This window comes from Oncorhynchus keta, chromosome 37 (assembly GCF_023373465.1).
Source record: "Oncorhynchus keta strain PuntledgeMale-10-30-2019 chromosome 37, Oket_V2, whole genome shotgun sequence".
In the NCBI taxonomy this organism is placed as follows: Eukaryota; Metazoa; Chordata; class Actinopteri; order Salmoniformes; family Salmonidae; genus Oncorhynchus; species Oncorhynchus keta.
In genome coordinates this window covers 10,802,472-10,873,910 of record NC_068457.1, presented here as the reverse complement: position 1 = coordinate 10,873,910, position 71,439 = coordinate 10,802,472, and the positions used below count along the sequence as shown (strand labels likewise).

General features: G+C 41.9%; 3 protein-coding genes across 7 annotated transcripts; 1 reads left to right on the top strand and 2 right to left on the bottom strand.

Moving 5' to 3' along the window:
• Nucleotides 1-3,052: 3,052 nt before the first annotated feature.
• Nucleotides 3,053-7,461, bottom strand: LOC118370178 (growth/differentiation factor 8-like). Its single transcript, XM_035755041.2, has 3 exons — nt 7,030-7,461; nt 6,501-6,871; nt 3,053-6,247 (listed from the first exon to the last, which is right to left on the bottom strand). The coding sequence occupies exons 1-3, from the start codon at nt 7,367-7,369 to the stop codon at nt 5,867-5,869; spliced, it is 1,092 nt and encodes a 363-aa protein (XP_035610934.1). The 5' UTR covers nt 7,370-7,461; the 3' UTR covers nt 3,053-5,866.
• A 4,358-nt stretch (nt 7,462-11,819) lies between these two features.
• LOC118383626 (signal transducer and activator of transcription 1-alpha/beta-like) lies at nt 11,820-45,236 on the top strand. 2 transcript variants are annotated; one of them, XM_052499104.1, is made up of 41 exons: nt 11,820-11,986; nt 12,918-13,045; nt 13,277-13,421; nt 13,660-13,755; nt 13,918-14,004; nt 14,141-14,219; nt 14,319-14,416; nt 14,654-14,805; nt 14,926-15,084; nt 17,883-17,975; nt 18,081-18,140; nt 18,238-18,349; nt 18,821-18,862; nt 19,007-19,090; nt 19,207-19,305; nt 19,448-19,645; nt 21,210-21,301; nt 21,465-21,604; nt 22,097-22,285; nt 24,724-24,796; nt 24,926-25,037; nt 25,518-25,645; nt 25,867-26,011; nt 26,250-26,345; nt 26,508-26,594; nt 26,731-26,809; nt 26,909-27,000; nt 28,227-28,378; nt 28,499-28,657; nt 28,803-28,895; nt 29,001-29,060; nt 29,158-29,269; nt 29,733-29,774; nt 29,919-30,002; nt 30,108-30,206; nt 30,348-30,545; nt 32,016-32,107; nt 32,308-32,447; nt 37,378-37,566; nt 42,961-43,036; nt 44,685-45,236. In XM_052499104.1, the coding sequence occupies exons 2-41, from the start codon at nt 12,918-12,920 to the stop codon at nt 44,761-44,763; spliced, it is 4,440 nt and encodes a 1,479-aa protein (XP_052355064.1). In that variant the 5' UTR covers nt 11,820-11,986; the 3' UTR covers nt 44,764-45,236. The 2 variants fall into 2 exon arrangements, with proteins under 2 accessions (XP_052355064.1, XP_052355065.1); XM_052499105.1 differs by lacking the exons at nt 12,918-13,045; nt 13,277-13,421; nt 13,660-13,755; ... (15 more) ...; nt 24,724-24,796; nt 24,926-25,037 and having other exon boundaries at nt 11,826-11,986.
• Nucleotides 45,237-46,874: 1,638 nt separating this feature from the next.
• On the bottom strand, nt 46,875-69,995 carry glsa (glutaminase a). Of its 4 annotated transcripts, none has more exons than XM_035755037.2 (17): nt 69,508-69,995; nt 64,825-64,915; nt 64,239-64,357; nt 60,767-60,896; nt 60,568-60,647; nt 60,058-60,221; nt 58,598-58,656; nt 55,068-55,100; nt 54,884-54,942; nt 54,323-54,389; nt 54,157-54,207; nt 51,996-52,172; nt 51,581-51,712; nt 51,382-51,474; nt 51,120-51,181; nt 50,758-50,898; nt 46,875-48,997 (listed from the first exon to the last, which is right to left on the bottom strand). In XM_035755037.2, the coding sequence occupies exons 1-17, from the start codon at nt 69,828-69,830 to the stop codon at nt 48,841-48,843; spliced, it is 1,938 nt and encodes a 645-aa protein (XP_035610930.1). In that variant the 5' UTR covers nt 69,831-69,995; the 3' UTR covers nt 46,875-48,840. The 4 variants fall into 4 exon arrangements, with proteins under 4 accessions (XP_035610930.1, XP_035610929.1, XP_035610931.1 ...); XM_035755036.2 differs by having other exon boundaries at nt 64,825-64,921; nt 69,508-69,991; XM_035755038.2 differs by lacking the exons at nt 60,058-60,221; nt 60,568-60,647; nt 60,767-60,896; ... (1 more) ...; nt 64,825-64,915; nt 69,508-69,995 and adding an exon at nt 59,232-59,667.
• Between the last annotated feature and the right edge of the window lie 1,444 nt (nt 69,996-71,439).

The following is a 71,439-nucleotide window of genomic DNA, read 5'->3' as shown; positions in this document are numbered from 1 at the left end:
CTACCGATCCTTGACTTCTGCGATGTCATTTACAAAATAGCCTCCAACACTCGACTCAGCAAATTGGATGCAGTCAATCACAGTGCCATCCATTTTGTCACCAAAGCCCCATATACTACCCACCAGTGCAACCTGTACGCTCTTGTTGGCTGGTCCTCGCTACATATTCGTCGCCAATCCCACTGGCTCCAGGTCATCTATAAGTCTTTGCTAGGTAAATCTCCGCCTTATCTCAGCTCACTGGTCACCATAGCAACACCCACCTGTAGCACTCGCTCCAGCAGGTATATTTCACTGGTCATCCCCAAAGCCAACACCTTCTTTCGCCGCCTTTCCTTCTACTTCTCTGCTGCCAATGACTAGAACGAATTGCAAAAATCACTGAAGCTGGAGACTTATATCTCCCTCTCTAACTTTAAGCATCAGCTGTCAGAGCAGCTTACCGATTGCTGCAGCTGTACACAGCCCATCTGTAAATAGCCTATCCAACCAACTACCTACCTCATCCCCATATTTGTTTTTGTTTACTTGCACATCCTCATCTGCAAATATATCACTCCAGTGTAAATTGCTAAATTGTAATTACTTCGCCACTATTGGCCTATTTATTGCCTTACCTCCTTACTTCATTTGCACACAATGTATATAGATGTTTCTTTGTCTTGGCCAGGTCGCAGTTGTAAATGAGAACTTGTTCTCAACTGGCCTACCTGGTTAAATAAAGGTGAAATAAAATCAAATTAAAAGATACTTTATGTTGGTGTTTCCTTTATTTTGGCAGTTACATGTATGTGCTTTTGATCAAACTTAATCTACAGTTATTTTTTAGATCCTCTGTGGGTAAATTATGCTCTCTGGTATATTTTGAACATTGAGAGCGGGCTCCTGTGTGTTTTTTCTTCTTTTTTGCCTCTCGGGCCCCTTACAGACTTGGGCCCAGGGGCTACTCTGTAAAACCCTGCATTAATCCGTCCCTGTATATGGGGTAGCTACTTTATGCACTTTTAATTCCCTTTAAATATTTTTATTTTAACAAGGAGAAGTCAAATTAAATTAATAAAAATAACAAATTTAATCCGAATATTGATGAAGCAATAAGCGCAAAGACGATATCATCGCCACAGTGACTATACTAACATAGCCTATCCAAACCAAAAACCATGGATTGCAGGCTACCGCCTACAAGGAACAGGACACAGACATGGACGCATACAATAAAGTATGCTAAGAGCTCCAACAAGACATCAAACATGAAAAAGGACAAGGAGGAAGGTTGAATCATATTACACTGGTTCCGACGTTCGTGTCATGTGGCAGGGCTTGCAGACGATAATGGATTACAAAGGGAAACCATAATTATATCCTCCTGATTCCAGCTTACAAGCAAAAAATGTAAGCAGGAAGCACCAGTGACTCGGTCAATAAAAAAGTGGTCAGATGAAGCAGATGCTAAGCTCAAGAACACTAAAGTAACCTGCCTAAATTACTATCGACCCGTAGCACTCATACCTGTAGCCATGAAGTGCTTTGAAAGGCTGGTCATGGCTCACATCAACACCATTATCCAGAAACCCTAGACCCACTCCAATTTGCATACTGCCCCAACAGATCAACAGATGATGCAATCTCTATTGCACTCCACACTGCCCTTTCACACCTGGACAAAAGGAACATCTATGTGAGAATGCAATTCATTGACTACAGCTCAGCGTTCAATACCATAGTGCCCTCAAAGCTCATCACTAAGCTAAGGACCCTGGGACTAAACACCTACCTCTGCAACTGGCGGGGCGCCCCAAGGCGGTAAGGGTTGGTAACAACACATCCGCCACGCTGGTCCTCAACACACGGGCCCCTCAGGGGTGTGTGCTCAGTCCCCTCCTGTACTCCCTGTTCACTCATGACTGCATGGTCAGGCACAATTCCAACACCATCATTAAGTTTGCCGATGACCCAACAGTGGTAGGCCTGATCACCAATAACGATGAGACAGCATATAGGGAGAAGGTCAGAGACCTGGTCATGTGGTGCCAGGACAACAACTTCTCCCTCAAGGTGATCAAGACTATGGAGATGATTGTGGACTTCAGGAAACAGCAGAGGGTGCACCCACTTATCTACATTGACGGGAGCGCAGTGGAGGAGGTTGAAAGCTTCAAGTTCCTTGGCATACATTTCACTATCAAACTGAGTATGGACCTCCCACACAGACAATGTGGTGAAGAAGGCGCAACAGAGCCTCTTCAACCTCAGGAGGCTAAAGAAATTTGGCTAGGCACCTAAAACCCTCACAAACCTTTATAGATGCAAAATTGAAAGCATCCTGTCAAGGTGCATCACTGCCTGGTACGTCAACTGCCCCGCCCGCAACTGCAAGGCTCTCCAGAAGATGGTGCATTCTGCCCAACGCCCAACGCGGGGCAAACTACCCGCCCTCCAGGACACCTTCAGCACCTGCTGTCACAGGAAGGCCAAAAAGATCATCAAGGACATCAACCACCCAAGCCACTGCCTGTTCACCCCGCTATCATCCAGAAGGCGAGGTCAGTACAGGTGCATCAAAGCTGGGACCGAGAGACTGAAAAACAGCTTCTATCTCAAGGCCATCAGACTGTTAAACAGCCATCACTAGCACATTAGAGGCTGCTGCATATAGGCATGGACTAGAAATCACTGGACACTTTAAGGAATGGAACACTAATCACTTTAATAATGTTTCCATATCTGGCATTACTCATCTCATATGTATATACTGTATTCTATACTATTCTACGGTATCTTAGTCACTTAATAATGTTTACATATCTTGCATTACTCATCTCATGTGTATATACTCTATTCTATACTATTCTACTGTATATTAGTCCGTTCTGACATCGCTATTACATATGTATATAGTCTTAATTCATTCCTACTTAGATTTGTGTGTATGTTGTGTAATGTATTAGATATTACTTGTTAGATATCACCGGACTGTCGGAGCTAGAAGCACAAGCATTTCGCTATACCCGCAATAATATCTGCTAATCATGTGTATGTGATGGGTCTTACATTTTGATTTGATGTATATATTACCTCAATTACCTTTGACTCTGTACCGGTACACCCTGTATATAGCCTCGCTATTGTTATTTTACTGCTGTTCTTTAATTATTTTATTTCTTATTTTTTGGGTTATTTTCTTAACTCCATTGTTGGTTAAGGGCTTGTAAGTAAGCATTTCACTGTAAGGTCTACACTTGCATGTGGCAAATCAAATTTGATTTAAATAGTCAATTAATGGTACCCAATCTATCTGCATTGACCCTACGCACACACTTGACAAAATATACATAGCATGTACACACTCACTTGCACACAATACACTGACACTCAAAACCCATACACATTCACTACATATGCACACATAGACATAACACACACACACACAAACATTATTATCTATCCTGATGCCTAGTCACTTACCCTGTCTTCATGTAAACTCAGCAAAAAAAGAAGCATCCCTTTTTCAGGACCCTGTCTTCCAAAGATAATTTGTAAAAATCCAAAGATCTTCATTGTAAAGGGTTTAACACTGTTTCCCATGCTTGTTCAATGAACCATAAACAATTAATAAACATGCACCTGTGAAATAGTCGTTAAAAGACACTAACAGCTTACAGACTGTAGGCAATTAAGGTCACAGTTATGAAAACTTAGGCCACTAAAGAGGCCTTTCTACTGACTCTGAAAAATACCAAAAGAAAGATGCCCAGGGACCCTGCTCATCTATATGAACGTGCCTTAGGAATGCTGCAAGGAGGCATGAGGACTGTAGATGTGGCCAGGGCAATAAATTGCAATGTCCGTACTGTGAGACGACTAAGACAGCGCTACAGGGAGACAGGACGGACAGCTGATTGTCCTCGCAGTGGCAGACCACATGTAACAACACATGCACAGGATCGGTACATCCGAACATCACATCTGCGGGACAGGTACAGGATGGCAACAACAACTGCCCGAGTTACACCAGGAATGCATAATCCCTCCATCAATGCTCAGACTGTCCGCAATAGGCTGAGAGAGGATGGACTGAGAGCTTGTAGGCCAGTTGTAAGGCAGGTCCTCACCAGACATCACCAACAATGTAGCCTATGGGCACAAACCCACCATCGCTGGGCCAGACAGGACTATCAAAAAGTGCCCTCCACAGACGAGTCGCGGTTTTGTCTCACCAGGGGTGATGGTCGGATTTGCGTTTATCGTCGAAGGAATGAGCGCTACACCGATGCCTGTACTCTGGAGCGGGATCGATTTGGAGGTGGAGGGTCCGTCATGGTCTGGAGCGGTGTGTCATAGCATCATCGGACTGAGATTGTTGTCATTGCAGGCAATCTCAACACTATGTGTTACAGGGAAGACATCCTCCTCCCTCATATGGTACCCTTCCTGCAAGCTCATCCTGACATGACCCTCCAGCATGACAATGCCACCAGCCATACTGCTGTGTGTGATTTCCTGCAAGACAGAAATGTCAGTGTTCTGCCATGGCCAGCGAAGAGCCCAGATCTCAATCCCATTGAACACATCTGGGACCTGTTGGATCGGAGGGTGAGGGCTTGGGCCATTCTCCCCAGTAATGTCCGGGAACTTGCAGGTGCCTTGGTGGAAGAGTGGGGTAACATCTCACAGCAAGAACTGGCAAGTCTGGTGCAGTCCATGAGGAGGAGATGCACTGCAGTACTTAATGCAGCTGGTTGCCACACCAGATACTGACTGTTACTTTTGATTTTGACCCCCCTTTTGTTCAGGGACACATTTTTTCCATTTCTGTTAGTCACATGTCTGTGGAACTTGTTCAGTTTATGTCTCAGTTATTGAATCTTGTTATGTTCATACAAATATTTACACATGTTAAGTTTGCTGAAAATTAACGCAGTTGACAGTGAGAGGACATTTCTGTTTTTGCTGAGTTTACATAACTACCTGAAATACTTTGTACCACTGCACATTAATCTGGTACTCTCTGTAAATAGCTCCATTCTTGTGTATTTTATTTTATTTCTTGTGTTACTCTGTTATTTTGTATTATTATTTGGAAACTCATGCATCATTGGGAAGGGCTTGTAAGCAAGCATTTCACATTAAAGTTTACACCAGTAGTAAATAAAATACAAATATTGGTCACATACACATATATAGCAGATGTTATTGCGGGTGTAGCGAAATGCTTGTTTTCCTAGCTCCTAGCTACAGTAGAGTAATATTCAGCGCATGTGACAAATAAAAATATATTTGAGTTGATATAGTACTAGGGAAGCTCTAATGCAAAACATAATATTCCTATAATGAGCTGTAGGCTAAACTGATCACAATATAATATGACTATAGGCCTAAAACATTTAGCTACATAAGGAACATGTCATTTTTGGTTTCAATTAATGTAGGCTAACAGAATAGTTCTGTATGTGACACTGTGTTCTGAGGACCACCAAGCTGTTCCAAAATCCTGTGATCCACAATATCGGGGACATCTGTTTCAGTGCAGGTTTTGCACTCCAATGACAATTGTGTTATGTGTCCTTAAATGTTTATAGCAGTTCCAGCCACATTGCGGAACGAACCTCAGGGGGTAGAGTACGGGCAGTTCATGTCCGCACTCAGAGCAAAGGGTTCATGTTTTTCAAACTCCACATGTCTCTTGTAGCCTTTTATGCAAAAATATTATGGATTCTTGTAAGAGGGTTCACTTTGGGATAACTTTTTAACTCATTACACAACACTGTGTGTGTGTGTGTGTGTGTGTGTGTGTGTGTGTGTGTGTGTGTGTGTGTGTGTGTGTGTGTGTGCATGCGTGTGTTGTCCAGTCCTCTCATCCTCCCTCTCAGGAGCAGCCACAGTGGTCCACCACCATAGATGGTATCTTTCCATAAATGATCTGCTCCATGCGGTTGAAGTAGAGCATGTTGATGGGGGACATCTTAGTTGGAGTACAACAGGGCCCTGTGGTGCCCCGGGGGTTAGCCTTGTTCACCAGGTGAGTGTGGGGGTACTTCTGGAGGTGCATGTACTCACACTCTCCAGAACAGTAGTTGGCCTTGTAGCGTTTGGGGGCAATGATCCAGTCCCACCCAAAGGCCTCAAAGTCAACGGTGAGGGGGTAGCGGCAGCACCGCGACTCTGAGGACTCTTCATCACAGTCCAGGCCTGAGGCCCTCCGGGAACGTTTTAGGCTCTCCAATATCTTCACCTCCATGAAGGGTTGCTGTGAATGTAATGACAATAAGAATGAAATCCAAAACAAAACAGCACTGCAAACATCTGGTGGCATAACTCTGATGGAATGAAATCTCCACTGTGGATGGATTATGTGTATACATGGTTATCAATAATAATATATTTGATTAAACCTTGTAACCAACCTATTATGATGCCTAAAGGCAAAATCACATTCCAAATCATGATGATATAATTACATTCCAGATGGTAGTCAGCCTACACTGTAGGCCTGTACTTACCAGTCCCTCTTCTCCCAGCTCAGCTACCGTGACAGCCAAGTCCTGCCCTTTCGAATCATAAGCTTTGATCTCGAGACCATAATGAGTTTCTGGCTGACGAAGCCAGGTTTTGAGTAATTGATTTATGTCTACACTTTGCCAAGAGCTTGCACCAGAAGCCACGTCGATCTTCAGGGAGAGGATCCGTATGCGTGAGTTTCCCTCAGTGGTTGCTTTTATGCGGGAGATTTGCAAGAAGACCGTTGTGACGGTGTCAGCTGGTCGCAGGTGCACCCAAAGTTGTGCATGTAAAATGTTGTTAGGTCGAATCTTCGGACTGAGATTGAAGAAACAACAAGATGGTATTCCGTCTTGTTGTGACATTGGTCCAGCTAAAAAGAGAAGAGTTAGAATAAGTCCCAGTTTTGTCAATTTGGAACCCAATTACGAACCCCACACCGGTGACTTTACGCACAGACTTGTCTGGTTCCATGGCGCATGGCAGGCATAAACTACCCACTTTTGTATGAGAAAATACTTAATTACTTACGTTTTGCCATGGTTATGATCGTTTCAGTGGTGGCACGCTCCTCATCCTCCACACGATGCTCATACTGGTCTATAAGTTGTGTCAAGGGAGGCGCTTTCGGTAAGAGCTGCCTGATCATTTCTCGGCTGATGTTTGGAGCCTGCTCCAGCCTCAGAATGCTGAGAATTTGGGATCTGATGTTGTGGAGTCTCATTAGTCTGCTCTGTTCTCTGAACTCGCAGTTTGAGCATTGCTGTACTTCTCCCTCTTCTGTTACGTTGGCTTGGCGCCTCGTGGTTTCATTCATCCCCATGGTGGTGCTAAGTACACCTAAGAGTGTCAGGTAAAGCATAAATTGCATCCTGTCACTTGTTTTTTTAATCCCACTTTGGACAGAATAGCCTATTCCAGGCCTATATAACACAGTGACAAATATTTTAATTACTATTTTTTATAATCTCCCCATCTCCCTTTTATGATTCTGATTGGCTGCATTAGAGATGAATGTTTTGTTTCCGTTTTAAAGAGATAGGCAACTTTAAAATGCTATAGGCCAATTACTGGAAGCATGCACTATCTGTAGCTATGTTTCCATCCTATTGGCAACAGATTTTCATGCGAATATTCTAGACTCCACTTAAAGAAAATATAACATTTTTCCACCTGTGGTGTGTTTCCACCAAAATGACTGGTTGTGGATACAAATCAGTGCCTGATGACGTAGTGCACACAAAATGTACGCCTACTTTTTCACGTACGTTTTTTTATTCCATCGCATTTTGTCACAAAAACTGTTGCATTAAATAGCAAATGTGCAGTGGCGATTTTAGCATGTAAATCTTAGTGGGGCAAAAAAATAAAATAAATGTGGGATGCATGCCAGCAAAGCCACTACACAACACAACACTAAACAATACATTAATTGCACTATATCGGTGACAAACTGTCCCCACAAACTGTTAGGGCCTACACAAAGCTGTCCCAACGGCAGTCCTAACATCTTACCACTGCTACAACTGGTTATCGGCAGATCCTTGTCTGGCAGGGACACAGTTCATTCAGCCTCATTTACTGCCTTTTAAAAAACATAAATGATATGGCTGATTTCTAATGACAAATGAGATGTACAAACTATGGTATAAAGGGACGACAAGTGAATAAGAGGCCATTCGTAATTAATGACATTAATGAGCGAACTAGGAGGGACGTAGTCAATTTAACTATTTGTTTAGCACTTCTAAAATGTACAGCGAGCGAATTCAGAACATGAGCCGTTCTTACAGTGTTCTCCCTGTGCACCAAGTCAGAACCGTCGGATAAATAAAGGGGCCATATAAGCAAACAATGAAAGCTCTTACAAAATTTGATGATTACATTTCTCTAAAACAGGTTATAGGCTACATGTGTACCACCAAGTCAGAACAGTAGGCAAAATTAAGAGGGGTACATAGACCAAATTATTAGGGTGAGGCACATGGGCTACTAACATCTTACTACACAACATACACTTAGTATTCTTAGCAACAGTGTACATATCTCCCTGGCATATTACATAATTTATACCAGCAGCATACAATACATTTTTTTCACTCTCCTTGTTGTGCTGTGCTCACTTGAACAGGAAGGTGGCACTTCACAAAGTGGTTAAAGTGCCCAGCCATCCCTTTACTTAGGTTTATGTGTATTAGGTAGTTGTTGTGGAATTGTTAGATTACTTGTTGATATTGCTGCATTGTCAAAGCACAAGCATTTCGCTACACTCACAATAACATCTGCTAACCATGTGTATGTGACCAATAAAATTAGATTTTATTATATTTGAATTTTCGAGGTCTACCCTTAGACTTCCCCATGAGTGACAGAACACTGAGCTAATCACGGCGCAACTAGAGAACATTACCAACATCTACCCTTCATATTTTCCGCTGGCTGCCCCACCACCACAGAAAGATCTGAGCTAGGCTTGAACACCTGCATTTTGGAGATGCCTTACTCAAGAAGGCAAAATAGAGACCATGTTTGTATGCGGCTTTATTAACTCAATTATTCTTTATTTTTTAACATGAGAGACTCGTCACTGGTAGAATTTAGTTGGCATTTTATTTCCCCAAACACCCACAGACCCACAAGGTTGAGGTTACTCATGGACAGTCATTAGTATTTTTTTTTTGTTGCATTGATGCATTGTGTCTTCTAACTGTCCAAGAATAGGATCCAAACTGTTAGGATATATTTGTTCCCATAAATACAAAGGAGGATGTCTCTCCTCCTACCTCTGGCACTTTAGTCAGACTGCCAGACTGTAAAAAACGTTATGATGGGGCCGGCAACAGAGTTCCCATTGACTAAGCACCACAGAGACCAATCAGGAGAGAATACATACAAGTCAAGGGTGCCAATTGAAAGTCAAGGGGTGTGTCTGTGCCTTTAGGATTACTCTCTCTTTACAGAGAACACCTGTGGTTCAAGTCAAGAGCTACCTTTCCCCTTTCAGTCTGCTCTGCACATGTCTGAAAGTGACAGAGCCAGCAGCCAAGAGAGTTTTTCACAGTATGTCATAAACAATGATTACACTTATGAATGTATGTAAAATGCTAATATGTATTAGATCCAGTACAATGGAATAACTAAGACCTGAATTTGAATGCAGTGTTCCTATTCCTCCTTCTCTTTCTGTCCAGCAGGTCAACCAAAAACACTTGGCCTGATGGTTCATGCAGATACTGGGGAAGCAATATAGAAATGTTTTGATCCCTTAAATGATTTTACTATTAAATTACCCATATCACAGCGCTCATACCTCTTCACAAAAATGTACCTAAATCAATTTTGGAAAAAGGATTTTACTCACAAAAGACCTAGGAATATATTTTTCCAGTTAGAAATAACTATTTTGATCAGAAAAACGAACCCTCAAATGCATCTTGTAAGTTGTCTGCAGGTGGCTTGTTGTGAATGCACTCAAATATCAAGTCATTATCAGGTTATGGAAACTGCGTTCTAATACTCAACATAGAAGGATTAGTCTTAATCTACAGTATATGAAAGGGATGCTATGAAAATGATTATTTCACCTTATCAAGCTCACTCTGACTGACAAATCCCTGCCTATTACTGTGATTAAAAAGAGCTCATGAAACATTGTTTTTCGTGAGGCCAACCTGTGCGCCTTCCTTTAAGCACCTCTGTTCGAACACCTCTCCTGTCCTTGATCCATACCACATACAGCCACTTGCAGATCTTTTCAGTGTCCATGTGCAAGATAGTTATTGCGAGGCTGGAAAATGTGTTAATAAAAAATAAAAATGAACACCCATGTGAAATGAAGGCCTGCAAAGCTTACATATTTAAGTCTAATAGTATGATATGAAAGTAGACAAACATCAGTGTGTGATATATGAAGGTGTAGTCAGTGGACATTCTGAACCTTGTTTGAGGTCAGTAGGTCACATGACCAAGGAGCTATTGAAATTTTACATTTTGAAAAATGTATGTCAAATCTTGTGAGATGAAAATGGACAAACTAAAGGGTGTGCAATAATAGAAGGGTAGTCAGTGGACATTCTGAACCTTATTTCAGTAGGTCATATTTTTAAAATTTTACCTTTATTTAACTAGGCAAGTCAGTTAAGAACAAATTCTTATTTTCAATGACAGCCTAGGAACAGTGGGTTAACTGCCTGTTTAGGGGCAGAACGACAGATTTGTACCTTGTCAGCTCGGGGGTTTGAACTTGTTCCGGTTACTAGTCCAATGCTCTAACCACGAGGCTACCCTGCCGAGATTTTTACATTCAAAAATCAAATCAAATGTATTTATATAGCCCTTCGTACATCAGCTGATATCTCAAAGTGCTGTACAGAAACCCAGCCTAAAACCCCAAACAGCAAGCAATGCAGGTGTAGAAGCACAGTTGCTAGGAAAAACTCCTTAGAAAGGACAAAACCTAGGAAGAAACCTAGAGAGGAACCAGGCTATGAGGGGTGGCCAGTCCTCTTCTGGCTGTGCCGGGTGGAGATTATAACAGAACATGGCCAAGATGTTCAAATGTTCATAAATGTCCAGCATGGTCAAATAATAATGTTTGTCAAAAGAGAGATCAGGGTCCAGAGTAACACTGAGGTCCTTCACAGTTTTATTTGAGACGACTGTACAACCATCAAGATTAATTGTCAGATTCAATAGAAGATCTCTTTGTTTCTTGGGACCTAGAACAAGCATCTCTGTTTTGTCCGAGATTAAAAGTAGAAAGTTTTGAATAAAAATTTAAATAAATAATTTAAACTAGTGCGAGATGTAAATCAACAAAAAAGTCATGTGTGCAATGTGTGTCTATGCCAGTGTGTCTATGCCATCGGGTTAGCTAGAACCAGTTTTGAAAGTTTTAGGAGTAATGGTTAAATAGCTATTGAAATGTGAAAACTTTGATTTGTCACTATGTTGATGGTCCCTAACTGCTGTTTGTGGATGTAAGGAAGGTTATAGACGAATATCCGTCGAGTATCCAACCTGAAACTGTTTTTACCTCGGTCTCCAAGTTTACTTTAATATGATGGTTAATATATCAATATTTGCGCATCTTTATGCGTTTTCACCGACATTTATCGCATCATTAATTTTACTGACACAAAAGATCCCACCATGCGATCGAACAAAAATTATCTGTCGGGATTTATAAAATTGTCCCGAAAATTCCATCACAGCTGTCATTATAATAGTTTAATACGCATGGATGCACTAGCATAAAAATGGTGGCAAAACTGTTCAAGTGCTAGCTGGAAGGTGGAAACTCGGATGTTGTAGTTAAACACATTTCCTAGTTCTGGCAAGTATGGGGATGCTGCATAACACCGGGGGAATTCCTGAGGAAATACTTATTTCCGCACTTCGAGACTATTGTGTTTGCGATTTGTGTAGCCTACTGGCCGTACATTTTAACAGAGAAAACTGTTTTCTGTGATTTATTCCCTCATCAAAGGTAAGGCAATCCATTTTGTTAAACAGTTGGTGTTACAGCCTTTATACCAACATCCCACAAATGGACAAGGAAATTCACTTTAAACTTTATGCATATTAATTACCCGACGCATGAAACAAGTAATGACCGCGCTATGGAAACATGAAATGCTTTTAACATTTTATAAACGCCGACAGACAATTTGTTTTTTTTTAGACATGATGGGACCTTTTTTTTGTGGGCAAATAGTCTATTGGTATAGTTAATAACCATCATATCGAAGTACATTGTTGTCACATCATGATATGTTGTGTGCTCCTCCCACTACGACTCGGGAAATCATAGTTTATTAGGCAAAATAAATACATTAGGATGAGGGTCTGTTTTTGTAAGGTGATAAACTTGACGCTCCTTTCCAAAGAATATCGAGAGTCTTATTCTGGTGACATGATGATCGATGCCATGGCTGCTGTTTGACAAATAAAACAATATCGCTCTTATCCATAACAATCTCATAATGTTGGTTGCCTACCTGCACTGTATCTGCGAGCTGTTGGCTAGAACGCTTGTGCCAAGACCAGTGGGCACATTTGCTATGTAAAGCTAACGCGACAGGTTTTGTGACAAAACCATCAGTAGAGTTGAAAATGCGATGGAACCCTATTTCATTTGTATTTTTCATTCGGGTACATGAGAATGTTGCTGGAAACACATCCCATGAGAGGAAATGCCCATATTGTTTTATGCAGATTATAGAGTTAAATATTTAAATGAAAATTTGTCACAAATTGGATGGAATCCTAGCTACTGTTTGGAAATGGGGCAGAACCATTGTGTTGAGATTGAGGTCATGGGGAAGGGAGGACAATTATTCATGTTGTAGTCAGGTTCCTGTTTCTATCATAGACATACTTTTTCATAATAAGTTTACTGTTATTGCTCATTGTTCTAGATGGCCCAGTGGTGCCAGCTGAAACTTCTGGAGTCTAAATACCAGGAGCAGGTCCACCAGCTCTATGATGTCTCCTTCCCCATGGACATCAGACAGTACCTCAGCAAGTGGATTGAGAGCATCGACTGGTAAGCAAGCAGGGATGAAGACTGCAGGGAGGCTGCTGTTAGAATAGATCTTTGTATATCCATTTATTCGACTGGCATTCTCCTGTACTCTACCCTTTTCAATTATATCTGATTTTTATTGTATTTCATCTCGTTCATCCAATCTTAATTCCCCTGTGAATCCATATCTATGTAGAGATAATGTTGCTGTTCTGAGATTGATATACAGTATGTCAATGATCCAATCCATAGGGATAATGTGGCTGTTGACGAATCCCTGGCCACTGTCCGCTTCCACAATCTCCTAGCCCATCTTGATGACCAACACAGCCATTTCGCCCTGGAGAAAGACCTCCTGCGACAACACAACATCCGCAAGTTCAAGGGAAACCTACAGGTGTAGTATTATCTCAGTTACATCTTTTCAGGACAGACCTTACTGCCAGTGGCCTTCCATACTTTATTGCTTGTATGTTACAGGAATGATGAATTAAAAGTTATACATTATGTTGCTAATTTCCCCTTTTAACTCCTGAAATAGATAGATTTTGAATGAGTTGTTGATGTGGAATTTATGACCCCAATGTCAGTAAATGTTTTTTGAGTTTGTAGTAAAAAAGTACCCACTTTTCCAGGACCGCTTTCAGCAGGACCCCGTTCACTTGGCCATGATCATCTCCAGAAACCTGAAGGAGGAGCGGAGGATTCTGGCTGCTGCCAAAAGCATAGAGGTGCTCTGCATGAACTTGTATTGACATACATTGTAATGAATAAAATCACCACACGTCTTTCTCTATCCGTGCTGTCAGATATTGTAGATGATACATATCTGTATATTGGAGTGTTTACATGCTTTAACTGTGCAGTTAAATGAACAGTATTTTCCTCTTCAGACCGACAGAGAAAACACACAGACCAGCATGGTTCTGGAAAAGCAAAACCTGGACAACAAAGTCAAAGACATGAAAAACAAGGTTCAGGTGAGTTATCATTTCCATCATATACTAGATGTTGATTGTTTCCTGGTGGAACAGTTCCATCAGTGATTCACAGTACATGTTCATGCATGTCAGGTTTGCCATCTACCTGATCCAACGTGTTTATCTCACTTGCTAGGAAGCGGATCAGAATATAAAGTCTCTGGAATACCTTCAAGACGAGCATGACTTTAAGGAAAATACTCTTAAGAACAGAGGTGAGGTGTTTTATTCTCAATCTGTAATAGATCATTTATTTACAGGTCTGTGTTTCAGGTTTAGTCAGTAAGTGAATGTTTTTCCTTCTCCCACTTTAGAACATGAAATGAACGGGCTGACACCTAAACAGCTGGAACACGAGAAGCTGCAGATTGTAGAGATGTGTTTCAAGCTGAAGCTGAAGTTCAAGAGAGTGGTAAGAGGGGACATGATGAGGTTACATTTTACGATGACGTGCTGTGATTTACAAAATGCAATGACAAAAAGCATGAACAATCATGCATCAAGCACCGCTAAGAATACCATGTATCATAGTCTGTCTGAAATACTAAGAGTGTATTACCTAGTTATAACCAGCATGCTCATATTGAAGAGTAGATGACGGTTATAGAGTAAATAATAACTATACGTATGTTGTTGTCTGCCTCCACAGGAAGTGGTTGGCCAGTTGGCGGAGGTGCTCAGCATGGCCGAGGAGGTCCAATCAGACTTGATCTCAGAGGAGCTGCCTGAGTGGAAGAAGAGGCAGCAGAGCTCCTGTATTGGAGGACCACCCAACGCATGTCTGGACCAACTGCAGAACTGGTGAGGAGACTCGTTAATTATTTTGGCATCTCTTGTCTGATCAAGCAAAAAGATTAATTTAGGAACCCAACAAAATAAAGTATTGTTCTTATTCTGCTTCATCTTCTTCTTTCCCTGTAGGTTCACAGCGGTAGCAGAAAGCCTGCAGCAGGTGAGGCAGCAGCTGAAGGAGCTCCATAAACTAGCTCAGAAGTACACATACGACAACGACCCAATCAAACAGCAGAAAGGCTTCCTGGAGGGGCGGGCCCTGGCACTGTTCCAGAACCTCCTAGAACAGTGAGTGACACCACACTTGTATTCCGAAGTTAAACACCCACTCTGTTTTTTTGCTGCCGTTTTTGATAATTTAAATTAAGTAGATCTTGTAACTCCCTGGTCTTAGTATTTTGTGTTTTCTTTATTATTTTGGTTAGGCCAGGGTGTGACATGGGTTTATTATGTGGTGTGTTTTGTCTTGGGGCTTTTGTAGGTATTGGGATTGTGGTATAGTGGGGTTATCTAGAATAGTCTATGGCTGTCTGCAGTGGTTCTCAATCAGAGGCAGGTGTTTATCGTTGTCTCTGATTGGGAACCATATTTAGGCAGCCATATTCTTTGAGTGTTTCGTGGGTGATTGTTCCTGTCTCAGTGTTTGTTTGCACCAGATAAGGCTGTTTAGGTTTTGTATGGTTTGTGTTTATCTTTTATTAAAAGATGTATCGAAATGACCACGCTGCATTTTGGTCCGATCCCTGCTACACCTCCTCTTCAGAGGAAGAGGAGAAAGAAAACCGTAACAGATACATTAGAGATTTTCTTTGTTTTTACCATTTTTACATTGTAGTATAATAGTGAACACATCAAAATATGGAATCGTAGTAACCAAAAAATATATATTTTAAAAATATATTTTATATTTGAGATTCTTCAAAGTAGTCCCCCTTTGCCTTGACGACAGCTTTGCACACTCTTGGCATTCTCTCAACTAGCTTCTTAAGGAATGCTTTTCCAACAGTCTTGAAGAAGTTCCCACATATGCTGAACACCTATTGGCTGCTTTTCCTTCACTCTGCAGTCCAACTCATTGCAAACCATCTCAATTTGGTTGAGGTCAGGTGATTATGGAGGCCAGGTAACCCTAACCCTAACCCTATCACTCTCCTTCTTGGTCAAATAGCACTTACACAGCCTGGAGGTATGTTTCACATCAAAACAAATGTTATTTGTCATATGTACCGAATACAACAGGTTACAGTGAAACACCTTACAGTGAAATGCTTACTTACAAGCCCTTAACCAACAATGCAGTTTTAAGAAAAATATGTGTAAAGTAAAACATTTATGTAAAGATTCAGAAATAAAAGTAACAATTTAAGAGCAGCAGTAAAATAACAATACCGAGGCTATATACAGGGGGTACCGGTACAGAGTCAATGTGCGTTGGCACCGGTTAGTTGTGGGTAGATTTATAAGAACTATGCATAAATAAACAATAGCAGCAGCATCAAAGGGGGGGGCAATGCAAGTGCAAATGATAATCCCTCTTAAGAACAAACCAGATGGGATGGCAGATAGCGCTGCAGAATCCTGTGATAGCCATGCTGGGTAAGTGTCCCTTGAATTTGAAATAAATCACAGATAGTGTCACCAGCAAAGCACCATCACACCTCCTCCTCCATGCTTCACTGTGGGAACAAAACATGCGGAGATCATACTTTCACCTACTCTGTGTCTCATAAAAACACATCAGTTGGATCCAAAAATTGCACATTTGGACTCATCAGACCAAAGGACAGATGGTACCTGTCTAATGTCCATTGCTCGTCTTGCAAGTCTCTTCTTATTATTGGTGTCCTTTAGTAATGGTTTCTTTGCAGCAATTCGACCATGAAGGCCTGATTCACGCAGTCTCCTCTGAATAGTTGATGTTGCGATGTCTGTTTTTTGAACTCTGTAAAGCATTTATTTTGGCTGCAATCTGAGGTGAAGTTAACTCTAATGAACTTATCCTCTGCAGCAGAGGTAACTCTGGGTCTTCCTTTCCTGTGGCGGTCCTCATGAGAGCCAGTTTCATCATACCGCTTGATGGTTTTTGCGACTGTGTTTGAAGAAACTTTCAAAGGTCTTGAAATGTTCCGTATTGGCTGTTAAAGTAATGATGGTGTCATGCCCTGACCTGAGTATTCTTTGTTTTCTTTACATATTTTGGTTTGGTCAGGGTGTGACGAGGGTGGTATGTGTGTTTTTGTCTCATCTAGGGTTTTGTATGTCTAGGTGTGTGTGTCTAGTCTTGGCATTTTGTAGGTCTATGGTGGTCTGGATTGGTTCCCAATCAGAGGCAGCTGTTTATCGTTGTCTCTGATTGGGGAACCTATTCAGGTTGCCATTTTCCAGTTTGGGTTTGTGGGTTATTGTCTATGTGATGTTGCATCTTTGCACTCAGTTTTGATCGTCGTCACGTTGGTCTTGTTAGTGTACTTCGTGTTTTTTCGTCTTTCATTAAAAAGATGTATTCACATCACGCTGTGCTTTGGTCTCCTCACTACGACGATTGTGACAGATGGACTTTCATTTCTCTTTGCTTATTTGATCTGTTTTTGCCATAATATGGACTTGGTCTTTTACCAAATAGGGCTATCTTCTGTATACACAACTGATTGGCTCAAACACATTAAAGAAGGAAAGACATTTCACAAATTAACTTAAGAAGGCACACCTGTTAATCTAAATGCATTCCAGGTGACTACCTCATGAAGCTGGTTGAGAGAATGCCAAGTGTGTGCAAAGCTGTCATCTAGGCAAAGGGTGGCTACTTTGAAGAATCTTAAATATAAAATATATTGATATGTTTAACACTTTTTTGGTTACCACATGATTCCATATGTGTTTTTTTCATAGTTATGTCTTAAGTATTTTTCTACAATGTAGAAAACAGTAAAAATAAAGAAAACCCTTGAATGAGTAGGTGTGTCCAAACTTTTGACTGGTACTGTATATATTATGTATAAGCTGGAAGTAGAAACCAAAGTGTTGTTTCTATGCCTCTATGTAGTATATCACCTCCAAATTCCTTGTGTCTCTGTGGTGTGTCTTAGTTCCTTGGTGGTAGAGAGACAGCCCTGCATGCTCACACATCCACAGAGACCTCTGGTGCTGAAGACACAGGTGCCGTTCACTGTCAAGCTCAGGTAAGCACAAACACAACAGCACCTCCCATCTGTAGTTCCTCCCATCTGTAGTTCCTATGGATCTGTCCAGACCTGGTTAAGTTTTGATTTGTATTTCCTCTCTAGATTTCTTGTGAAACTCCAGGAATTCAACTATCAACTCAAAGTGAAAGCTTTGTTTGATAAGTAAGTAAAGGAGTGTGGTGTTATTTTGTCCTGCTCTTGAATTTGTGATGTGAATACATAACTAAAGGGGGAATGCACGTTTTTCTTTTCTCTCCAGGGACGTTACAGAAAATAAAGGGTTTCGTAAGTTCAACATCTTGGGTACCAACACAAAAGTTATGACTATGGAGGAGTCAAATGGAAGCTTGGCTGCAGAGTTTTTCCCTTTGGTAAGCTAGCACCATTTACAAATGGCATACAGGGCACTACGTCTGAATGAGTTGTCCCATTTGTCCATTTGGACCTGCACTGTCATCACTCTTTACAGCAGGGTTTCCCAACTGACGGTCATTTTATTTGGAGGTCAAGTGGCGGTCAAGGTGTATTTATTTTTTACTGTAAAAACACCAGCAACTGAGCTCCAAGTGATTTTAATTTTGGAAATCTGTTCCAAAGTATTCCCACGCATATTAAAGAAATATATGTGACCGTATACAAATGTAAGCAAGGTTTGATATGATTGTGTTATAGTCAAATATGATATCTGTTTGGGCTTCTTGCGGTAAGTTTGTAGTCTACAAATGATTTGAAATTATGTTCCGGCACCCTGACCATCCTCTCAAGAAAATATCGGCCTGCAGCTGAATCTACAGTAGTTGATGATCCCTGCTTTACAGTTTTATTCTTTGATCTCGACACAGAGACTGCAAGAGCAGAGAGTGACTGGAAGAGGAAAGAAAGAGGTAAGAGACTTAAGAGAGCTTGTTTCTGATTGGTCCTAATGGGCTATAATGACCATGTAATCTGTACAGTATTTGTGAATTTCATGATTAGTATTAAATACATTCTGGTGCGGATTATGTTTCTGTCTGACCATGTTATTCCAGGGGCCTCTCATTGTGACAGAGGAGCTGCACTGCATCTGCTTTGAGTCGGAACTCCGCCAGTCAGGTCTGGAAATCAAACTAGAGGTAAGTGATCTGAAATATAGAGATTCAGGCCTACACTCTCATTTTTATGAGGTCCAACAGCGCTCTGGCCTTATTTAATTTGCCTTTGATTTAGTCTGGCCTCTGGTCCTTTTTAGACCATCTCCCTGCCCATTGTGGTCATCTCCAACTGCAGCCAGCTGCCCAGTGGCTGGGCCTCCATCCTGTGGTACAACATGCTGACCAGCGAGCCCCAGGTAGTCTTCTCTCAAGGTTCCTTCCTCCTGGGAGTTTTTCCTTGCCTTGAAGGTGTTTTGCTGGCTTACTGTCAAACACTTCATGACAACATTTGATTTAAAAATGAGTTTTTAAATAAATATGATTGATTTGTTGGAACAGGACCTGGAGTTCTTCCTGAACCCTCCGGCAGTGTCCTGGGGTCAGCTATCTGAGGTGCTGAGCTGGCAGTTTTCCTCTGTCACCAAGAGGGGGCTCAATGATGAGCAGCTAGGCATGCTGGCTGACAAACTACTGGGCCAGAAAGCACAGAGGAATCCTGAGGGCCTTATCTCCTGGACCATGTTTGCTGCTGTCAAGGTAGGTTAGGATTACAGTACACAGAATATTTGGTCCCAATTTAAACCAAGTACAACTGATAAAGGATTTATATACTGTAGCATAAACACTACATAAATGATCTAAGTGTATATCATACTCTTTTTAAATGGTGTAGAAAAGGTGATGTAACCATTCCCAACGTAGTGGGACTTGCCAAATGTTTATAAGCCATTTATAGAATATGACATGCACATATAGATGATTTGTGAAGCATTTACAGTGCATTTGGAAAGTATTTTTGCGTTACAAGACAAATAAATCACCCATGTCACACCCTGGCCTGACCAAAATAATAAAGAAAACACAGAATACTAATGCCAGGGCGTGACAGGGTCTTCCTTTCCTGTGGCGGTCCTCATGAGAGCCAGTTTCATCATAACGCTTTGATGGTTTTGTGACGGCACTTGAAGAAACTTTCAAAGTTCTTGAAATGTTCCATATTGACTGACCTTCATGTCTTAAAGTAATGATGGACTGCCATTTCTCTTTGCTTATTTAAGCTGTTCTTGCCATAATATAGACTTGGTCTTTTACCAAATAGGGCTATCTTCTGTTGGAAGGTGAACCTTGTCACAACAAAACTGATAGGTTCAAACGCATGAACATCTGCTCCAGAGACTGGGGTGAAGGTTCACCTTCCAACAGGACAACGATCCTAAGCACACAGCCAAGACAACGCAGGAGTGGCTTCAGGTCAAGTCTCTGTGTTTTAACCAAGAAGACTCTAGTCTGTAATCACTGCCAAAGGTGCTTCAACAAAGTTCTGACTTTCTAAACTTGAAAATATGAAATATCCTTATTCATGTCACTGAGTGAGAGAGAGGGGAATGTAGAACATTTACATTCTGTCAGAATACATTACTGTTAGACATCAGGGATCCTATGGGAAGGAGAAGGGCCACAGTCGGTTACAAGTCAACAGGACAGCCGTGAGTTGGGGAGGAGTGAGGAATTTGTGCCGTGGTCAGGACAGATATCACTAATGTTTTGTCTAGTTTAAGACATGTATTGGCTGTCCAGATGTGTCAGGAGGAGGCTCAGTATACGAGGAAGGTTTAAATACCAGTGCTTGTGTAAATATATGTATTGGTCTGTTCAGCTGTCTGACTCAGTGGGTGAATAAACTTGGTTTGAGCTTTACTAATCGGCCATGAGATTTTACTCTTTATTTAGATCGTAACAGTACTGAGTAAAGGGTCTCAATACTTATGTAAATGTGACATTTCAGTTTTTTTCTTTTAGATAAATTAGCAAAAATGTCTGCAAACCTGTTTTTGCTTTGTCATTATAGGGTATTGTGTGTCGATTGATGAGGGGAAAAAACTATTGAATCAATTTTAGAATAAGGCTGTCGTGTAACAATGTGGAATAGTCAAGGGTTCTAAATACTTTCCGAATGCGCTGTATGTAGTGCTTATGAAGCCTATGTATTCTATATAAAGCCTTTTAGAAGTTGTACTTTGTTTAAAATATTTACAGTTCACAAAGATATATATATATATAAGGAGGACATTGAGTAAGTGCTCCCTTGTGTCAACTACAGAGCCTCCGTGAGAAGAGCTTTCCCTTCTGTCTGTGGATCGAAGACATCCTGGACCTCATCAAGAGACATCTGCTGTCCCTGTGGAATGATGGGTGAGTTTTTCTTTACTCTTTTTGGGATTGACAATTACAAAAGCAAATAACTAGTGCTCTTTTAGGGATGACATATTAGCTGAATGGCTACATCTGGCACATTGACAGCCATGATGAACAATGTGCATTGTAAAGAAGTGTTGCTTGTTCTCTCCCACTACAGTTGCATCCTGGGCTTTGTGAGTAAGGAGAGGTCAAAGGCCATGCTGACTGGGAAGTGTCCAGGCACGTTCCTGCTGCGCTTCAGTGAGAGTAGCAGAGACGGAGCCATCACATTCACTTGGGTGGAACACGACCTAAACGGTGAGTAGCACACATGCGCATTTACAACTAAAGGTGCTATATTTGAATCTGTGTTTTTTATTTATTTTTATTTCACCTTTATTTTAGCAGGGTGGATTCCACCAAAAATACATTCATAAAAAACAAGCACCTTTCTCAACAAAGAGTTCCTCAACCAACAACCTGAATTGCCCAAAGGGCACCAATGCATCCAACTGTAGATTATTTTCAAGATGGTTCCATAAATGAGGTGTGAATCAACTAAAAGCAGTTTTATCCTAAATCTGTAGTGACAGAAGGAATTAACCATCCCTGTGACGGAGTATGGTATCTCATATTCTATATGTTAGGTAAATGCAGTTTTGTTTGTTGCAAAAGGGCTTTATAAATTAACAGAATGCAATGTTTTGACCAATGCGATCTCAAAGAGGGTCAGCCTACTTTCAGATAGAGAATGCAAAGATGAATGCTAAACCTGTCGCCAGTGATATACCTGTCACCCATGTTCCACAGATAAGCCTGTATTCCATGCAGTGGAGCCCTACACCAAGAAGGAGCTGTCTGGCGTCGCTCTGCCTGACATCGTCCGAACCTACAAGGTGATGGCAGCTGAGAACATCCCAGAGAACCCACTCCGTTTCCTCTACCCAGACATCCCCAAAGACAAGTCCTTCGGGAAGTACTACACCAGGGCCTCTGAGGGTAAGCAGCCAGCGACCCTTTTGTTTCAAATCCTATATTATTTACAAGGTCTCGTGAGAAGGTCACCTGTGACTGTGAGGTAAAAAGTAAAAAAATATATGGAATAAATAGGATTTAACTGTTATTTCCTTTTTTTTGTTATTTTGTTCATGATGCTTTCCTAAATCTCTCACATGCATTTCAGACACCTCAAACCATATTTTGTTTAGATTTATTTTTGGCCATGTATGAATGTTTTATTCAATGTGTTTCTATGGGCTAATAGCAGTAAGGCCAAATTCAGTCTTTCATCAAATAATTTGTATGTATTTTTTGGCACTACCTACAAGGTTCCTAAAACTCAATCAAATAGCTTAATGGTCCATCTTATGACCATAATAAAACAATTCCATATGTTAGCTTTGTAGATATCGCCTTAGACTCCTAGGGGTTCAGCTTGTGGGCGTCATAGAGCAAAACTGCTGACCCGTTCGTGTGAGTCTCAGCTTTCCATAATGGGGTCACTCCGCTGTAGAGCTGCCTGATTCCACCGCAGATGGGGTAAACCGAAACCGTCTCTAGGTTGAACAGACAGATTAGTTTTCCACGCGGGCACAGACATCGACTCTAGGCATATATCAAATATAAGTGTTTACAAAATAATAATAAGACATGATAGATTTCACATTATACAATGCTCAAAAAAATAAAGGGAACACTTAAACAACACAATGTAACTCCAAGGAAGCAACACTGATTGACAATACATTTCACATGCTGTTGTGCAAATGGAATAGACAACAGGTGGAAATTATAGGCAATTAGCAAGACACCCCCAATAAAGGAGTGGTTCTGCAGGTGGTGACCACAGACCACTTCTCAGTTCCTATGCTTCCTGGCTGATGTTTTGGTCACTTTTGAATGCTGGCGATGCTTTCACTCTAGTGGTAGCATGAGACGGAGTCTACAACCCACACAAGTGGCTCAGGTAGTGCAGCTCATCCAGGATGGCACATCAATGCGAGCTGTGGCAAGAAGGTTTGCTGTGTCTGTCAGCGTAGCGCCTCCATGCTCTGGACACTATCAGGAGACAGGCCAGTACATCAGGAGACGTGGAGGAGGCCGTAGGAGGGCAACAACCCAGCAGCAGGACCGCTACCTCCGCCTTTGTGCCATGAGGAGCAGGAGGAGCACTGACAGAGCCCTGCAAAGTGACCACCAGCAGGCCACAAATGTACACGTGTCTGCTCAAACGGTCAGAAACAGACTCCATGAGGGTGGTATATGAGGGCCCGTCGTCCACAGGTGGGGGTTGTGCTTACAGCCCAACACTGTGCAGGACGTTTGGCATTTGCCAGAGAACACCAAGATTGGCAAATTCGCCACTGGCGCCCTGTGCTCCTCACAGATGAAAGCAGGTTCACACTGAGCACATGTGACAGACGTGACAGCGTCTGGAGACACCGTGGAAAATGTTCTGCGACCTGCAACATCCTCCAGCATGACCGGTTTGGCTGTGGGACAGTCATGGTGTGGGGTGGCATTTCTTTGGGGGGCCGCAAAGCCCTCCATGTGCTCGCCAGAGGTCGCCTGACTGCCAGTAGGTACCGAGATGAGATCCTCAGACCCCTTGTGAGACCATATGCTGGTGCAGTTGGCCCTGGGTTCCTCCTAATGCAAGACAATGCTAGACCTCATGTGGCTGGAGTGTGTCAGCAGTTCCTGCAAGAGGAAGGCATTGATGCTATGGACTGGCTCGCCCGTTCCCCAGACCTGAATCCAATTGAGCACATCTGGGACATCATGTCTCGCTCCATCCACCAACGTGGCGTTGCACCACAGACTGTCCAGGAGTTGGCGGATGCTTTAGTCCAGGTCTGGGAGGAGATCCCTCAGGAGACCATCCGCCACCTCATCAGGAGCATGCCCAGGCGTTGTAGGGAGGTCATACAGGCACGTGGGGGGCACACACACTACTGAGCCTCATTTTGACTTGTTTTAAGGACATTACATCAAAGTTGGATCAGCCTGTAGTGTGGTTTTCCACTTTCATTTTGAGTGTGACTCCAAATCCAGACCTCCATGGGTTGATAAATTTGATTTCCATTGATTTTATTGTCAGTACATTCAACTATGTAAAGAAAAAAATATTTAATACGAATATTTCATTCATTCAGATCTAGGATGTGTTATTTTAGTGTTCCCTTTATTTTTTTGAGCAGTGTAGAATTATAGGAATAAAAAATCTGATGTTGGTCAGAAAATAGAAGTGATACGCTTAGGCATTCTATTTCTGTTTAAAATCCCCTCAATGACCATGGTGTCTGGTAAACATTTGGGGATGTTTATTATGAACAACACTAGGGATGCACAATATATTAGTGAGCATTTACTTTGAGAGGTTTTGTTCATAATAAACATCCCCAATTGTCCATCTGGTCCACCATTTTGTTTTTCAGCATCAGAGCCCATGGATGTGGAGAGTCCTACCGACACAGGATACGTAAAGACTGATATCATATCAGTGTCAGTGTAAGTTTAGAGAAGGCTACCCTTCCTGTTACTTAATCTGTAACAGGAAGGCATGTTATTTGCAATGTTCTGGTTTGGGTATAATCCATAATCTGACTTATTGCCCCTTATTTTTGCAATGTGTTTTAGTGACCCATCTAGACAGCAAGACGAGATGATGCTCATGTTGCCAGAAGAGCTGAAAAGTGGACCAGTGCCCCATTGTTTGAGTGGAAGTCCTAAGAATATTGATACTGCTGTGGTAAGTTACATAATGTATTTAACTAGGCAAGTCCGTTAACAACCAATTCTTATCTTATAATAATGGCCCACCGGGGAACAGTGGGTTAACTGCCTTGTCAGCTCCGGGATTCGATCCAGTGATCCAGGTGAGTGCAGGTTGTGGTATATTGTATATCTTAAATGAATGCCTACATTCAGATATAGATCTCTCTGTTCAATATCACTTCACCTTCTGTTCAATATCACTTCACGCATCCCTGGGGGGAGATTGAATGTAAGGATTCAAATCTGTCACAAATTGGATGGTAAACCTAGCTACTGTTTGGAAATGGGGCAGAACCATTGTGTTGACATTGAGGTCATGGGGAAGGGAGGACAACAAGCTGATGCATGCCAGGCATATAAAGGTGAATTATTATTCATGTTGTAGTCAAGTTCCTGTTTCTATCATAGACATACTTTTTCATAATAAGTTTACTGTTATTGCTCATTGTTCTAGATGGCCCAGTGGTGCCAGCTGAAACTTCTGGAGTCTAAATACCAGGAGCAGGTCCACCAGCTCTATGATGACTCCTTCCCCATGGACATCAGACAGTACCTCAGCAAGTGGATTGAGAGCATCGACTGGTAAGCAAGCAGGGATGAAGGCTGCTGTTATAATGGATATACAAAGATCTATTCTATTTGACTGGTATTCTACTGTACTCTACCCTTTTCAATAATATCTGTATTTTATTATATTTCATCTTGTTCATCCAATCTTAATTCCCCTGTGAATCCATATCTATGTAGAGATAATGTTGCTGTTCTGAGATTTATATACGGTATGTCAATGATCCAATCCATAGGGATAATGTGGCTGTTGACGAATCCCTGGCCACTGTCCGCTTCCACAATCTCCTAGCCCATCTTGATGACCAACACAGCCATTTCGCCCTGGAGAAAGACCTCCTGCGACAACACAACATCCGCAAGTTCAAGGGAAACCTACAGGTGTAGTATTATCTCAGTTACATCTTTTCAGGACAGACCTTACTGCCAGTGGCCTTCCATACTTTATTGCTTGTATGTTACAGGAATGATTAATTAAAAGTTGTACATTATGTTGCTAATTTCCCCTTTTAACTCTTGAAATAGATTGATTTTGAATGAGTTGTTGATGTGGAATTTATGACCCCAATGTCAGTAAATGTTTTTTGAGTTTGTAGTAAAAAAGTACCCACTTTTCCAGGACCGCTTTCAGGAGGACCCCGTTCACTTGGCCATGATCATCTCCAGAAACCTGAAGGAGGAGCGGAGGATTCTGGCTGCTGCCAAAAGCATAGAGGTGCTCTGCATGAACTTGTATTGACATACATTGTAATTAATAAAATCACCACACGTCTTTCTCTATCCGTGCTGTCAGATATTGTACATGATACATATCTGTATATTGGAGTGTTTACATGCTTTAACTGTGCAGTTAAATGAACAGTATTTTCCTCTTCAGACCGACAGAGAAAACACACAGACCAGCATGGTTCTGGAAAAGCAAAAGCTGGACAACAAAGTCAAAGACATGAAAAACAAGGTTCAGGTGAGTTATCATTTCCATCATATACTAGATGTTGATTGTTTCCTGGTGGAACAGTTCCATCAGTGATTCACAGTACATGTTCATGCATGTCAGGTTTGCCATCTACCTGATCCAACGTGTTTATCTCACTTGCTAGGAAGCGGATCAGAATATAAAGTCTCTGGAATACCTTCAAGACGAGCATGACTTTAAGGAAAATACTCTTAAGAACAGAGGTGAGGTGTTTTATTCTCAATCTGTAATAGATAATTTATTTACAGGTCTGTGTTTCAGGTTTAGTCAGTAAGTGAATGTTTTTCCTTCTCCCACTTTAGAACATGAAATGAACGGGCTGACACCTAAACAGCTGGAACACGAGAAGCTGCAGATTGTAGAGATGTGTTTCAAGCTGAAGTTCAAGAGAGCGGTAAGAGGGGTCATGATGGGTCACGATTAGAGGTCGACCGATTAATCAGCAAGGCCAATTAATTAGGGACGATTTCAAGTTTTCATAACAATTGGCCTTTTTGGGTGCCGATTATGGCCGATTACATTGCAATCCACGAGGAGATTGCGTGGCAGGCTGACCACCTGTTTCGCGAGTGCAGCATCAAAAGGACCTTGTGGCTACAAGGAGCCAAGGTAAGTTGCTAGCGAGCATTAGTTTATGAGATAAGTTTATCCATCTTCACATAATCACTAGTTAACTACACATGGTTTATGATATTACTAGGTTAACTAGCTTGTCCTGCGTTGCGTATAATCAAAGCCGTCCCTATTAATTTATCATCGAATCACAGCCTACTTCAACTTTGACAAACAGGTGATTTAACAAAAGCACATCTGTGAGAAATGCACAATCGTTGCACAAATGTACCTAACCATAAACATCAATGCCTTCATTAAAATCAATACACAGAAGTATATATTTAAACCTGCATGTTTTGTTAATACTGCCTGCTAACATGCATTTATTTTAACTAAGGAAATTGTTTCCCTTCTCTTGCGTTCAGTGCAAGCAGAGTCATGGCACAGGCAACAGTTTTGGCCTTAGCATTTCTTCCTAACAAAGACCATAATTAATTTGTCAGAATTTTACATAATTATGTCAGAATTTTACATAATTATGACATAACATTGAAGGTTGTGCAATGTAACAGCAATATTTAGACTTAGAGTTGCCATCCGTTTGATAAAATACGGAACGGTTCCGTATTTCACTTAAATAATCAACGTTTTTTTGTTTTCGAAATGATTGTTTCCGGATTTGACAATACTAATGACCAAAGGCTCGTATTTCTGTGTGTCTATGATTTGATAGAGCAGTCTGACTGAGCGGTGGTAGGCAACAGCAGGCTCGTAAGCATTAATTCAAACAGCAATTTACTGCGTTTGCCAGCAGCTCTTAGCAATGCTTGAAGCACAGCGCTGTTTATGACTTCAAGCCTATCAACTCCCGAGATTAGGTTGGCCATACTTAAGCGCCTATTAGAACATCCAATAGTCAAAGGTATATGAAATACAAATGATATAGAGAGAAATAGTCGACTAAGAGTGTATTACCTAGTTATAACCAGCATGCTCATATTGAAGAGTAGATGACGGTTATAGAGTAAATAATAACAATACGTATGTTGTTGTCTGCCTCCACAGGAAGTGGTTGGCCAGTTGGCGGAGGTGCTCAGCATGGCCGAGGAGGTCCAATCAGACTTGATCTCAGAGGAGCTGCCTGAGTGGAAGAAGAGGCAGCAGAGCTCCTGTATTGGAGGACCACCCAACGCATGTCTGGACCAACTGCAGAACTGGTGAGGAGACTAGTTAATTATTTTGGCATCTCTTGTCTGATCAAGCAAAAAGATGAATTTAGGAACCCAACAAAATAAAGTATTGTTCTTATTCTGCTTCATCTTCTTCTTCCCCTGTAGGTTCACAGCGGTAGCAGAAAGCCTGCAGCAGGTGAGGCAGCAGCTGAAGGAGCTCCATAAACTAGCTCAGAAGTACACATACGACAACGACCCAATCAAACAGCAGAAAGGCTTCCTGGAGGGGCGGGCCCTGGCACTGTTCCGGAACCTCCTAGAACAGTGAGTGACACCACACTTGTATTCCGAAGTTAAACACCCACTCTGTTTTTTGCTGCCGTTTTTGATAATTTAAATTGTATATATATATGCGCCTCTATACAGTATATCACCTCAAAATTCCTTGTGTCTCTGTGGTGTGTCTTAGTTCCTTGGTGGTAGAGAGACAGCCCTGTATGCCCACATATCCACAGAGACCTCTGGTGCTGCAGACAAAGATGCAGTTCACTGTCAAGCTCAGGTAAGCACAAACACAACAGCACCTCCCATCTGTAGTTCCTCCCATCTGTAGTTCCTATGGATCTGTCCAGACCTGGTTAAGTTTTGATTTGTATTTCCTCTCTAGATTTCTTGTGAAACTCCAGGAATTCAACTATCAACTCAAAGTGAAAGCTTTGTTTGACAAGTAAGTAAAGGAGTGTGGTGTTATTTTGTCCTGCTCTTGAATTTGTGATGTGAATACATAACTAAAGGGGGAATGCACGTTTTTCTTTTCTCTCCAGGGACGTTACAGAAAATAAAGGGTTTCGTAAGTTCAACATCTTGGGCACCAACACAAAAGTTATGACTATGGAGGAGTCAAATGGAAGCTTGGCTGCAGAGTTTTTCCCTTTGGTAAGCTAGCACCATTTACAAATGGCATACAGGGCACTACGTCTGAATGAGTTGTCCCATTTGTCCATTTGGACCTGCACTGTCATCACTCTTTACAGCAGGGTTTCCCAACTGACGGTCATTTTATTTGGAGGTCAAGTGGCGGTCAAGGTGTATTTTTATTTATTTTTTACTGTAAAAACACCAGCAAATTTTAACTTTGGAAATCTGTTCCAAAGTATTCCCACGCATAATAAAGAAATATATGTGACCGTATACAAATGTAAGCAAGGTTTGATATGATTGTGTTATAGTCAAATATGATATCTGTTTGGGCTTCTTGCGGTAAGTTTGTAGTCTACAAATGATTTGTAATTATGTTCCGGCACCCTGACCATCCTCTCAAGAAAATATCGGCCTGCAGCTGAATCTACAGTAGTTGATGATCCCTGCTTTACAGTTTTATTCTTTGATCTCGACACAGAGACTGCAAGAGCAGAGAGTGACTGGAAGAGGAAAGAAAGAGGTAAGAGACCTAAAATAGCTTGTTTCTGATTGGTCCTAATGGGCTATAATGACCATGTAATCTGTACAGTATTTGTGAATTTCATGATTAGTATTAAATACATTCTGGTGCGGATTATGTTTCTGTCTGACCATGTTATTCCAGGGGCCTCTCATTGTGACAGAGGAGCTGCACTGCATCTGCTTTGAGTCGGAACTCCGCCAGTCAGGTCTGGAAATCAAACTAGGGGTAAGTGATCTGAAATATAGAGATTCAGGCCTACACTCTCATTTTTATGGCGCTCTGGCCTTATTTATTTGCCTTCGATTTAGTCTGGCCTCTGGTCCTTCTTAGACCATCTCCCTGCCCATTGTGGTCATCTCCAACTGCAGCCAGCTGCCCAGTGGCTGGGCCTCCATCCTGTGGTACAACATGCTGACCAGCGAGCCCCAGGTAGTCTTCTCTCAAGGTTCCTTCTTCCTAGGGAGTTTTTCCTTGCCTTGAAGGTGCTTTGCTGGCTTACTGTCAAACACTTTGTGACAACTTGATTTTAAAATGAGTTTTTAAATAAATATGATTGATTTGTTGGAACAGGACCTGGAGTTCTTCCTGAACCCTCCGGCAGTGTCCTGGGGTCAGCTATCTGAGGTGCTGAGCTGGCAGTTTTCCTCTGTCACCAAGAGGGGGCTCAATGATGAGCAGCTAGGCATGCTGGCTGACAAACTACTGGGTCAGAAAGCACAGAGGAATCCTGAGGGCCTTATCTCCTGGACCATGTTCGGTGCTGTCAAGGTAGGTTAGGATTACAGTACACAGAATATTTGGTCCCAATTTAAACAAAGTACAACTGATAAAGGATTTATATACTGTAGCAAACATAAATGCTTCATAAACACTACATAAATGCTTCACAAATCATCTAAGTGTATATAATGCTCTTTAACCTCTTGGTCTTACCTGGCACGCAGGCGTCCCATCTAGAGCTCTGGAAATGCAAATGCGCTACGCTAAATGCTAATAGTATTAGTTAAAACTCAAACGTTCATTAAAAAAATACACATGCAGGGTATTGAATTAAAGCTACACTCGTTGTGAATCCAGGCAACAAGTCAGATTTTTAAAATGCTTTTCGGCGAAAGCATGAGAAGCTATTATCTGATAGCATGTAACGCCCCAAAAGACCCGCAGGGGACGTAAACAAAATAATTAGCATAGTCGTCGCTACACAAACCGCACAAATAAAATATAAAACATTCATTACCTTTGACCATCTTTTTTGTCGGCACTCCTAGATGTCCCATAATCACTATTGGGTCTTTTTTTCGATTAAATCGGTCCATATATAGCCTAGATATCGATCTATGAAGACTGTGTGATAAACGGAAAAAAATAGCGTTTCATAACGTAACGTCATTTTTTAAAATTCAAAAAGTCGACGATGAACTTTCACAAAACACTTCGAAATACTTTTGTAATGCAACTTTAGGTATTAGTACACGTTAATAAGCAATAAAATTAATCAGGAGGCGATGTCAATTATATAGGTGTCTGTTTTGAAAAAATGTCTTGGAGAGAGCTCGACCAAAACATCCGGTCGGAGACCGGAGGGAATCGATTCCCTTGATTCGGTTAGACCAAGAATCAATTGCGAATCAAATGATAAGACTCTAGACAACGTGTGGAAGCTGTAGGCACTGCAACCTCAGCCTCATTTAATTCGATTCACTTTGAACAATTCCTTAAAGACGCGGATGGATATTTTTTTTCCATTTTCAGTGATCAGATATTCCTGCACTTTTCGATGAAACACACGTTCTGTTATAGTCACAGCCGTGATTTAACCAGTTTTATAAACGTCTGAGTGTTTTCTATCCACACATACTAATCATATGCATATACTATATTCCTGGCCTGAGTAGCAGGGCGCTGAAATGTTGCGCGATTTTTAACAGAATGTTTGAAAAAGTAGAGGGTCGACTTAACAGGTTAAAGGGGGAAAAAACAACTCCCACTGTAGGAGTCTGTCTTGTCAAATGTGACATAATGTCCTATGCATGTTTATACACCATTTATAGAGTATGACATACACTTGAAGATGATTTGTGAAGCCTTTATGTATGCTTATATAAATCCTTTTATAAGTTGTACTTTGTTTAAATTATTTACAGTTCACAAAGATATATATATATATATATATATATATATATATATATATATATATATATATATAAGGAGGACATTGAGTAAGTGTGTCAACTACAGAGCCTCCGTGAGAAGAGCTTTCCCTTCTGTCTGTGGATCGAAGACATCCTGGACCTCATCAAGAGACATCTGCTGTCCCTGTGGAATGATGGGTGAGTTTTTCTTTACTCTTTTTGGAATTGACAATTACAAAAGCAAATAACTAGTGCTCTTTTAGGGATGACATATTAGCTGAATGGCTACATCTGGCACATTGACAGCCATGATGAACAATGTGCATTGTCCCTGCCTACTAAAACAAATACAGTAATGTAAGTAATAAAGAAATGTTGCTTGTTCCCTCCCACTACAGTTGCATCCTGGGCTTTGTGAGTAAGGAGAGGGCAAAGGCCATGCTGACTGGGAAGTGTCCAGGCACGTTCCTGCTGCGCTTCAGTGAGAGTAGCAGAGACGGAGCCATCACATTCACTTGGGTGGAACACGACCTATACGGTGAGTAGCACACATGCGCACGGACACACACTGTAGCCATTTACAATTTAAAGGTGTTATAATTCAATCTATGTTTGTTTATTTTCGTTTTTATTCTAGCAGAGTGGATTACTGGGTGGAATCCAGAAGGCAGCATGGGAGTATAGGAAAACACTACACTAAATTCTCAATAAAGAGGTCCTCAACCAACAAACTGAATTGCCCAAAAGGGACCAAATCAAACTTGATTTGTCACATGCGTCAAATACAACAAGTGTAGACCTTACCCTGAAATGCTTACTTATAAGCCCTTAACCAACAGTGCAGTTCTAGAAGAGTTAAGAAAATATTTACCAAATAAACTAAAGTAAAAAGTAACTCAATAACATAACAATAACGCAGCTATATACAGGGGGTACCGGTGCCGAGTCAGTGTGCGGGGGTACAGGTTAGAGGTCATTTGTACATGCAGGTAGGGGTGAAGTGACTATGCTTAGAGAATAAACAGCAAGTAGCAGCAGTGTACAAAACAAATGGAGGGGGGGTTAATGTAATAGTGGGGTGGCCATTTGATTAATTGTTCATCAGTCTTACGGCTTTGGGGTAGAAGATGTTAAGGAGCCTTTTGGTCCTAGACTTGGCTATCTGTTACTGCTTGCCGTGCGGTAGCAGAGTAATCAGTCTATGACTTGAGTGACTGGAGTCTCTGACAATTTTTTGGCCTTTCCTCTGACACCGCTTATTATAATGGGTCTGGATGGCAGGAAGCTTGGCCTGTGACGTTCTGGGCTGTACTCACTACCCTCTGTAGTGCCTTAAGGTCAGATGCCGAGCAGTTGCCATACCAGGCGGTGATGCAAGTGGTCAGGATGCTCTCGATGGTGCAGCTGTAGAACTTTTTGAGGATCTGGGGACCCATGCCAAATCTTTTCAGTCTCCTGAGGGGGAAAAGGTTTTGTCTTGCCCTCTTCACGACTGTCTTCGTGTGTTTGGACCATGATAGCTTGTTGGTGATGTGGACACCAAGGAACTTGACGCTCTTGACCTGCTCCCCGCCAGCCCTGTTGATGTTAATGGGGGTGTGTTCGGCCCGCCTTTTCCTGTAGTCCACGATCAGCTCCATTGTCTTGCTTCCATTGAGGGAGAGGTTGTTGTCCTGGCACCACACTGCCAGTTCTCTGAACTCCTTCCTATAGGCTGTCTCATTGTTGGTGGTCAGGCCTACCACTGTTGATTCGTCAGCAAACGTAATGATGGTGTCGGAGTCGTGTTTGGCCACGTAGTCGTGGGTGAACAGGGAGTACAAGAGGGGACTAAATACACACCCCTGAGGGGCCCCAGTGTTAAGGATCAGCATGGCAGACGTGTTGTTGCCTACCCTTACCACCTGGGGGCGACCCGTCAAGAAGTCCTGGATCCAGTTGCAGAGGGAGATGTTTAGTCCCAGGGTCCTTAGCTTAGTGATGAGCTTCGTGGGCACTATGGTGTTGAATGCTGAGCTGTAGTCAATGAACAGCATTCTCACATAGGTGTTCCTTTTGTCCAGGTGGGAAAGGGCAGTGTGGAGTGTGATTGAGATTGCGTCATCTGTGGATCTGTTGGGGCAGTATGCAAATTAGAGTGGGTCTAGGGTATCTGGGAGGATACTATTGATGTGAGCAATGACCAGCCTTTCAAAGCACTTCATGGCTACTGACGTGAGTGCTATGGGGCGGTAATCATTTAGGCATGTTACTTCTGCTTCCCTGGGACTATGGTGATCTGCTTGAAACATGTTGAAAATGTCAATGAAGACACTTGCCAGTTAGTCCGTGCATGCTTTGAGTACATGTTCTGGTAATCCGTCTGGCCCTGCGGCCTTGTGAATGTTGACCTGTTTAAAGGTCTTGCTCACATCAGCTATCGAGAGCATCATCACACAGTCATCCAGAACAGCTGGTGCTCTTGTGCATGCTTCAGTGTTGCTTGCCTTGAAGCGAGCATAAAAGGCATTTAGCTCGCCTGGTAGGATCCCGTCACTGGTCAGCTCGTGTCTGGGTTTCCCCTTGTAGTCCGTAATAGTTTTCAAGCCCTGACACATCCGACGAGCGTCAGAGCCGGTGAAGTATGATTCAATCTTAATCCTGTATTGACGCTTTGCTTGTTTGATGGTTTGTCTGAGGGCATAGCGGGATTTCTTCTAAGCGTCTGGATTAGTGTCCCACTCCTTGAAAGCGGCAGCTCTAGCCTTTAGCTCGATGCGGATGAATCCCGGAACGTATTCCAGTCTGTGCTTGCAAAACAGTCCTGTAGTGTAGCATCCGTGTCATCTGACCACCATTGCATCCAACTGTAGATTATTCTCAAAATGGTTCTATAAATGAGGTGCAAATCAACTAAAAGCCGTTTAATCCTAAATCTGTAGTGACAGAAGGAATTTCAAGAGTTAACCATCCCTGTGACGGAGTATGGTTACTCATACTTCTATATGTTAGTAACAATGTTAGGTAAATAGTTTTTTTTTTTTTTTTGCAAAGGGGCTTTATAAATTAACAAAATGCAATGTTTTGACCAATGCGATGTCAAAGAGGGCCAGCCTACTTTCTGTTAGAATGCAAAGATGAATGCTAAACCTGTCGCCAGATATAGAGTTGAAGTTTACATACACTTACACGGAACCCAAACCGGCTACGCCATTGTGCATAAATGTATTTTGTCCCACCACACCAAAAGCGATCACGACACACAGGTTAAAATATCAAAACAAACTCTGAACCAATTATGTTAATTTGGGGACAGGTCGAGACGCATTAAACATTTATGGCAATTTAGCTAGTTAGCTTGCACTTGCTAGCTAATTTGTCCTATTTAGCTGGCTTGCTGTTGCTAGCTAATTTGTCCAGAGGATATAAACATTGAGTTGTTATTTTACCTGAAATGCACAAGGTCCTCTACTCCGCCAATTAATCCACACATAAAACAGTCAACCGAATCGTTTCTAGTCATCTCTCCTCCTTCCAGGATTTTTCTTCTCTTCTCTTGACTTTATATTGTGATTGGCAACTTTCATAAATTAGGTGCATTACCGCCACTGAACTCATTCATCGTTCAGTCACCCACGTGGGAATAACCAATGAGGAGATGGCACGTGGGTACCTGCTTCTATAAACCAATGAGGAGATGGGAGAGGCAGGACTTGCAGTGCGATCTGTGTCAAAAATAGAACTGACTTCTATTTTAGCCCTTGGCAACGCAGATTCTTGTTGCCGCGTGCGAGCAGTGTGGGTTCAATAATTGAATAATATAGATCTCTAAATGTATTTTGCAGCGCACGTGACGCGAGCGGTGTCGTCAGCTTGTTAGGTTGGAGTCATAAACTTGTTTTTCAACTACTCCACACATTTCTTGTTAATAAACTGTAGTTTTGGCAAGTCGGTTAAGACATCTACTTTGTGCATGACACAAGTAATTTTTACAATAATTGTTTAGACAGAGTATTTGACTTATAATTCACTATCACAATTCCAGTGGGTCAGAAGTTTACATACACTAAGTTGACTGTGCCTTCAAACAGCTTGGAAAATTCCAGACAATGATGTCATGTCTTTAGAAGCTTCTGATAGGCTAATTGACATCATTTGAGTCAATTGGTGGTGTACCTGTGGATATATTTCAAGGCCTACCTTCAAACTCAGTGCCTCTTTGCTTGACGTCATGGGAAAATCAAAAAATCAGCCAAGACCTCAGAGAAAAAAAATTGTAGACCTCCACAAGTCTGGTTCATCCTTGGGAGCAATTTCCAAATGCCTGAAGGTACCACATTCATCTGTACAAACAATAGTATGCAAGTATAAACACCATGGGACCAAGCAGCCTGATACCGCTCAGGAAGGAGATGCGTTCTGTCTCCTAGAAATGAACGTACTTTGGTGCGGAAGGTGCAAATCAATCCCAGAACAACAGCAAAGGACCTTGTGAAGATGCTGGAGGAAACGGGTACAAAAAGTATCTATATCCACAGTAAAACTATTCCTATTTCGGTATGACCAGAAAGGCCGCTCGGCAAGGAAGAAGCCACTGCTCCATAACCGCCATAAAAAAGCTAGACTATGGTTTGTAACTGCACTTGGGGACAAAGATCGTACTTTTTGGAGAAATGTCGTCTGGTCTGATGAAACAAAAATAGAACAGTTTGGCCATAATGAACATCGTTATGCTTGGAGGAAACCGGGTTAGCCGAAAAACACCATCCCAACCATGAAGCATGGGGGTATAAGCATCATGTTGTGGGGTGCTTTGCTGCAGGAGGGACTGGTGCAATTCACAAGATAGATGGCATCATGAGGGAGGAATATTATGTGGATATATTGGAAGCAACATCTCAAGACATCAGTTAGGAAGTTAAAGCTTGGTGGTAAATGGGTCTTCCAAATGGACAATGACCCCAAGCATACTTCCAACGTTATGGCAAAATGGCTTAAGGACAACAAAGTCAAGATATTGGACTGGCCATCACAAAGCCCTGACCTCAATACTATAGAACAGTTGTGGGCAGAACTGAAAAGGCGTCTGCGAGCAAGGAGGCCTACAAACCTCACTAAGTTACACCAGCTCTGTCAGGAGGAATGGGCCAAAATTCAACTTATTGTGGAAGGCTACCCAAAACAACATTTGACCCAAGTTAAACAATTACCAAATACATTTACCAAGAACCAAATACTAATTGAGTGTATATAAACTTCTTACCCACTGGGAATGTGATGAAAGAAATTAATGCTGAAATAAATAATTCTCTGTACTATTATTCTGACATTTCACATTCTTAAAATAAAGTGGTGATCCTAACTGACCTAAGACAGGTCATTTTTACAAGGATTAAATGTCAGGAATTATGAAACTGATTTTAAATGTATTTGGCTAAGGTGTATGTAAACTTCCGACTTCAACTGTACCTGTCACCCATGTTCCACAGATAAGCCTGTATTCCATGCTGTGGAGCCTTATACCAAGAACAAGCTGTCTGTCATCTCTCTACCTGAAATCATCCGCAACTACAAAGTGATGGCAGCTGGGAACATCCCAGAGAACCCACTCTGCTTCCTCTACCCAGACATCCCCAAAGACGAGGCCTTCGGAAAGTTCTATACCAGGGCCTCAGAGGGTAAGCAGCCAGCAACCTTTTTTAATTTTTTTTTTTTGTTCCTGATGCTTTCCTATATCTCTCAAATGCTTCTCAGACACCTCAAACCATACTTCATTTTGATTTATTTTTGGCCATGTATGAGTTGGTCTCCTGAGTGGCGCAGCGGGCTAAAGCACTGCATCTCAGTGCAAGAAGCGTCACTACAGACACCCTGGTTCGAATCCAGGCTGGATCATGGATTGGGAGTCCCATAGGGCGGCGCACAATTGGCTCTGCGTTGTTTTGGAATTACCTGGATTTATGCATGAATTGGTCATAAAATTTGATCTGATCTTCATCTAAGTCACAACAATAGACAAACACTAATAACAAAAACTAATAACACACAAAACATACGTTTTCATTATATACGTTTTTTAAAATTATACTTTTTTTTTTATTGAACACACTGTAAACATTTGCTGTGTAGGGTGGAAAAAATATGTGAACCCTTGGATTTAATAACTGGCTGACCCTCCTTTAGCAGCAATAAACTCAATCAAACGTTTTCTGTGGTTGCGGATCAGACCTGCACAACGGTCAGGAGGATTTTTGGAGCATTCATCTTGTTGGGTTCTTATTTTTCAGAGAAACTTTAACCAAGTTTATTCTTCCCAAAGGTTCTTTACATCTGAAAACAGACAGCAAAACATTTCAGACACAGTATATAAACATCCTACTTAAGACACCCCTCTTCCTTACAGTTTATGTTCTCCACAGGAATGAAGGTAACCAGATAACAACCCTGATTACTCCCTTAAGGGGAACTGACCTCACCTCCTGACCCACAGATATCCATATGTCTTACCTATATCAACACATTGCCCTCCTCTCCTCCATCAAACACATTCCAAAACCTTCTGGCTTTTTACAAACTCTTTATATTCAAGGCTTTGTCTCTATCATTTATTTAATATCTCAATGTTCAAAGTTTAGCCGACTCCAACAATCTTTACAAAACTGTTTTAGTTAAGCAATATTCTTAGGTCTTCTGAGATCACTTTTGTTCGAGGCATGGTTCACATCTGGCAATAATTCTTGTGAATAGCAAACTCAAATTTTGTGAGTTGTTTTTTTTATAGGGCAGGGCAACTCTAACCAACATCTCCAATCTCGTCTCATTGATTGGACTCCAGGTTTGCTCCTTTTGGTGAAGTCATTAGCCTAGGGGTACTTTTTCCAACACACTGTGAATGTTTCAATTATGTATTCAATATAGACAAGAGAAATACAATCATTTGTGTGTTACTAGTTTAAGCACGCTGTTTGTCTATTGCTGTGACTTAGAAGAAGATCAGACCACATTTTACAAGGTAGTTCTAAAGTTTTTTGGGGGGGTATACCTACAGAGGTCCTAAAAATAGCTGGTCCATCTTATGATCAAATTAAAACAATTCTATATGTTAGCTTTATAGATATCGTCTCAGACTCCTAGGGGTTAAGCTTGTGGGTGTCGTAGAGCAAAACAGCTGACCCGTTTGTGTGAGTCTCAGCTTTCCATAGTGGGGTGATTTTGTTTCTGGCTTAAACCATTTGGAGTTTACTGACGTTTTCGTGGGAAGAAAAACAAAGTCGGCATGCCGACGGGACGGACTTCAAACGAGTCCCGTGAAGCTTGTCGTAGACTAAAACGGCCATGAGTCTCAGCTTTCCATAATGGAGTCACTCCGCTGTAGAGCTGCCTGATTCCACCGCAGATGGGGTAAACCGACATCGGCGGATGTTGTGTATTGAGACGCAGTTCAGGCAAAAACAAAAGTCTCTAGGTTGAACAGACAGAATAGTTTTCCACGCAGGCACTTACATCGACTATAGGCACATATCAAATATAAGTGTTTACAAAATAATAAGACATTTCACATTAGATTTTTAATTCCTATAATTCTATAATGTTGGTCAGAAAATGGAAGTGAAAAGATTAGGCTTTCTGTTTAAAATCCCCTCAATAACCATGATGTCTGGTAAACCTTTGGGGATGTTTATTATGAACAACACTCGAGATGCACGATATATTGGTGAGCATTTTGGAATCGGACGATATTAGCTGAAAAGGCCAACATCGTCATGTCTAGTTTAACGCCGATGTGCAAAACCGATGTCAAAGCTAATGTGCATACCTATACAACATAAGTCGATGACGTAATGACGCCACGAGAAATACAGTGCTACACAGAACAAAAGCAGAAAATACTAAGCATACACTTCCAACAACTAAACAAGTTCAAGACCAGCAGTCATTTTAAAGGATAAGAAAATTTAAGCGAGACAACTAGAAGGCGAAATCCATTAATGCCAAGATAGTGGAATCCATTGCCCTTGACAATCAACCGTGCGTTGTCGTGGATGATGTTGGCTTTTGCCGACTGGTCGAGCCCCGGTAGACACTATTTTTCAGATGTTGCCCTACCGGAGTTACACATTATTGTTGAAACTCACATCCGTGAGAGTCGCTGCTATTAGCTTCACGACTGACATTTGGACCAGCGACGTCAGCCCCATGAGCATTATGAGTCTGACAGCACAGTGTGTCGACAAGGATTTTGAACTGAGGAAAGCTGTTTTGCATGCTCAAGAATGTGCTGGTTTTCATACCGCTGCTGCCATTTCAATGGCATTTTAAGAACATGTTTGAAACTGGGAAACATGAACACTCCTAGCTCCATTCGAACAACTGACTCGAGAAATAAGCTCAACTGCATCTGCAGCGGACGTGATACCCTCTGTCATGGTATTGAAACGCCTGCTCAACGAAATTGCAGACACAGACCGTTGGGTTAACTTACAAAAGTCATTGAGGCTGTGAACAAGCAATTTGGTGGTATTCTCTCTGAGCCACTTTACTGTGTCACCACTATGCTCGACGCTAGGTACAAGGACCGCTACTTCGATGCAGACAAACATGGTTTATGTGAAATGTTACATACACAGCTGGACAAAATGGAAAAAGACACAATGATAGTGCGCACCGAGGAAAAGAGGCCACGGGCAGACAGAGCTGAAACTTCACTGCTTGACATGCATGATGAAATCCTGGTTGAGAATGAAACAACTGAACAAATGAACAATGAAACAGCACTGCAAGTAAGTTAAAAATAGGTTTTGATTATGTTTTACTGGTAATGGGGACATACAGTGCCTTGCAAAAGTATTCACCCCTGTGGCATTTTTCCTATTTTGCTGCATTACAACCTGTAATTTAAATGGATTTTTATTTGGATTTCATGTAATAGTCCAAATGTGGTGACGTGAAATGGAAAATAATTACTTGTTTCAAAAAAATACCAAATTGAAAAGTGATGTGTATGTATTCACCCCCTTTGCTATGAAGCCCCCTAAATAAGATCTGGTGCAACCAATTACATTCAGAAGTCACATAATTAGTTAGATTGCACACAGGTGGACTTTATTTAAGTGTCACATGATCTGTCACATGATCTTAGTGTGTGTGTGTGTGTGTATATATACACCTGTTCTGAAAGGCCCCAGAGTCTGCAACACCACGAAGCAAGGGACACCACCAAGCAAGCGACACTATGAAGACCAAGGAGCTCTCCAAACAGGCCAGGGACAAAGTTGGGGAGAAGTACAGATCAGGTTTGGGTTATAAAAAAATATCTGAAACTTTGAACATCCCACGGAGCACGATTTAAATCCATTATTAAAAAATTGAAAGAATATGGCACCACAACAAACCTGCCAAGAGAGGGCTGCCCACCAAAACTCATGGATCAGGCAAGGAGGGCATGAATCAGAGAGGCAACAAAGAGACAAGGTTACCCTGAAGGAGCTGCAAAGCTCCACAGCTGAGATTGGAGTATCTGTCCATAGGACCACTTTAAGCCGTACACTCCACAGAGCTGGGCTTAGCAGAAAACTTGGCCAGAAAAAAATAAGTAAACATGTTTGGCAAAAGGCATGTGGGAGACTCCCCAAACATATGGTCAGATGAGACTAAAATGTATCTTTTTGGCCATCAATGAAAACGCTATGTCTGGTGCAAACCCAACACCTTTCATCACCCTGAGAACTCCATCCCCACAGTGAAGCATGGTGGTGGCAGCATCATGCTGTGGGGATGTTTTTCATCGACAGGGACTGGGAAACTGGTCAAAATTGAAGGAATGATGGATGGTGCTAAAAAATGCAGGGAAACCTGTTTTCAGTATTCCAGAGATTTGAGACTGGGACGGAGGTTCACTTTCCAGCAGGACAATGACCCTAAGCATACTGCTAAAGCAACACTCGAGTGGTTTAAGGGGAAACATTTAATGTCTTGGAATGGCCTAGTCAAAGCCCAGACCTCAATCAAATTGAGAATCTGTGTTATGACTTAAAAGATTGCTGTACACCAGTGGAACCCATCCAACTTGAAGGAGCTGGAGCAGTTTTGCCAGTGGCTAGATGTGCCAAGCTTATAGAGACATACCCCAAGAGACTTGCAGCTGTAATTGCTGCAAAAGGTGGCTCTACGCCTCCCGGGTGGCGCAGTGGTTAAGGGCGCTGTACTGCAGTGCCAGCTGTGCCATCAGACTCCGTGGGGTGACGCACAATTGTATCGGAGGACTCATGACTTTCAACCTTCGTCTCTCCCAAGCCCGTACGGGAGTAGTGGCGATGACACAAGATGGTAGCTACTAAAAACAATTGGATACCACGAAATTGGGGAGAAAAAGGGGTAAAATTCAACAACAGTGGCTCTACAAAGTATTGACTTTGGGGGGGGGGTGAATAGCTATGCACGCTCAAGTTTTCAGTTCATTTTGTCTTATTTCTTGTTTGTTTCACAAATGTATTTATTTTGAATCTTCAAAGTGGTAGGCATGTTATGTAAATCAAATGATACAACCCCCCAAAAAAAAAATATTTTAATTCCAGGGTGTAAGGCAACATAATAGGAAAAATGCCCAAGGGGGGTGAATACTTTCACAAGCCACTGTATGTAAATGCTAACAAAATTACTTTTTGGTCAGTGTGGTGTGTGTATCCTTTCTATTTAACTAGACAAGTCAGTTCAGAACAAATTCTTATCTACAGTGATGGCCTAACCCGTACAACGCTGGGCTAATTGTGCGCCGCCCTATGGGACTCCCAATAACAGCCGGATGTGATACAGCCTGGATTCCAGCCAGGGACTGTAGTGACGCCTCTTGCACTGAGATGCAGTGCCTTAGACCACTGCGTCCGTGTGTGTATGTGTTAACTATTTAACTGTACTAGAATGCTTAAAAGGCAGCTAAAAATGGTTAATATTGGTTATCGGTATCGTTTTTTGGGGGGCAAGGAAGATATCGGTATCGGACAAAAATGTACTATCGGTGCATCCCTAAACAACACCTCTTAATCATCCATCTTGTCCACCATTTTGTTTTTCAGCATCAGAGCCCATGGATGTGGAGAGTCCCACTGGCACAGGATACATAGAGAAAGGTTTCATACCAGTGTCGGAAGTGTAAGTTTGGAGTAGGCTACCCTTCAAACGTTACAGTGGGGAGAACAAGTATTTGATACACTGCCGATTTTGCAGGTTTTCCTACTTACAAAGCATGTAGAGGTCTGTAATTTTTATCATAAGTACACATAAGTCAACTGTGTGAGATGGAATCTACAACAAAAATCCAGAAAATCACATGATTTTAAAGTAATTAATTTGCATTTTATTGCATGACATAAGTATTTGATACATCAGAAAATAATCATTTTAATATTTGGTATAGAAACATTTGTTTGCAATTACAGAGATCATACATTTCCTGTAGTTCTTGACCAGGTTTGCACACACTGCAGCAGGAATTTTCAGGTTTCGAGGCTGTCACTGGGCAATATGGACTTTCAGCTCCCTCCAAAGATTTTCTATTGGGTTCAGGTCTGGAGACTGGCTAGGCCACTCCAGGACCTTGAAATGCTTCTTACGGAGCCACTCCTTAGTTGCCCTGGCTGTGTGTTTCAGGTCGTTGTCATGCTGGAAGACCCAGCCATGACCCATCTTCAAAGCTCTTATTGAGGGAAGGAGGTTGTTGGCCAAGATCTCGCGATACGTGGCCCCATCCATCCTCCCCTCAATTCGGTGCAGTCGTCCTGTCCTCTGCAGAAAAGCATCCCCAAAGAATGATGTTTCCACCTCCATGCTCCACTGTTGGGATCGCGTTCTTGGGGTTGTACTCATCCTTCTTCTTCCTCCAAATACGGCGAGTGGAGTTCAGACCAAAAATCTCTATTTTTGTCTCATCAGACCACATGACCTCCCATTCCTCCTCTGGATCATCCAGGTGGTCATTGGCAAACTTCAGACGGGCCTGGACATTCGCTGTCTTGAGCAGGGGGACCTTGCGTGCGCTGCAGGATTTATCCATGACGGCGTAGTGTGTTACTAATGGGTTTCTTTGAGACTGTGGTCCCAGCTCTCTTCAGGTCAGTGACCAGGTCCTGCCGTGTAGTTCTGGGCTGATCTCTCACCTTCCTCATGATCATTGATGCCCCACGAGGTGAGATCTTGCGTGGAGCTCCAGACCAAGGGTGATTGACCTTCATCTTGAACTTCTTCCATTTTCTAATAATTGAGCCAACAGTTGTTGCCTTCTCACCAAGCTGCTAGCCTATTGTCCTGTAGCCCATCCCAGCCTTGTACAGGGCTACAATTTTACCCCTGATGTCCTTGCACAGCTCTCTGGTCTTGGCCATTGTGGAGAGGTTGGAGTCTGTTTGAGTGTGTGGACAGGTGTCTTTTATACAGTTAACAAGTTCAAACAGGTGCAGTTAATACAAGTAATGAGTGGAGAGCTGGAATTCTTACTGGTTGGTAGGTGATCAAATACTTATGTCATGCAATAAAATGCAAATGAATGACTTTAAAATCATATAATGTGATTTTCTGGATTTTTCTGTCTCTCACAGTTGAAGTGTACCTATGATAAAAATTACAGACCTCTACATGCTTTGTAATAGGAAAACATGCAAAATTGGCAGTGTATCAAATAATTGTTCTCCCCACTGTACATATTTCTTAATCTATAACAGGAAGACATTTTATTTGCAATGTTCTGGTTTGGGTATAATCCATAATCTGATTTAATTAACCCTTATTTTGCAATGTGTTTTAGTCACCCATCTAGACTGCAAGACAAGATGATGCTCATGTCGCCAGACGAGTTTGAAGAGCTGGAACATTGGCTCCATTGATGTAGTGGAAGTCCTAAGAATATTGATACTGCTGTCGTAAATGCAATTTCCTCTCTGGCTCTTTACTGTGATATTCAGCATTAATATGTCAAGGGAAATATACACTCTTAGAAAAGGGTTCCAAATGGTTCTGTGGCTGTCCCCATAGGAGAACCCTTTTTGGTTCCAGGTAGAGCCATGTAAGGTTCCATGTAGAACCCTTTGTGGAAAGGGTTCTACATGCAACCCAAAAGGGTTGTACCTGGATCCAAAAGGGTTTTTATTTGGAACCAAAATGGGTTATTTTAAGGGTTCTCCAATGGGGACCGCAAAGAACCCTATTTGGTTCTAGATGGCACCCTTTTTTCTAAGAGTGTAGTATTATTTATAACAAAGCTATCTACGCAAAACAAAAAATATATACGCAAAGTAAATGTAAAGTGGGTCCCATGGTTCATGAGCTGAAATAATAAATAATTTTTCAGATTCACAAAGAGCTTATTTCTCTAAAATTATGAGCACATATTTGGTTACATCCCTGTTAGAGAGCATTTATCCTTAGCCAAGAGAATCCATCCGCCTGATAGGTGTGGCATATCAAAAAGCTGATTAAACAGCATGATCATTACACAGGTGCACAGGTGCTGTGGACAATAAAAGGCCACTCTAAAATGTGCAGTTTTGTCACCCAACACAATGCCTCAGATGTCTCAAGTTCTGATTGAGTGTGCAATTGGCATGCTGACTACAGGAACCAGAGCTGTTGACAGAGAATTTAATGTTAAGTTCTCTATCATAAGCTGACTCCAACGTCATTATAGAGAATTTGGTAGTATGTCAAACCAGCCTCAGAACCGCAGACAATTTGCAATTTGAAATCAGCCCTTGCTTTGACAGGAAGCCAGTGTAGGGAGGCTAGCACTGGAGTAATATGATACATTTCTTTGGTTCCAGTCAGGATTCTAGCAGCCGTATTTAGCACTAACTGAAGTTTATTTAGTGCTTTATCCGGGTAGCCGGAAAGTAGAGCATTGCAGTAGTCTAACCTAGAAGTGACAAAAGCATGGATTAATTTTTCTGCATCATTTTTGGACAGAAAGTTTCTGATTACGTAGATGGAAAAAAGCTGTCCTTGAAATGGTCTTGATATGTTCTTCAAAAGAGAGATCAGGGTCCAGAGTAACACCGAGGTCCTTCACAGTTTTATTTGAGACGATGGTACAACCATTAAGATTAATTGTCAGATTCAACAGAAGATCTCTTTGTTTCTTGGGACCTAGAACAAGCATCTCTGTTTTGTCCGAAATTAAAAGTAGAAAGTTTGCAGCCATCCACTTCCTTATGTCTGAAACACATGCTTCTAGCAAGGGCAATTTTGGGGCTTCACCATGTTTCATTGAAATGTACAGCTGTGTGTCATCCGCATAGCAGTGAAAGTTAACATTGTTTTCGAATAACATCCCCAAGAGGTAAAATATATAGTGAAAACAATAGTGGTCCCAAAACGGAACCTTGAGGAACACCGAAATTTACAGTTGATTTGTCAGAGGACAAACCATTCACAGAGACAAACTGATATCTTTCCGACAGATAAGATCTAAACCAGGACAGAACTTGTCCGTGTAGACCAATTTGGGTTTCCAATCTCTCCAAAAGAATGTGATCGATGGTATCAAAAGCAGCACTAAGGTCTAGGAGCACGAGGACAGATGCAATCATATAAGCATGATTTACATTACTCATTATTAACACTGGTTCCTGCATGTGACTGACGAGGCTTCTTCTCTCAAAGCTGGGAACTTGAAACTGAGATACTCCTTTTGGTTCCCAGAGCAATGTTCTGGGCGTACTGTCAATTGGTCTGAGGTCACAGTCATCTGCAAGAACCAAGATAGCCTTGAATTGTACATTTATTCTCACTTTCTCTGCAGACAGTACAATTTTCTCACAAGTTTTAAATATCTGAAATGATAAACTGGTGCTGTAAATAATCATGTACTCACTGCACTGGAAGCAATTCATACTTTGGTGTTAATTTGGTGATCATTTGAAAATTCCTGGAATGAATTAATGAAGATACCCAAGTCTTCACATGCCTAAATTCAAGAATATAGTGGGAGTAAAGGGAGATATCCATATTTAAAGTTCTTTATTTATTGTTTGATCATTGAAATAAATATATCTCCATTGCCTGCAACACACAGCTAAAGCAGATATACTTGAATGAAAACAAACTGATGACATCAGTATACACCTGTGGTACATTCAAAATAATTAGTTAATGTTGAAGTTGACCTGCACCTACACAGGGGAACAATAAACACTCATACGTACGAGGCTTCTTGTGCAACAGGGACTGGGGAGACAAAGTCAAGTCAAATCCAATGAAAGCAACACTGAACACTTGATGAGTTATTCAATATAAATATATATTCATCAAATCACAAGTAAGTTGCCTTAGGTACTTTTAGAACAATAGTGTAGGGCTTGAGATTTTGATGGCAATGTCCTCTGTCATTACCAGATTTGTAGTCGCTGTCCCTCCCATAGTCAATAACAAACAAATATACACACAGTTCTCACCAAAACAACCTGACTTTTCAAGTATACGCTTATACGTTTATTTTACACTTTTACACTCTGTTAAAACAATCAATATGCGTATCTGCATAAAAAGTGAACCATTAGTTATGTGTAGAATCTGCTTACATATAGGCCCATAAGGATAACTATTTTATCTCTACCCAAAAGAGGCATTTGGGTGAGCATGGCAAGATTTAAAGACCACCGTTGAGTTGTTCCAAACTAAAAACATTCATTAAAGTGTAATGCACTGTCTATAACTGAAGATAAAATCCATGTAAAACCAAATATCTGACAAATAAGTAAACTTGTGTGACAAGACATAATAGCAACACCATTGACACTGCTGTATCCATGAAGTGATAAATCAGTGATTTGAAGAGTTATGTTTTTCCCTAAAATTGGACTTAGGTGGGAACTGTCTGTAAAGAGCACATGGCTGCTGGTTGAATTATTTTGCTCCTGAGGCGGCTCACGTATAATATGCTTTTTAAAAAAGTTGCCAACTAGACTATTCAGGTGGAGCAAACGTACAGAAAAGCTTTGGCTGACACTTTTAAACAAATAACCCCCTTTCAACTCAAAAAATAAATAAAATAAGATTATAGAACAATCAAAAAATTATTTTGTTATTTTGGAGAAAAAGGTGCAAAAATGTCTAGCTATCAAATAGCAAACCAATAAAACTAAACTCATTCCACATAATGCCATACTTTCAATTCATATGAAGCTACTAGGCCTAAATCAAAAAGACCAGAGGTCTTAAACCATAGATAGCCTGTGGTCCCAGATCTGTCTGGCCTGTATAGCCAGTGCCATATACAGTCCAAACAGCTTTGCAACCAGGCTACCTAGATCTGTGAATGTGTGGAATAGTTTCACGCATTCTGCCTCATAAATAGTCCAACTTAAGCCTAATGCAGTGTGTGGACTTTGAAGGAAATTGGTAAAAGGTGTGCCAGTGAGAATCACTTCAGATTAAATAGTATTTACACTGAATCCATCTACCTCTGATATATTACTTTCAGGGATAAACACACGTTACATAAATGTACACGTTATCTTATGGATACGTTCAGGTTTTACACAATGTTGTACATAAAGATAAATGTTTTGTGCACTTAAATGTAGAAAATACATTACACATAGTGCTGACACACTGAGGGAGAGTTGCACAGTGAGCAGTATGACATAAAGCGAAGCGAAAGGAAACATCAACCCAAAAAACATCCGGGAAAAAGTCAAAGGTCAATATTTTTTTAAAACACATTGTCTTTTTTTTTTTATACTAGAAATACAATACTTTTATACAAAATCAACAATACAGTATTATCAACAGTATACGTGACCTACCACTGACGTGACAAAGGGACCACACACGGATAGTTAATGGGGACATAGAAATAGAATGACTGGAAAGGACCAAGCTGCTCAGATCACGTATATATAATTTCAATGGGAACGTCCGTTCTAGTTATTTTATTTCTATGGATATATATAAGAGTATTAGTTGGCTCATAGTAGGCCATCAATGTTCTTCTCTGATATCTCCTTCTCTTTGTCCTCAGTGGCACCCCCTGGTGGACTGTACTTGTTGTTGTAGTCCTGGAGCATGGTCACAACGTCGTGGTGTCCAAAGTGCACTGCCTCTTCCATCGGTGTGTTACCCCACCTTGATGGAACGGACAAGAGACATTGTAAACACTGCTCTTAAATGGACACGTTTTACATTAGCTACGTTTCCATCCAATTGGCGACAGATTTTCACTTGAATATTCTCAAATCTGCATAAATAAAGTGTGCACTTTCCCACCAGAAATGTGTTTCCATGCTTGTTGCAGATAAAAGGCTGTGCATGATGACGTAGTGGACATAAAAATAACTTTTGCTGTTACATGTACCGAATAAAAAAAAAACAAGATCAGTTTATTTGTCACATGCGCTGAATACTACAGGTGTAGACTTTACAGTGAAGTGCTTACTTACAAACCCTTAACAAAAATGCAGTTTAAAGAAAAATACTAAAAAATAAATAAAAGTAACAAATAATTAAAGAGCAGCAGTAAAATAACAATAGTGAGTCTATATACAGGGGGTCCCGGTACAGAGTCAATGTGCGGGGGTACCGGTGTCGAGGTAATATATACATGTACAGTCGAAGTCGGAAGTTTACATACACCTGGGCCAAATACATTTAAACTCCATTTTTCACAATTACTGACATTTAATCCTAGTAAAAATTCCCTGTTTTATGTCAGAATAACAGTAGAGAGAATTATTTTTTTTGGCTTTTATTTCTTTCATCACATTCCCAGTGGGTCAGAAGTTGACACACTCAATTTGTTTTTGGTAGCATTGCCTTTAAACTGTTTAACTTGGGTCAAGCGTTTCGGGTAGCCTTCCACAAGCTTCCCACAATAAGTTGTAACTGAGTCTTTGCACTTTTCGCACCAAAGTTCATTCATCTCTGGGAGACAGAATGCGTCTCCTTCCTGAGCGGTATGACGGCTGTGTGGTCCCATGGTGTTTATACTTGCGTACTATTGTTTGTACAGATGAACGTGGTACCTTCAGGTGTTTGGAAATTGCTCCCAAGGATGAACCAGACTTGTGGAGGTCTACAATGTTTATACATCCACAGGTACACCTCCAATTGACTCAAATGATGTCAATTAGCCTATCAAAAGCTTCTAAAGCCATGACATCATTGTCTGGAATTTTCCAAGCTGTTTAAAGGCACAGTCAACTTAGTGTATGTAAACTTCTGACCCACTGAAATTGTGATACAGTGAATTATAAGTCAAATAATCTGTCTGTAAACAATTATTGGTAAACTTACTTGTCATGCACAAAGTAGATGTCCTAACCAACTTGCCAAAACTAGTTTCTTAACAAGTAATTTGTGGAGTGGTTGAAAAACGAGTTTTAATGACTCCAACCTAAGAGTATGTAAACTTCTGACTTCAACTGTAGGTCATGCTCATCACCATGCACTTTTACCACCCTGTGAAGTTCATCAGAACTTATTTCACCTGTAGCCTAATAACCTGCTTTCCCAAGTTGTGGTGGGAGGACCACACAACATATCATTGTGTGACTCCAAGTTTACTTTGATATGATGGTTATTATATCAATATTTACGCATAATAGGCGTTTCCATCACCATTACTTACATAATACATTTTACAGACAAATATCCAATCACGCCTAGCGAATTAGGTTTGTAGACATTTGGAAAGTTTTTACTGACAAATTTGCTGTTGTTTTCATTCGGCCTGTCGTGACATTTCTTATCCAACATGTACTTTACTCTCAAAGTGGGATGGAAAACTGGTTACAGACACTGGTTGAACATATGTCTCCTTGTCCATTGGATCTTGGCTACATTGACAGACACTGGGTGGTCTCGGAGGCCATTGAATCTAAGCTCACCTGTCTTTGGGAACAGGGTTGACCCTGCATGCCTCCAACAGGAACTTGACCACCTCCACATGTCCCTCTGCTGCAGCCACATGGAGGGCTGTCCTGGAGTCATAGTCCCTCTGCTCCATGTCCATGGAAGACAGAGCAAACCTGGACACATTCCCCAGAAGGACAGTGATGAGTACTGTACGGCAGCCAAAATAACACACACACCACGTCTAGTCCCCAGGAAACCTTACAAGGTCTCTGTCTGACACAGCGACAGACTTGGAATTTACTCTCCAAAGATGTTAAAACATGACATATTTCCTTTCATGGCTTATTTTCAAGGCCTTGTTGGCCAACATGGAGATAATGCAGTGCTTGTGTACCTCCTCAGTGCAGACACATCGCCAGTGTACGCAGCAAACAGAAGATTGATGACCGACTTCACCTGAAAGACAACAGAGAGGCAGTTTGCATGTCAACCCCTTTCCTTTAGCACTATCAGTATCTTCCAGTGGATGGCACTGTTGCTTTAAAAAACACAGCCTTTTCATGGGACTACATGTACATGAAGGCACCTTGGTGAACGTAGGGAAGTAGAAAAAGAGAGCAGAAGGAGAGAGAGGCTCCCAGTTAAACTCGACTCACCCTCTGGTCTCCGCCCTCCCTGCGAGGATCCAGCTTCTTGACAAAGTGCTTCAGGTTGTCGTAGTTGTGGAAGTTGCAAAGGGACACCAGATCCTGGAACCAGAGCAAATCCCTGTCAGGCTTTCTGCTGGTTTTCTAATCATCAAATCAATCAGATCAGTGACAGAGAGACAACAGAGTGAAAACCAGTTTCTCGTACCGTGCAGAACTGGATTCCTCGTACACTGTTACCCAGCTTGTCCAGTGGAGGGGACCAGCACATGATACCCATGACGTTGGGCACCACCAGCAGGATGCCCCCTGCCACGCCCGACTTAGCTGGAAGTCCAACCTGCCAGACAGCATAGAGGAAGAGGTTAACAGGGAGCGCAGACCACGGTGTCGAAACAGATCAGTGTAAATGAACAGCAGTGGATGGACAAACATCACGGAGTGGAAGATCTACTGCAGTGTAACGTGTAATGTTTAAATGGAGGTAGATTGGAGACACGGTGGGAACAACGGCAAAGAGCAGCAGGCCAAACAGACCGTAGGAAACAATGCTAAACTGGGGTACATGATCCCTGTCAAATCAACAAATACAAGTCTTGTGGGAAGGAACTTGGGAGACTCACGTGGAAAGCGAACTGTCCCGAGAAGTCGTACATGCCGCAGGAGTGCATGAGGCTCAGGGTGTTCCGTACCGCCTCTGGGCCCAGCACGCGCTCGCCTGTGATTGGACAGAAGCCGCCATTGGCCAGGGTGGCCGCCATGACGCTAGCGCTTTCACAGGTCACCTCGATGGAGCACAGCTAGAGAAGAATAGAAAACTTGTAATATACCATCGGGAGTAACAGCTAACGGAGACAGAAAAACACAAACAGGATGTTTCTCCACTAAGCCCATTGAAATGATACAGCTTCAAACTTGAACCATGTTCAGAAAAAAATGCTCACTCGATGTCTATGTATTTGGATGACTCACCACTCACCAGAGCTGCAGTTAGTTTCAGAATGGGTGGCAAGGAATGTTAGTCTTAAATATTTCAAAAACTAAAAGCATTGTATTTGGGGCAAATCATTCACTAAACCTCAACTAAATCTTTTAATGAATAATGTGGAAATTGAGCAGGTTGAGGTGACTAAATTCCCTGGAGTAACCCTGGATTGTAATTCTGTCATGGTCCAAACATGTTGATACAACAGCAGCTAAATCTGTCCTTAATAAAGCTCTGCCTTCTTAACAACACAGGTCCTAGTTCTGTTGCACCTGGCTCAGAACAGGGAGGCACGGCTGGCCTTTTAAATGTGCACAGAGAGCTAACAACAATAATCCGCCTGTAAATCTCTCATGGCTCAAAGTGGTGGAGAGATTGACTTCATCATTACATCATTACATCATTAAGAAGTGCTGACAAGATGAAGGCACCGAGCTGTCTGTTTAAACGACTAGCACACAGCTCGGACACCCATGCATACCCCACAAGACACGCCACCAGAGGTCTCTTCACAGTCCAAGTCTAGAACACACTATGGGAGGTGCACAGTACTACATGGAACCCTATTCCACATCAGGTAACTGATGAAAGCAGTAGAATCAGAAAAAACATTTTAAAAACACCTTATGGAACAGTAGGGACTGTGAAGAGAATGATATGGGCAGCGACCATGTAACGCTTTTATAACATACAGAAGAAGTGCACTGGTTAAAAGGGGCAAAGTATTGACACATTTTTTAAAATTGAGAGACGAGCTTAAAGTTTTCTTTACTGACCAGAATTTTCACTTGTCTGACCGCTTGCATGATGAGTTTCTCACAGGACTGGCCTACCTGGGTGATGGTTTTTATCGCCTGAATGATCTGAATCTAGGATTACAGGGACTCCGCAACTATATTCAATGTGCGGGACAAAATTGAGGCTATGATTCAGAAGTTGGAGCTATTCTCTGTCTATTATCTGTGTGTGCAAATGAACTCAAGCTTACAGACAATGTCAAATGTGATATAGCAAAGCACCTGAGTGAGTTGGGTGCGCAATTACGCAGGTACTTTCCCGAAACGGATGATCCTGCGACCAGTCCACATACCGATATCTGAACAAGAGAGCCTCATCGAAATTGCAAGAAGCGGTTCTGTGAAAATGGAATTTAAATCAGGAGCCACTGCCAGATTTCTGGATGGGGCTGCGCTCAGAGGATCCTGCCTTGGCAAATCATGCTGTTAAGACACTGATGCCCTTTGCAACCACGTACCTATGTGAGAGTGGATTCTCAACCCTCACTAGAATGACAACGAAATACAGGCACAGACTGCGTGTGGAAAAGGGTTGAAGACTGATACTCTATCCAATAGAACCCAACATTGTAGAGTTATGTGCATCCGTACAAGCACACCTTCCTCATTAACCTGTGGTGAGTTATTCTCAATTTTCGATGAACAAAAGGTTTTATATGTAAGATGGTTAAATAAAGAGCAAAATTATTGATCATTATTATATTATTACTTGTGCCCAGGTCCTATAAGAGCTCTTTGTCACAACCCGGCACGTGGGAAGTGACAAACTCACACTCATTCTTATGTTTAATAAATGTATCGTATAGTGTGTGTGTGTGTGGCAGGCTTACAAAGATGGCAAAAAAACAACATTTGAGAGTGCGCTGACCCTGGTGCTAGAGAGGGTACGCAGCTGGAGGTTGAATGTTTGAAGGGGTACGGGGCTATAAAAAGTTTGGGAACCACTGCCTTAATGTGTTTGGACCCCAGGAGGAGTAGCTGCTGCCAAATACAAATACTCACCTGGAAGTAGAGGTCTAAAATGGAGGTCATGTCTGTCCCCTCTGGAAAGCACTAAGAAAGAAACAGTGGTTTGATTTGACATTCAGACAATGCCTTGTAAATGCCTAATTAAAAATGTCTACATGATTGATGTAAAATGTGTGTGCTTGTTTCAGCCGTCACCAACCTTCTTCTCCTTAAGGTAGTAGCCGATAGCAAAGTTACGATCTCCAGACTCCCTCTCTGACTGGAATCTGGGTGCAGAGAGCAGGAACATTCAGGAGTCTTCTTTCAACTAAGTAAAATTCCAATTTGGTTCCAATTCTACTACAAAAACCAGTAAAGCTTATAGTGTTGTTTGACATCGCTGCAGGAAGTGGGTTAGGGTTGCAAAAAATAACGGCTATATCGGTCTGCTAATACAGGACTAGTGAAGGCCCAGTGCAATTTTGTGAACTGTATAAAAAAGAAAATCCAGACTTTTTTAGGGGTTGCTGCAGCACCCTCAGTACCCCTGCTTCCCGCGGCTATGGTTTTTGATGTTGTTGAGATCCAGATTGATCTCTATGGTTGTTGTTTTTGTGGTGTTATTCTAAAGCAGAATAAAGTACTAACTTGAAAGTTATTATCATACTAGAAATGCTAGTGATGAAAACAACACGGACGAATACTAAGGCACCTGGCCAATGGTGGTGAGCCAAGGTGCTGAACCAAACCACAACCCCAGTTCTTCCCCTTGAGAACTCACGTGGCATTGCTGAAACCCACATACTCGTTTCCTGCCAGCTTGTTCATGAAGTTCATGACCTGCAATACAAAGTCCAAAAGGTCACAAAGTACACCCATCATTACAAAGATGATCATCCCAAACAGTCAGCCATCATTACAAAGATGTAGGGCTAAACATAAAAGAACTGGGTAGCGTTACTTACATAATCAAATTTCTCAGCATTGCTTGCCCCTTGCTAAAAGAGAAACAGAAGATCACATCAGTATGAATGACTACATACTGTATATCAAATTAGATATACAGGAAATTGTATATTGCCTAGCTAGTGGGAATACTTTATGACAAATTCAAATGATTCCTAGATCAAATTACCAATATCATTACAAAATCTAGCAATAATCATTCTAAAAATAAAAAAAAGTATGTACCCTAAAGAAATAAGTTTAGTCCTAATATTACAAATATTTAGGATTACTGGGCAACTAGCTAGTTGGAGATGAAATGAATCACTAATTAAAGAGTTAAGGGTTTTCAAATGAGAAAATAATCTACCAAAATACAATCAGCAAAACAATGTGTAGGCCATTCTACCAGACTGTTATGGGGATAAAACACACCACAGGTAAATGCAATTCCTTATATCTGCAATACTACATAGACAGGTATATGTGAACTTAATATGTAGTAGTGTAAGTAGCCTTTGTACTGTAGGGGTCTGAGTGTCTGTTGGAAGTTAGTGATGTGATGCTAGTGTGTGGCTAATCCTGTGTGTAGAAAGGTTATGGATCTATATGTGCAGATTAATTAGTGATGTCCTCACTTAATATTGTAGAACACACTGACTTCTGGGATGTGTAGTGTGAGCTGAGGAGGTACTACAGAAACGAAACGTTACATTTAACTCTAATAATACAAATAGTGCAAATAAACCAGTTAAATACATTCAAAGAAATAAAACACAAATAATCAATCCTCTAAAAACAATGGTATGTTTGTACAATCAGGATTTTGAAAAACATTTTTTTTGCCTTTCTGTTTATTTGATTTGTAAACCAGGTAAAATGCAGGTGACAAATAGCAACTACTAAAACTGTAGCATATTATAACAAATCCAGATGTTGTTCAATAGGGAGAATAATTTAAGTAAAACAATTACCAACGTCATTGACCTGTGGCAGTGGTCATAATTTCCCACAGATCTTAATGCTGTAAAATATGCAACAACAAATAAACCACAAACGAGGCTTCAAAAATACATTACAATTTTCCCATAGTTTAGTCCCAGATTTACCATACAGGAACCACATTTTGAGAGAAGGATCTGGTCTATATTACTAGAATATATGGTCTATATTACTAGAATATAGACCAGACCATATTAGAATATAGGGGCATCCAATCAGTGGATTGATTATTGAGCCCACCGTTAGCAACCTTTACAGTGATTGGTTTAAGGTTATAATGAAGATTTAAGCAGAAAGATACCACATCATTACCCTGTCAAGTCAAACGACTGCCATCCAAATAACCAAATTACTAATAGGCTACAGATGTAGGATCTTAATTTATCACTCATTGCAGGAAAAATGCAAACTTGTATTGTATTAACAGTTTCTAATTTCCACTTTAAAACGTCAAGACTTGATTTGCCCTAACGAAAAATATATAAACCCCTACAAAAAATGTCAATTATAATTCACATAATAATTCACATTTCCTATTGCTGCAGGATTATTTCCCTGCTGTAGCAAACCGGCTCAAATTACGTTCCTACATATGTATATCACTAGGTGTAATATTTAGTGTACTGTACTATGTACCATAGTGTACAGTATGATACAAGTAACAAAAACATACATTTGTTAACATTAATTACTATAGAGTCGTTATTCCTTATAGGTGTTACTCCTATAAACTCTTAAGACAGGATAATCATACGGCACCTTTCCATTAGAGTTCAACCCCAAATCAAACCAGACAGGAAAACGCAAGGCTTCATTCGGTAACTTGGCTTGGTTGTGGTTGAGATTGATGAGTAGCCAGGCCTCATCTATCTGGGTCCGTATGCCATGTTACGTTGAAATATGGATATAAGTGCTAGTCTTGTTTTGAAGGTGATAATGTACTGCCTGTCTTCATCTAAGACAGACCGTTATAGATATGGGCTTTGGCTACATACAGTAAGCGAAAAGGCATCTGCAGTAGGTTGCAGCCACTAATTATTGGAGATGAAACCTAATTTCTGCAGAGAATGAAGTATTATGTCTCTGAAGACATTGAAGGTGAAAGAGAAGTCATTTGGAGAGAGTTTGTATCATTAGTTTATGGTATGTGATTGTTGAGAGTTTAGTATGAAACAAGCGCAGTTCCTCGCGTTGATATGATCAATGGGCTGGTGGTGGGTTATGTAGTAACAACACTACAGAAGACTTATGCACACAACATACATGTACGTGTCCCCTCTTGGTTCTAGTCTTCAGCGAGGCACCTACAATGCATGGGAGGCGAATGTGTTTTACCCTACAATATCTCATAATAAACACACAGATAATTCATCACAGTTTCAGCAGCAGAGGGTGCACTGCTCCCATACAGTAAGCTATTATTTTTTTTGTTTCGTGGTATCCAATTGGTAGTTACAGTATTGTCTCATCACTGCAACTCCCTTATGGACTCGGGAGAGGCGAAGGTCGAGAGCCGTGATTCCTCCGAAACACAACCCAACCAAGCCGCACTGCTTCTTGACACAATGCCCACTTAACCCGGAAGCCAGCCGCACAAATGTGTCGGAGGAAACACCGTGCACCTGGTGACCATGTCAGCATGCACTGCGCCCGGCCCGCCACAGGAATCACTAGTGCATGATGGGACAAGGACATCCCTGCCGGCCAAATCCTTCCCTAACGCAGACGACGCCGGGCCAATTGTGCGCCGCCCCGTGGGTCTCCCAGTCGCGGCCGGCTGCGACAGAGCCTGGACTCAAACCCAGAGTCTCTAGTGGCACAGCTAGCACTGCGATGCAGTGCCTTAGACCACTGCACCACTCGGGATGCCCAGTAAGCTATTTCTAACAGCACTTCCTGACTAATAGCCAATAGCAAAGATATTCTACTCCTCTCAGCCAATAGCCAGCCAGCTTGGCTTTGCCTCTACCTGGTCAAAGACATAAGATTTAAGCAGGTGACAGATGCACAGAAACACACCCACATATTGATCTTTCATTCATATACCAAAGCAGTTTTACCCATGATTAAATGTATTTCTTTATCTATATGGCTGGGCTGGTTAGACCAATCAGAGGCCCGTTGCCTGACACGCTAGCGCTGTCTCACACAAACTCAGCCTTGTGTGTACTGCATGGGCTATGTGCATAACTGAGAGGCAGGCGGATCACTGATGCTTTCACCAAACAAATCCCCTTTCAGCGGGATGATCTATAGTCTTAATCTCTCCATATACAATACAGTGCAAGCTGGTAATCTGGCTAAAGCAATGAAGTCCTCCCTGTCATTTAATTTATTTCAAATGTAATTCAATACAACTTTGTCACTCAGAAGGTAACGAGGTACGTATAGAATTGACCTGATGTTTTATGTAGCCTACTATTGGTACAACTACTCACTGTACTGAACCAAAGGCATGGTTCGACGTTTCTTTTTTAAACAAATGTCCCCCCCCAAAAAAAAATAAAAATAATACATTATTATTATCTGAAATTCAAATGTTATTTACCTTTAGGAGGGACGTGCACACAATCGCACCGGCGTTAACCATAGGGTTATGTGGTTTATCTGTGGAAATCAGTGTGTTACATTATAACATGTCTGCAAATGCAGAGGACAGAGTACACGTTCACACACAGCAAGGTCACAGTTTCTGCACAATCACCACACAACACATTCAATGTTAGAAGCAAATATGCCCAAAGATCATGTAACTTTGAACTTGAAGTGAGGAAATGAGCAGAACAACAAATCAGGTGGATAATGAATGAATGCTGATGGGACCACGGCTGCCTTTTGTATTCTAGAGACCATACTAGTGATATTGAGGAACACAGCCATGAACACACAGCTCAGTACTGGCTGTACTGTAGGTCTGTTGTGTTACGCCACTTCCTCTTCCCTTCCCCTAAACCCCTTTAATCTTCTTATGCAATCCCACACAAAAGAGAGAGGGAAAAAAAAAAAAAACATTCCTACCACTGCTAGCAGGTTGCCTAAACTGATTAGATAACATGGCCAACAACCAAAACCGACCTGGGATTTACTGAAACCCTGTACTAAACCCGAGTCACAATCTACAGAGCTCAGACAGCATCCTTTACCAAACCAACACAGCATTCGGAGCAATGAGTTTACATTGCCTTGATTTCATTGGAAACTCGTGCTCGATTTGAGAGCGCTTGACAAACTGCTGCTCTCCATACAGCTCCTGTACGCGCTTCATACTCGAAGCTGACATCAACAGAAGGCGACGCATTGACACTGTTCACTGCCAGCACAGTTGTTATTGCATTTGTTTCGTTGATGAGACGGAGGAGAGGATCCTCCAACGTCGCGGTAAAAATAATAATCACATTGCATACGATGTCCGAGGGAATAAAACAGTGTCCGTTGTTGTAATATAGCAAACGGACGTGGCCGTTTCACAGAGTACGGATTCCAGCTTTAAAACCTAGGATCTTATCAAAGACATGATACATGAGGTTGGTGTTCTTCTCCAGGTCTACGTAGACTATTGCAGATTTGAGTAGAGCGTATGGACATTGAGAGCCGATGTACTGATTCTATCCGGCTGCACCAACACCTCTCATTAAGATTACATAACACTACCATGGCAACAGACTGCACCACAGGCCGGATCACCTTGCATTGAATCACATGACAACCCACCCAGAGGGACTACTTTCTCTCAATCAACCCGGACAACTGCCTTGTCCAATGTCTTTTCACAGGGTATGCTATAGGTTTGGAGTAAAATAGGACCACCTCAGCAACACTGCATTGTGACGAACACCTCTGTTATCAGTTCTGCGTGTGAAATGAACAGCCACACAGCGAGCCGTGGAGCTCCAGACAGACTGGTGCTGCCTGCGACCATAGAATTACAGAATCTCATTCTGAAGCTCTGTCGGTTGTATGACACCCGGCCACTCTAGTATTTTATATCTCTACACGTGCGACCCTCACCTTCCTCGTTGAGGAATAGTTTGTTGAAGCGCAGGCCGCTGGGCTCTTTGCCAATGAAACGGTGCACATACTCTGTCCCGTGGTCGTGCACGGCGATGGCGTACTTCAGCGGCTTTACACACGACTGCAGGCAGAACGGGACTTTGGTGTCACCCGCTGTGTGTCTAAAGAAGGGATAGAGAGAGAGAGGAGGGGATGGGGAGAGAGAGAGGAAGGGATGGAGAGAGAGAGAGGAAGGGATGGAGAGAGGGGATGAGTGGGGGGAGAGAACCAGGAGCTAAAGGCAATAAGCAAAGGCAAATTTGAACAATATGAATGAATGTCTCATTATGTGGGGTAACTAATTAGCTACTTTACCATGTGTGACTTTGTCATTGGTATGGACAGTGTCACAATGCTGCTGTGAGCAGTTTGACAGGAACACTATACGTCAGTACAGTTAACTGTAGAAATAGAAATGTGGGCTGCTACGTGTTTACTGCATGTTAAACATGACTATAGCTGCTGTACCTTTGTCCATCCACAGTGCATATGGACACGGCCCAGAGGTCCGGGCTGAACCTGGCCAGCTGGGGAATGTAGTCAGCCACCTACGCAACAAAACAAAAGGCAACATAACAACACTTCCCATTCTCCATGGGCATTTAATCAGGAAATGATCATCACCACCATGTCGTCTCACTGACCCTGGGGCCTCTCCCTCACCCACCTGTCCCCCTCCCAGGTTTTTGGCATTCTCATAGAGCGCGTCGATTTCGGAGGCGAAGGACACAAAGTCGGGGATAACAAACTTCTTCCTGAAGGCCTGGGTGAGCAGCACGATGTTGCTCTGGACACACCTGGGAGAGAAAAGGTGACAGTGGTCTTTATCTTAGGTACCAGAGTCACCTTATGACTAGTGTAACACATGGGAGTCCTGTGTGCTTCAGTTGGTAGAGCATGGCACTTGCAATGCCAGGGTCAAGGGTTCAATACCTCTCCCTGCTACTGGAAACCAGATATCCCATAAGAAACTCTATGCATGCAAGTCGCTTTGGATCAAAGCGTCTGCTAAATGGAATATATTACTACATTGTTATTGTACACATGATACAGGGAATAGATAACTGTGAGGAATTAGCTCATAGATTTGTATAAGATGTTATATGACATGAGATATCTATTTACCCTGTCCTCTCCCTGCTACTGTATGAAATCAGATATCTATTTACCCTGTCATCTCCCTGCTACTGTATGAAATCAGATATCTATTTACCCTGTCCTCTCCCTGCTACTGTATGAAATCAGATATCTATTTACCCTGTCCTCTCCCTGCTACTGTATGAAATCAGATATCCCTGTCCTCTCCCTGCTATTTACCCTGTCATCTCCCTGCTACTGTATGAAATCAGATATCTATTTACCCTGTCCTCTCCCTGCTAGATAAATCAGATATCTATTTACCCTGTCCTCTCCCTGCTACTGTATGAAATCAGATATCTATTTACCCTGTCCTGCTACTGTATGAAATCTCCCTGTCCTGCTGCTACTGTATGAAATCAGATATCTATTTACCCTGTCCTCTCCCTGTCTACTGTATGAAATCAGATATCTATTTACCCTGTCCTCTCCCTGCTACTGTATGAAATCATTAGATATCTATTTTTACCCTGTCCTCTCCCTGCTACTGTATGAAATCAGATATCTATTTACCCTGTCCTCTCCCTGCTACTGTATGAAATCAGATATCTATTTACCCTGTCCTCTCCCTGCTACTGTATGAAATCAGATATCTATTTACCCTGTCCTCTCCCTGCTACTGTATGAAATCAGATATCTATTTACCCTGTCCTCTCCCTGCTACTGTATGAAACCAGATATCTATTTACCCTGTCCTCCCTGCTACTGTATATGAAATTAGATATCTATTTACTCCTCTCCCTGCTACTGTATGAAATCAGATATCTATTTACCCTGTCCTCTCCCTGCTACTGTATGAAATCAGATATCTTTACCCTGTCCTCTCCCTGCTACTGTATCAGAGATATCTATTTACCCTGTCCTCTCCCTGCTACTGTCCTCTCCCTGCTACTGTATGAAATCAGATATCTATTTACCCTGTCCTCTCCCTGCTACTGTATGAAATCAGATATCTATTTACCCTGTCCTCTCCTGCTACTGTATGAAATCTACTGTATGTATGAAATCAGATATCTATTTACCCTGTCCTCTCCCTGCTACTGTATGAAATCAGATATCTATTTACCCTGTCCTCTCCCTGCTACTGTATGAAATCAGATATCTATTTACCCTGTCCTCTCCCTGCTACTGTATGAAATCAGATATCTATTTACCCTGTCCTCTCCCTGCTACTGTATGAAATCAGATATCTATTTACCCTGTCCTCTCCCTGCTACTGTTATGACATATCCTTCCCTGCCTGTATGAAATCAGATATCTATTTACCCTGTCCTCTCCCTGCTACTGTATGAAATCAGATATCTATTTACCCTGTCCTCTCCCTGTACTGTATGAAATCAGATATCTCCCTGTCCTGCTACTGTATGAAAGATATCTATTTACCCTGTCCTCTCCCTGCTACTGTATGAAATCAGATATCTATTTACCCTGTCCTCTCCCTGCTACTGTATGCCATTAGATATCTTTTTACCCTGTCCTCTCCCTGCTACTGTATGAAATCAGATATCTATTTACCCTGTCCTCTCCCTGCTACTGTATGAAATCAGATATCTATTTACCCTGTCCTCTCCCTGCTACTGTATGAAATCAGATATCTATTTACCCTGTCCTCTCCCTGCTACTGTATGAAATCAGATATCTATTTACCCTGTCCTCTCCCTGCTACTGTATGAAATCAGATATCTATTTACCCTGTCCTCTCCCTGCTACTGTATGAAATCAGATATCTATTTACCCTGTCCTCTCCCTGCTACTGTATGAAATCAGATATCTATTTACCCTGTCCTCTCCCTGCTACTGTATGAAATCAGATATCTATTTACCCTGTCCTCTCCCTGCTACTGTATGCAATTAGATATCTTTTTACCCTGTCCTCTCCCTGCTACTGTATGAAATCAGATATCTATTTACCCTGTCCTCTCCCTACTGTATGAAATACTGTCCTCTCCTGCTATGAAATCAGATATCTATTTACCCTGTCCTTTCCCTGCTATTTACCCTGTCCCTGTCCCTGCTACTGTATGAAATCAGATATCTATTTACCCTGTCTGTATGAAACTCTCCCTGTCTGCTACTGTATGAAATCAGATATCTATTTACCCTGTCCTCTCCCTGCTACTGTATGAAATCAGATATCTATTTACCCTGTCCTCTCCCTGCTACTGTATGAAATCAGATATCTATTTACCCTGTCCTCTCCCTGCTACTGTATGCGCCCACTGCTGTGTTTACTGTATAGGCTTCTCTTGCCTATAAATCGTTGCCTCCTAGATGGCTTTCAGTCAAAGCTAGTGCAGCTCCTCCTAGCATGTTTGTGTAGCTCCTAGTGTGTTGTCTTATGATCTGTATCCTGCAGGGTGGCTTGCCTACAGAGTGCTTTCTCAAACGGTCACTGGGCTATGTGTGCTGTCACATGGTATGTCCTAGGGTTGTAAACAGGAACACTCTTTTTGAAGCAAATATCAGCTGATCTGGAAAGGACAGTTCTTGTGATCATAGAGATGAGTCTCTTGACAAAAATCGCCATTGACTATTTTTGTAAAAAAGGACATGTTCAAATGAATGGGATTGATATGACCTTGACAATCTGAAAGGACTTGACTATAACATGCTTCCTTATAAAAGCCTGAAATATTATGAATAATTAATGACTTGAAATGCATTGAGCAAATACTTCTAAGGAATCTGAATAATTTATGGCCTACATTGACTGTGTTCAAATAAAGGAGGCACAAAAATGACTAAATGATGACCGGTGCTTGATATATCAAATGACCACTAAAGACTTCTATTCTAGGTCTAATGTCTAGAGTGGTGTGGAACTAGAAGCAACTTGTTATAGAACCCAGCTCTAGTGTCTTACTTCTTGAAGTAGTCTTGATAAACAGTACTTCTAGCATCTGTTCTACATCCCAGTTCTAGACTGTCTTTCTTCTTGAAGTAGGCTTGATAAACATTACTTCTAGCGTCTGTTCTACATCCCAGTTCTAGACTGGACTTACTTCTTGAAGAGGTGTCGGTCCAGGTTTCCGTCTGACGTGGTCTTCATGATGACTTTCAGGTTCTCCATACATTCCTTCAGCCGGGGGTCTCCGGTCCGAAGCCCTGTGGCTTTCAGCGCCTGCAGAAAGTATAGCTCTTGTCAGGGGGCTGACGGGTATCATGTTTATTACATGTTTACAACACGTTTATTCTGTTTGTCATGCTTATAACAAGTTTATAACTTGGCAATTGACCGGAATAGTACGCTATATTTCTAAAGGGATCCAATGTAAATGTCAAGACTAATAAGGCCTATTGAATAAACTGCTCTTCCATGCCAGATAGAGGGAGATCAACATTTCACCATAGAAATAGAATGAATTCTAATCTGACAAGAATCTAATTCTATAAATGTCACCCCAAGCAAGGGGCCACACATGAGTGAGCTATTGCTTCCTGGTACAGGCAGCGTAGTAACAAGCCTTATATTCAGATATACAGTATAAGACTGTGGCAGTAATCATGACACAGCAGGCACCATTGCTATACTACCATCCAGCTGGCTCAACCATGTGGCTGCCTGGTTGGCTCTTGCCTGACACTCACTGTGGTGAATTTGTGAGCCGGGATTTTTTCAGCGCCCCCGGCAATGGTGTAGAAGAGCAAATCCTCCAGACTGGGCAGGATGCCTGCCTTCCTTCTCCTGGGACACACCACACACACACACACACACACACACACACACACACACACACACACACACACACACACACACACACACACACAGTCAGGAAAGGCCAGGGTTCTCTAAAGGCAATGGGGAACTGCAGCAGGGGGCCGGGATTAACTAGCTATAATACTGTAGAGGAGAGGTGGTGAGTATTTCACGTTACGGCCCCGGCTTTAAGGAAAGGGTTTGAACACTGCTCCCAAAACACCAGTCAGATAGTTCAAGGAGAGTTTGGAGAATTTTTCTCGACAATATCTTGTTGGCATGGCTCTTCAATCAGAATTAAGGTCGACTTTGTTGGTTTTATGTCAATTTAAATACATGCATATCAGTTACAAATTATAGTGTCAAGTTTTAGCTAATGCCCGGGGGCTTTGAGTGAGTCATTAGCCTATTTACAGACTGGTATTATGCATAGCAGCTCCAAATCTGTTCCACTCACTCTGGGAGAGGAGAGTTAGTACAGTATGTTAGAGGTAGATAGATAGGTGGAATACTGTAGTTAGGCCTAAACGAGGAGTATGTATTCCATCATGATTCACCATACACCAAATAGGATCTCTGAGGGAGGAGGGTGGCAGCTCAGGCTAAGTCAGTCCCGCAATGCATCATGGGACAGACAGGCAATAGAGCTATAGTAACCCAGCTCCGTAGCCTGCCCTAGCGATGAAGACATCACAACGTTTTGAAAACTGATAAGAGGTAGAGGGTCAAATCCCCTCATCAGCTACCCAGGAATGACTCAGACTCCGGACACTGCATATCTTTCAGTTTGTTGTTGTTTAATAGGATCTCTTCCAGTTTGGAGATTTTTTAAGCCGCATTCGTTTGTTTTGAGTCCTATTCTTGAATGATTATGATCCTTTATCATTTCCATGTCAAATGTTTTGACAAGGCCTATTTGATTGTGGTCCTCGGTCCATTTCTGGAGTCATTTCTGGATTGCTGATGCCTGCCGGGGAGGAACGCGAGAACAAACGGTCGGTGGGACGGCTGGGGAAGCCAAGCGCAGTCGCTTGTAGAGGCTGAGCACATTTCGAGGTAGAGAATTGAAGAGAGAGCACTCAGCAGCAGCAAGGCTTAGCCTGGAAAAACTACAGTACATCTACATGAGAACAAATACTGTATATAAATTGAGACATATACTTACACACCAAGGCAAAGCAAGCCGATCAAATGAAAAAAAAGGAGAGAAAATATGCAGAGTAAGTGAGTGGCATTAGAACAAACTCAGTGACAATGTGCATCATCATCATCAAGCAGATAGGCTTACTGATAAGACACACAGATTCATGGATTAACAAACACATTCAATATTTAGGACGCATCCAAAACTGCACAACACCAGTGAAAACCATGGCACGGCAGAACCTGAAGAAAAATCATTATTCCCTTCCAGAAAAGCACACTGTAAAACAAAACAGCACCCTCTCTGCTTCATGTCTCCAAGCCCTTGCCCCAGGATAATAGGAAGTCCACCCAGACAGGCTATTAGCAGGTGTGAAGCATCTGGACTGGTGCTGATGATGCTCCGTTAATTAACTCTCACCCAGCCTTAGCTGGCCTTCCTCCCTCCCCTCTCTTCCCCTTCCACTGCCTCGACCTCCCTGCAGCTTTGTGAGGTCAACTGTGTGCAGCATGTAGAGTGTGTGCCTCATCAGAAGGACTGCGCGGATCCCACCACATAGCCTAGCCCTCAGCCTCCAACAGCACACTGCCTGCCCCACTTTCGGGTCTGTCCTGCAAAGAGAGAGCTTGGTATCCCTGGCCATATTTTCTGGAGACCAGAGGCTACGACTTGGTGTCACTGATCCTCATTACTACTTGGGAAGTCTGCCAAGCCTAGCCCTACAGTCAGTGTGTTACATCTCCTGTGCTATTTATATACACTGGAGTTCAAGGCAGCGTGACTACTTGAACTGTGACCAAATGAAATGAACAATCTGTGCAAAAGACAATTCTTGAATTAACGTGTGACAGTAATAACATGGTCATAGACGCTAAATGCTTGCAACTTCAAGGCAGCGCTCTGATGAATACGTTTGCGCCCGACACAAACATTAACCGACTTGATGGAGTCATTTTTGGCTACCATTTTTATTCGACCCAATTCATCACAGCCTGGTTTCACTACCTCCAAGATGTCACTGGTGAATTGGTCCGAAGTGCATTGATCATCGTCTGTTGACAGGAGGGAACCACAAAAATCAATCTGAGTCAGGGCAGAGTCTGAAGGACTCAATCTCCATTCACTAACAATATGCTGCAGCTGCACACGCTAACACAATGCAACCCAGGGCAAAACCAGAAAAGGAAAAACCTTTAAATTGACCAGACTGTGCATTGATAATTCTGCTATAGGCCTACCTAGGCTACCTTCCAGCAGAGGACCCATTTGGACTGACTAGGCCTAATGTTTGTGTATCTGTGATTGAACCTACCCTGATGGAGGATGTTGTTGTTGTCAATAATGTACTACAGCTGGTTTGACAACAGCTAAAGCAAATTGACTATGGATAAAACAAGTTAAGCTATGGGCAATGAGGCATATCATTACCAGTAGATGCATTTGTTTTCTGTGAAAAAGCAAACTGACTGGATGTGACAGAGAGAGCGAGCCTATTCCTGGTGGCATTAATAGCCTAGGTCGACTCTACACCTGTCTGCAGTAAAATGCATGAGTGAACTCAGGAGTTCCTGGCCCCATTATCGAGTGATTATTTTGTTTTTCTCATAAGAGCGACTCCATTCACAGCACACAGTTGACTGAGTAGGATAGGATACCTGTAACTGTCTGTGGGAGAATGAATCAAAATGAGCCATCAAATGTTATGTATGATTAGAAACTGGGTCTAGAGAGAACTCTCTTATCTTGTTCCTGTCTGGGGCTACTGTATTACTGTTCGCTGTACCAGCTCTCCCAGGAGGTGACTATGACATGATGCTCAAATTCAAGCCACCAACAGGGGCAATAGTAGCAATGCCCACGTGTGACAGCTGCACAAGGGGATGGGCAGGATTTGGCAACAGGGAATGGTTATGTTTTTTGCAGTGAGAAATTATGCAATAAACTGGCATTACCCCAGTCAGACTAGTTGGTATGGCCTAATGATTTCACATCTAAATTGGGTGTAAGATCCCTCCATTCCTAAGATCCCACCAAGTATATTAAAGCTAGGCCTAAATGCTAGGAAACGGATCCATTGTCAGAGAGATAGGCTACAAGGTATTAATCCTGATGACCATGTAAAGCCACATCCATTATAATTCCAAAATGGTAGCCCCCCAGATGACATCCATCCCCATTCCCAAATCCCCACTGACTGTCACACTAGATCCAAAATGGTAGCCCCCTAGATGACATCCATCCCCATTCCCAAATCCCCACTGACTGTCACACTAGATCCAAAATGGTAGCCCCCTAGATGACATCCATCCCCATTCCCAAATCCCCACTGACTGTCACACTAGATCCAAAATGCCATTCTACCCATTCTGATGCAGCAAGCACCACTCTGCCCAGTCTGCAGTGCCAGATCTGTGACTGTCTCCGTGGTAATAGACTTCCAGGATTCTAAAGTGTCTTGACTCCTGCAAGATTGGCTGAGAGGAGATTTGATCAAATTATTTGCTCATAATGGACATTCAATAGCCTACCCTTTACCAAGGTCTTTTTAAATCGCAAAGTGGTCCCTGCCACCACGGACAGCACTAATATTGGACAGTTGCCTTTGGCAGAGGAGGGAGGTAAATAAATAGCCTACCTTATCAGCTGGCCTAACACGACGAGAACAAATACTCACTATCTGATAAGACAATCATGATATGCCAACTCAAGCGGAGACTTCCAATGTAGAAGTCTGTGTCCAGGACATACAAGTTGCTGAAACACCTAACAAATTGTTATTATCATGCCATTATCACCATGCTATATAGCCTGCAAGAAACTATAGAATGAGAGGGGCTGTTCAGTATTCAAGTAGAATGACACTCATAACAGAGAGAACAGGTGGAGAGCGCTTTCTCTAGAGCAAACAATAGAAACACAGCTTGATGACCGACCTCTAGGTGTCATTGATGAAAAAAATGAAAATCCCTTTCTGATATAGGCTAAGGCCTGAAGGAGCGTACCTGGCTTTACAATGATTCATGACAGAGATTAACTGTTCCGTAGTCATGTTATTATAGGCTATTACTGTTATAATATTATAACAGTGCTGTTTCATAGACATTGTCATTTCATAACATCCCAAATGCATAACCTTCTAAATGAAATGACTAAATGAACATAGATCTAGGCCTGTAAAGGGAGCAGGTGTGCGGGACTGATGTAATGTGGGTCTCTGACTCTTCAGAACTGAAACTGTCAGAACACACAGGTCAGGTTAACAACATCTCTAGACAAATGAGGACTGCATAATTTATTGAGGTTCATTAGAAATCAATCTAGCTTGCTAGACTCGGTCCATGTGATTATTCTGGATAGAACGTTAAGGACCCCCCCCGTAAATATAATTTAATAGCTTTATCAGCTGTACCGGCTAGATAACGGTACTCACTTCTCGGCAGCTGCCTCCTTGGTGGCGGTTTCATTGCTGGTGGAGGTGTCATTTTTGGTGTCCGTTGGCGGTGGCACCGAACCGTCGTCGCTCTTGGTGGAGAGGTTCCGAGTTCCGTGGGCGTTGGTAGTGTATGGCGCAGCTCTCCATCCAACCGCATGCTGGAGACACTTTACTTTGGTCACGGATCTGACATCTGTACAGGCGATGCTAAAGCAATACGCGACTGATGGTGATGTCTTTCTGGCGATACCTGTCAAAGGGCGCTTCAGGTTAGATTGAAACAACTCCTTGAGCAGTACCGAAGACCGAAAATGTAACATGTCAATCCTATCAAGCTAAATCGTGGCGCTGTTTATAACTAAGCTAGCTAGATATAGAATAAATATGAAGTAATATATTCCAAATGCGTTGGGTGTCGGTCGTGAAGAATGGTTCAGACAGTGAGTCACGACTCTCAAATGTGTTCTAGTGGACAAAAACCTCTCATTCTCACGCCCAACTCGACTCCTATTGGCTCCTGTTAGCGCGTTAATCATCCTCCGATTGGCTGGTCTTGTTGGCTATCATTCATGCTAATTTACAGTGCATCGTGGCGTCAAATATACCGGGTGAATGTGACAAAATATGATGAATATACTGACAAGATACATGTCCCTCCGCCGCCCTAACAATGGGAGTCGTTGTCCACAAATCGGCATGGCGGGCTGCCTCGCTCCCGCCTATCCTTTCTTTGGAAAAACGGAGACAGAGGGAGACAGATTTTCCGGCGAGTTGGGCCCCCTCTTCCTCTATGATGCGACTGACATTAGTGCTGAGCAAATTGTGCTTTTTGATGTCGCTTTGGTTTTGATTCGATCAAAAAATATTCACGGTTTTCGATTTTAAAAACTTTTTTTTTTTTTTTTACATTAAATGCATTATAAAATAATGACATTGCACTGATTAGAGCTTTTAAATTGAAATTCAAATGTAAAAAAATTAAACTGTCAAGACATTGAAAATATTCCATTGTCTCTGTCAGGTCCACATATAAAAATAGGAAATTACTTCGAAACACTTATAGAAACTAACCATCATCTAGTCATAACCTATCTTGAGGAGGAACAAAAACAGAGAGCAGAGTTGTCAGTGAAGGAAGTTTGTGTTTATCTGAAAGATGTTGTGGAGGACATGAAGAAGTCTCTCACATGGGAACTACGATTTTTGATTGAACAGTCACAAAAGGAGACCTCTAATGAGATGGAAAAAGCACAGAAGGCCACAGACCTTCAACTGGAGGAGCTGGACCAAGAGTTAATGCAGTGCTTCCCCTTCTGGACAAATCCACTGCACCTACCTCAGGGTTTATCAATGCCACTGGCTCTGCATTTACATTACATTTAAGTAATTTATCAGACGCTCTTATCCAGGGCGACTTACAAATTGGTGCATTCACCTTATGACATCCAGTGGAACAGCCACTTTACAATAGTGCATCTAAATCTTTTAGGGGGGGGGGTGAGAAGGACTACTTATCCTATCCTAGGTATTCCTTAAAGAGGTGGGGTTTCAGGTGTCTCCCTCTGCCATTGAGGGAATAGGAACAGGTAGCACCACAAAAACCCATCTGAAGATACTGTTAAATAACAGGACTCCTGTTTCCCCAAGACCCCTTGCCACTGTCATGCCTCCTATAGAGAGCTCCCACCCTATCAAACTACCTTTCCCCCGCGTTTGGCAACCCAGGAGATGTTGATTGGCTGTTTTTCCTATGTAAGAGTAATAATTTCCTTTCTCTGGCCCATTATTGACTTGGGAGGTTCTTACCACCCTCCGCAGTGTTCTCCATGGGACAGTAAGTGACTGGTGGGAGATCTCCCAGGTTGACATGTTCACAGGCTGAGTTTAAAAAAAGATTCCTTTCAGCCTTCCTCTCAGAGGACTATGAGG

Bases quoted from the DNA above. Each gene is read 5' to 3' on its own strand.
- glsa (XM_035755036.2), bottom strand. From the start codon at position 69,830: ATGTTACATTTTCGGTCTTCGGTACTGCTCAAGGAGTTGTTTCAATCT. The intron at 60,897-64,238 runs GTAAGTCCAGTC...TTTCTCTCCCAG, and splicing joins GACCGACACCTCTTCAAGAA to GTGTGTCCAGAGCAACATCG. The intron at 60,222-60,567 runs GTACAGCAGCTA...TCCCTTCTTTAG, and splicing joins TGCACTGTGGATGGACAAAG to ACACACAGCGGGTGACACCA.
- LOC118383626 (XM_052499104.1), top strand. From the start codon at position 12,918: ATGGCCCAGTGGTGCCAGCTGAAACTTCTGGAGTCTAAATACCAGGAG. The intron at 13,046-13,276 runs GTAAGCAAGCAG...TCCAATCCATAG, and splicing joins TGGATTGAGAGCATCGACTG to GGATAATGTGGCTGTTGACG. The intron at 29,061-29,157 runs GTAAGTAAAGGA...TTTTCTCTCCAG, and splicing joins GTGAAAGCTTTGTTTGACAA to GGACGTTACAGAAAATAAAG.
- LOC118370178 (XM_035755041.2), bottom strand. From the start codon at position 7,369: ATGCAATTTATGCTTTACCTGACACTCTTAGGTGTACTTAGCACCACC. The intron at 6,872-7,029 runs GTAAGTAATTAA...TTCTCTTTTTAG, and splicing joins GATCATAACCATGGCAAAAC to CTGGACCAATGTCACAACAA. The intron at 6,248-6,500 runs GTAAGTACAGGC...TTACATTCACAG, and splicing joins AGCTGGGAGAAGAGGGACTG to CAACCCTTCATGGAGGTGAA.